This window comes from Symphodus melops (assembly GCF_947650265.1).
Source record: "Symphodus melops genome assembly, chromosome: 1".
NCBI lineage: Eukaryota > Metazoa > Chordata > Actinopteri > Labriformes > Labridae > Symphodus > Symphodus melops.
Genome location: NC_136691.1, coordinates 46,650,205 through 46,716,899, shown reverse-complemented (window position 1 = coordinate 46,716,899; position 66,695 = coordinate 46,650,205). Strand labels below are relative to the sequence as shown.

Below are 66,695 nucleotides of genomic sequence, written 5' to 3'. Positions count from 1 at the left end.
CAATGAAGAAGAAATGCACGGGCAGCTCAGAGAGCACTATGGAGAAATGCCCGTATTAAAGAAGGAGTCCCACCATCTCTGTGACTTCATGGCTGGAGATCACAATTATTATCGACGGCAAGGGCGGGTCAAAGATAAGAGGATGCGTGAAGATGAGGCAGATCAGGAATGTGAGGAACATGTCGGGATAAAGGATGCAGATAAACTCTATGTGCCCAAAGGTGAGCCTGTTTTTGTTTTCATTTCGATTGGGTGGGAAATGAGCTCCAAAAAACCCCCATTCACTTCTCAGGATGACTGCTGGTTATGTTTTAGAAACGAGTTCATTCAGAAATATTTTTCAGCCTTGCATTAACTGTGTGTGTTCTCACACTTGACAAAGATTCAGAGAGAAATAAACAGTGGGATTTTGTTCCTGATAAATTGGTGATGCTGATTAAAAAGTGTGAAATATTTTTCTTGTCAATGTGATTTAGAAAGTTGGATGTGCGAACACTTGATGTAGCATCTGAAGGTTTCATCTTAACGTCTGGGAGAGCTTCATAGGTATTTCTCACCAGTTTCTAGCATTTGACAGACTCACTAAATGACGTTTGGGAACCTTTGTTTTTGTCTTGAACTTTAGGTGCACTCACAGTCACAGATGGAGCTGCTGAAGAGCGCTGGCCTGTAAGCTCGGAGGACAAACGCTTTACCTGTGAGCTTTGTGGACGAAACCTCATGAACAGCTTTGATCTAAAGCGACACGTGCTGCGACATGGAATATAACCTCCCTCTTGATGTTGTTGAGGCCTGTCCACTGTTATCTGTGGAAAGCTAGATCTTCTTTTATTAAACTGTCTACATATTTACTGTACTGTTTATCTCTGAGCAATCTGGTTCCATTTCATTTTTTTTGAACGACTTTGAGATTATTAAACCTTTTCTAATTGTGTATTTTACTATAGCACTGTTGTGCATAGTCTTACTTGTGTGAACTGACTTAAGAATCAGACTGTTAAATGTGTGACACATTGTCATTATGATCTTTAAATTCTTTGAAGACATTCGTGGAAATCCATGTTAATAACCATGATGCAAAGAATGTCATTTTCTACTCCTGTAGTTTTTTAGAAGGCAGTTATGTGTCACTCTGTTAAACATGCAAAAAAACATTTACACTGTTGCTGTTAAAATTAACTGGACCAACCTCAATACCACAGATGTGGAAACGCTCGTGCTGCATTCAGGTGCTGTTGGTTATTTCACCAAGTTGTCCATATTGCCAGTGAGCAAGTACTTTTTATGTTTGGTTTTTTTTTTTGGCTAATGCAACAATGACAGTATTGAGTCTAATTCTTGTAAATGTACTTTTATGTTTTTAACCTTTTCCTCCAAGGATAACATTTATGTTTCTAGTATGTATGATTAAAGTGTTATTGTTGACTGACTAATTTGTGTCTTCTTTCTGACAATAACATAAAAACACAAGAAATAATGGAAAATGACAGCTCATTTTAAAGCTTTACCATAAAGTACTTTAACAAATGTAAGTATAGCTAGTTACAAGGTGATTGTTTGATAATCAAAGAAGGTAGAAATTGCAGTGAAAGTAAACTTTGAAAATGCTAATAAGTTTTTGTATTTTATAGAAATCTGTAAATTATTAGTAGAGGCCAAATCAACCTTCACAGTTTTCAAAGAAAGCTCTTTTTAAAGTCATGGTTCACCCTCAGCTGAGGTTAAAGAGGTTTCTTTTAATGCGGGGGACATATTTAATGAAGACTAACACTAGACGTCTCCTTTAACAGAATACATCTAAAAAGTACATTCAGCCGCTGGATAGGACTAAAGCAACTATTTCATAACGTGGTGTAAGATGTGCAAAAAGGACGCTGTTTAAAGTGGGCCGTAGGATGGAGGGGGGAGCTACATGAGCCAAACAATGATACCAGAGTCAGGAACGCGGAAATACGAGCTTACGAGGATGACCTGAAAGCAGCATTTTCTTCTGTTTGCGTTGTGGTTGCTTACGACACACTCTTGTCATTCAAGTGTAAGGAGACACCGCTTCCTGGTGTGGACTAAATATTATGGGCTGATGATAAAGTGAGACAGTCGAAGTCTTCGATTCGGGTAAGTCATCGCTGTGGTCTCTGTTGATTTAGGAGTGTACGGACATAGATAGTGCATGTGTGGGAGCTGCAGCATTCTTTTCGCCTGGTTCAGTCTGGCACTAAATGTTTCACAAGAGTTGATGCTGATGATAAAAAAGAGCTCAGTCTATCATGTCATACTCTGTGGGACTACCTGTAGGAAATATGATTTGTGTTGTTTTGTAAAACAAACATGTTCAGACTTAGTATCAGTTCAAATGTGTGTGACAGTTTCACCTTCACTGACAAGTTCATACTGACTGAACAGGTTTGATTTACAGCTCAATATAAGTTCATGCAACTGTAAGGAGGAAACAACTTCCTCCTAAACTTTCTGAAAGAAACACACTGTACTTGATTGCACATTTACTGGGACACGTTTACATTTTTAGTTTGTGGTGAGTTGTCTGTTGGAGCTGATAGATTTTCCCATCAAACTGGGATTACTAAATTATTATTCCCTGTTCAGTACCTTTTTTTTTTTAACATGCACCATGGATTCATAGATGTTATTCTTAAGTGAGCATCAGGGAGCTGTACATATCTATATTGAAAGTTTTATGGAAAATGTGGTTCTTATTATAGAGAAAATGGAGCATAACTTTCACAGAAATATGTCTGGCCAGCCAAACGTTTTTTCAAATTAAAAAGAATTGCAATCGAACATTTCAACATGTACTGATACCTGATTAAACATTGAGCTTTACATGGACAAAAAAGTCTTTAAATGAAAGTTGATTGAATTTACAAATTATAGCTAAGCTCTGTCATCTGTCACAATCTTGTCCTTACTGATTTTATTGTCAAATATCTAATTTCTTCCAGGAAAGACTTTTAAGGAGTTATTTGATCTGAGCGTTATGTTTACTTTAGTGTTTACCTGTTTCTTAAATGTAGAAGTCACATTTATACATTTTCTGTCCCTCAATGTAATGTAGTCATATTTTTGTTCCTAAGTTTAGGTGGAACTCTTCTAAACTGTGTGTTTTACTGACAAGCAGGAACAGAAGAGGCAGCATATTCATCTGAAGGAATGTCAGCTGTAAACAAATCTGCAGAGGACGATGGCTCCTTTTCGTCGAAGGTCATCAACATTGTCTTTATCCTCCTGCTGTTGGACCTGCTGGGATTTACTCTGATCCTACCTCTGCTGCCTTCCATTTTAGACCATTATGCACAGAAAGGGGTTAGTGTTGTCTTTTTGCTTCAAATGACATCTAATGGGTACTTGTGGGTCTGTCTGAGATATACATATACATTTATCAATAAAAAACAGATTCAACGTTATGTCTCAAGACATCTAAAAAGCATGCCGTTATTGAAAGACAAACAGAATGAAACATGTTGAAAACTGATAGTTATATTTCAATGTTGAAATCAAGTGAAGGAAAACTGGAGTAAAATCGTGCTAGTAAGTATTATACAGAAAGATTCTACAAAGATAAATACACCAGACTAAAGTCAACTTTTGTCTGTAAAATAAAGAATGACTTATCATTTGTATAACAATTACACGCAATTGTCACAAGTGGAACTACACATATGTATTGTTTCTGACAACAAAAAAGGATTATTCTTCCAGCATATGAACATTTGAATCTGACATATTGAGCTGAAGATGCTCTATTGAACAAAGGGGGCTTTGTGTAGAGAAAAACTATAAGAAACTCGTGAGTGGTTAGATTAGATCGTGCGGGTGACAATGATTGCTGACTCATGCTGAAATGACCTCTTTACAATAAGTGTTCCCATTTTAAAGTTGTACTTTCTGGTTTCTCCTATAGGATGTTGTATACGAGTCCCTGCAGGGTGTTGTGGACTGGTTCAGGGAGGCTGTAGGGATTCCTATGGAAAAGAAATACAACACAGTCCTGTTTGGAGGTGGTTGATGGCTAATGACTAGCTTATTGCTTTTTGTGACACTGTGAACGTGAGTATGAATGGCTTTGCAAAGACACTGCTTTGATTTATTGTTTTTGCCTTTCAGGTCTGATTGGGTCGCTGTTTTCCCTGCTGCAGTTCCTGTCTTCACCCATGACGGGGGTTCTAGCTGACCGTCATGGCAGACGCCCCCTGCTCATCCTGACAACCGTGAGTAACAGTACTTTTTTGCAACTTTATAACATATATAATTCAGTATTATTTATTGTTTGAAGCCATATTTTATGGGAAACAATAAGACATAATGTTCATGTTGAATGAAGGTATATCTCTTTTTGTACAGTTCATTCACCACTTGTAAGAAACCCTTCCAGGTTTTCAATCAGTGCTGATTCATCAGGATTTCATTGGGTGCCTTATTTTCCAGATAGGGCTGATGTCCTCCTACGCCGTCTGGGCAGTTTCCCAGAGCTTCAGCATGTTCCTTTTGTTTCGAGTAATTGGGGGCATTTGTAAGGGAAACGTCAGTCTCTGCACTGCCATTGTGGCTGACTTGCCTTGCCCAAAAGCCCGGAACCGAGGAATGGTAGGCACACATTCTTTTGCACCAAAACTCAAACACGATGATGTGATGCATGCGTTATCTTCCAACTGAATTTGAATATGTGCAAACAGTCTCTGTGAGTGTTGTGTCTTCCTCTTTTCAGATACCCTCTGTGATCACAGTGAATTTCATGATAATATTTTCTCAGAGCTCTAACACTCACATTGTTTAAGTTTTGCATAATACTACTGACAATCCTTTAAGTAAAAAAAATAAAATAAAAAAATAACGCTATCATCTCCAGGCTATGATCGGCATAGCGTTCTCTCTGGGCTTCACAGTGGGACCTCTGATGGGTGCTTACTTTGCCATCAGCTCCAGAACAACAGGAGGCATCTCCTACCAGACTCCAGCTCTGCTCGCCTTGGCCTTTAGTGCTGCTGATCTGCTCTTCATTTGGCTCATGCTGCCAGAGACGCTCACTAAGGATGTCAAGGTCATATATGGAAGCAATTAAACTGCCAAATGATGTGGTTTTTTTTCTGCAATATGTTTTCCAAGACTTTGACTTTGTTGATGAGTCCTGGTACTTTTCAGAAGCTACCACTACCAGTTCTCTAAGAAATATTTGCACATTTGTGGATTTTTGTATCGATAAAAAGATTGGTATACCTCTGTATGTCTGCTTTGTAAATTTGTATCTACTGTGAGTGGCCAGATGGATGAACATAAACACTATATTTTACACTAAAATGTAGGAAACATGACTGCGTGTAGTTTAATGTAAAGATATTCACCAGGGTTTTCTTGACAACAGATCGTTTTTCTTGTTCTTAACAGGCTTCCTCTGTAGAGTTTGGGGACTCCAGGGACCTTCTCAGTCCATTATCTCTGTTCCGTTTTTCAGCTGTCACAAAGACAAAAGATTCACCTTCAAAAGAAAGTGAGTATTCCACATACAGTACACAGATTCCTGATAGTAGCGCACACCCATTTGACCCATTTATGAAGCGCAATTAAACTTTGGCACACTCTGGAAACACTCTGTATTTACAGGAATGAAGAAGCTTCAAGCACTGGGTCTGGTTTATTTCTGCTACCTCTTCCTGTTCTCTGGTTTGGAGTTCACTCTGAGTTTTCTGACCCATCAACGCTTCCAATTTACAAGGTGGGACTTACAGATAAAGCTGTCTATTCTATGATTTAAACTCAACACACCTGCAAATCATCATAGTCTTTTTTTTAACAAACATTTCTCCTTTTACTAGTATGCAGCAGGGAAAGATGTTCTTTTTCATTGGTGTCATCATGGCTTTGATCCAGGGAGGATATGCACGCAGAATCAAACCTGGGCATCATATCAGGGCTGTTCATATGGTATGAGTGCACACTATTTGCTTGACCAATCGGTGTCAAACAAAATACTCTTTGAAAACATGACGCAGCACTGCATAATTATCCTATCTGATGAACAGTATTTCTCATTTTTAGGCAATTGTTACATTAATCCCTGCGTTTATTCTCATCGGACTCTCGTGGAATATGACAATGCTCTACGTTGGCTTGGCGTTGTACTCCTTTGGTAAGAAATTGAACCTTATTATTATACAGAGAAGGTTGTGCAACTTAATGTACAACACATAATATGATATATATGAATACAACACAGTGAAATCAGGGGTTGAGGGATAAAAGGAAATGGCATCTGTATAACAGTCAAGTTGTTATTTGATGCTTTTATTTTTTGTTTTTATGAAATAGAAATGGATTTTTTTTTGTCTGTTTCACTAGTCCTTTTTGACCACAAAAAGAAAGATGCCTTGTATTTCAATTTCAACTTTTGTATTTTAGAACAAAAATCAAATAACCACTTGTTTGTTTTTTAATACCAGTCAATGACGAAAAGATATAGACCGTGTAACGAATGTATTCATCCATTTATGCTGATTTGTATTACATGTTTACATATATTCCAGCGGCTGCAATAGTAGTTCCATGCCTGTCCACTCTTGTTTCTGATCATGGTGAGCTCTAAATCATTGTTATTGATAAAAACACTATTTTGAATACATAATTATGAGGACAATGTTGCTCATCATTCACTGTGTCTACTCCTCCAGGCTCTGCTACTCAGAAGGGCACAGTGATGGGAATCCTGCGTAGTTTGGGAGCTCTAGCCAGAGCACTGGGACCAGTGGTGTCATCCTCAGGTAAGATAGGTAGATGGCAGTAACGCAGCATATGCAGCCAAAACCCGATTTCCTGTGTTCAAAATATTCTGCTTGTTAAAAATGTTCTTGGTTAACTATTATGTTTTCTACACAGTTTACTGGATAGCTGGAGCTCCGACTTGCTTTCTCCTTTCGGCTGCTTCTTTTATTGTTCCCCTGGCTCTCCTGAGAACAGCTGGGAGGCTAAAGGAGGAGTGACAGACTTGAAAGAGACATTTTGGTTTTGATAGTTTTTCATGATGTTTACATCTGTTTGGGGAAGAGAACTCTAACTTAGTACTTTGATACATACAAAACAAGGACATGTAGAGTGCGAAGCTGTTTCTGCCATGGATCACACTTAAAAGAAAATAAAATAAGTAGAATATGCCAAATCAACATTTTTGAAAGTATAGATGGATGGGACATATTGAGAAGGACACTGATGTGGGTTGGTTACATTTATGCTGGAACATTAATATATTTTTTATAATGCAGTATTTTTTTTAATCCCTCAGATTGTTTTTACATTGAAGCGTTTTATTTTTGATCAATTCAGAAAATGTTTCTATTTTTTTGTGACAAAAAAAAAAAGATTATTTCCCTCCTGTCTGGAAAGAAATTATTATATTCAAGATTTTGTTTTGGTACTTTTATTGAATTGTGGATACAATTTGTTTTGTAAAAATATTATACTTATTAAATATGATTTACTAATTGTTAGTGTTAATATGTAATTTCATTTTTATTTTTCCTTGTTTGCTCTTAATTTGGCATTATTTTCCCACCCCTTGTGTTAGAATTGGTGTTGTCAAACCAAACCACTATGTTCCCCTTTTGTCTCATTGTGTTGAGTCTGTTTTTATTCAGTCCATATTAGTTTTCATTTTGTTGATTTAAAGATATTAAGTTTGTCATGAGGCAAAAAGTAATGCACACGTATGTGCTTATGTTAAAAAAACAGACACTCCAGTAGTACTTTGTGTGAATAACTTGTGATAAATCTTGAGAATAACTAATTAACAAATTACTTCAAACCTTTTCTTTTAAACCAAAAGAATATACACCTGGACTGTTTTTACATTGAAACATTTTATTCGCGATACGCGTTTGTTCCGCTGTGATCCAGGAGGTGTCGCTGTTGGCTCGTCTAACTGCGCACACGTTAAACATCAGCTGTTTCACACAGTTCATCCAGCTAGCTGCTAACTACTGCTATGCTATCAAACAGGTTGCTTAGCCCTGTTAGCCAACGCAGTATTCCCGCTGATAAATGTGACATTGATGTAAAAGGGACTTTGACAACACATTTAATATCGGTTGAACATGCGGAAACTTGACTGTGTGTGAGAAAATCCTGAAAATGGAGAAGGTAGGTACCAAAAGTAACAGAATAGTTGTTTTTAGCCAGCTAGCAAGCTAGCCTGTACCGTCCATGTTTAAAGCAAGTTATTTTTATTATTTTATTTTTTACCAAACTTCAACTGTTGCAAAGTTGTCAAACACCTGATATGGCCACACGAAATAAAAGTAGACGATGTGAGTTATTGTAAAATGTGTTGACAGGTTTCCCGTAAAGTTGCAGTGTTTGATGACATGTTACTTTGAGCTCATTATGCGTGAACTGTAATAACAAATAAATAAAACTATAAGTATTATATGTTTTAATACCGTGATCGCACTTTGGTTACTTAACTGGCAATACATGAATTCGATTGAGCTGCAGCCAGCAACGTGATTGTCAAAGGTCGTGTTTCTGCAGACTGTCGATGATGACTGATAGACGGATGCATTGATGGATGACAGACTATCTTTACTTTCTCCAGCAGCTCAAAGTCTCATCTGCTGACCAAAAGCATCAGAGAGGACAGAGGAAGGACCGTGTAGAGCCTCACACAGCTCCATCAACACCTCTGCTTTTACCAAACCCTCATGTGTCCGAGCAGGCTTTAAATAGGTAGGAGAGAAAACTCACTGATCTCACTCTTTGTTTTCATTATTTTGTTTCATCATTTTTTTCCATGTTCTTAGAGGAGATATCTTTGTTGTTTCCCCATTAGAAACGTACCGATATGTAACTGGATGTGTTTTCAAATATGCTTACATTTTTTCTGCAGATGTACCCTGTTTATTAAAACACTCAATTGTCTCTAATTTTTACTATCGTTGTAAGCAATTGCCAAGGGTTATCATCATTGCAAAAGGCCAGAAAGAGATGGACCCTTCAAATGTAGTTTGAATTTTAAAATACTTTACTGTAGAGCCAATAAAGCTGACTGCTAAGTTGAGGTTGTAGAATATCTAGAAGTATAACAACTCAATGCTGAGTTAGGTGATCATTACATCATCATTTTTGATCCAAAGAAAGATTGAACATTTGACCAAAGCAACAACGTAAACCTCTTCCTTCAAGGGGGCGTATGGACATATACATGGATTTATGTTCTATTACTTTTTCACACTAAGAGCATATAAAGCTTGAGAACACTTTGAGCTTCCAAAACAACCTAGAACACAGGAATGCTCTCACCTGAAGACGCACCTTTTTAAAACCTGTTGTTTTCTGAACCCTGGAGGAACAGGCCAGGCGTGAGCCTTAAGCAGAGTCCACCCAGAGCAAGTGGAGCTCCTGCGGGAAGAGGTGGAGATGTGTTGAGGACTCATGGCTACAGCAGCACCCGCCGTGTTAGAGAGACCAATAATGGTTTCTTGCAGAGAGAGAGGCCTGAACGGGACCCACAGGTTGGCGTTCGCTTCTTTTTGAGCGCCGCAATGTTGTCTTAACCATCTTCAGTCATCATATGAATGTCAGTTCTTCTTTTATCTACCTTCACAGACTTCAAAACCCAACAACTACTCTCCTGCTCATGGTAGAGTAATGGGGAAGAATCAACAGGATGCACATAGAAAGGGTAGATATCACATAAGACTGATATTTGTTTCCCCTCATGACCAAATATCATGTTGTAAAAACGCCTGAATTCACCATATTTTCCTGCTTGTGACGGGACAAAAAGGCGTCAGAGGTGGCAGATCTGGCCCAAACCCTGCAGAGAAGTCAAAACCATCAGAGGCAGCCTCAGTTCCATTTGAGGTGAAGATGACTGATTTCCCAGAACTAGCTGATGTTACACGACACAAAGCCGGCCCTCCTCAAGTTAAAAAAGAATGCTGGGCTCCTTTTTCTCAGAGACTGGCCTCTTCCGGGAAGGTGAGTTTATCAGAAGTGTTATTATGTGTATATAGCAGGTACAGATTGTAAGGACACTCATTTGAGTGATGAAAGACATCATTGGAGAGATTTACATGGAACAGGATTGTTTTAGGTTTGTTCGGCTGGTTTTGTTAGTTTGGTTGAATAAAAAAAAAAAAATCCTCTTCCCAACAGTCTGGAGAGAGAAGTTTCCCTGCACAGTCGGACCCCAAACAAACTGCCTCGAATACTCGGCCTGATTCATCTGCTGCTTCATCAGGTGGGTCTCTAAGCATCCTTTAAAGGACACGAGTCAAGGGTCAGTTCCATGTTGGGTACTGATCATACTTTCTAACTGTGAACAGATCAGCCAGTGGTGACTTCCTGGGCTAATGTCGCCTCTCAGCCTCCAAAGAAACACGTCCCTGAAGAAAAGACAACCAGCAGTCATAACATTCAGGTTAGATGAATTGTTTGGTTTAGATTGTCAGCAAATAAGTTTCATTGTCAAATTTAGCCTTCAGATCCTGGAAGTCTCCAAAAGTACTGAATGTGACTGAATAGCATTTGAAAGGAGTACAAGGTGAGAAGATTGATATTTTATTTACAGAGGACTTAAACAACATAATCTTATGTCGTCTTATAGGCGAAGTCAAATATTTACATCATGAAGTCAATGTTTACTGCCGACCTACCTTACTTTGTAGGAACTCTTCACAGTCATTAAGACCGATGCCTCGAACATCTACTTATTACCTAATCGTTCACAATTAAAAAATAACCCTCACACTAAGAAACACAATATGCGTTTGATTTGCATCAGCTGCTTCGGTAGGTAATAAAAGACATTTTGTGTTTTCTTGTGCCGCCGAGCGTTTGAACATTGTTTTCTGTCGCCCCATTTCATTTCTTGCCAGATGGAGGATACCGAGCAGGGAGATGAATCATCAGGAAAGAAAAGACGAAAGAAAAAGAAGAAAAAGGCTCGAGGTGCAGGAGAAGACGTAGAAGCTGATACCGAAGTCCCAGCAGTTTATCAAGAGCCCCCAAAATTTGAGGTCAATACAATGTCCTTCTTAATATTTATTATTAATTTTTTTTTTCTTTTTAGAAATATTGATGAAGATGTTTTTTGTTGGTCTGCTGACAGGATGAAGAGGAGTTTCCAGGCTTGAGTGTTGCTTTTACTGGAACGAATAGATGGATATCAAGCACCAATGCAGTAAATCTATGCAATGAGGTAAATATCATCAATTGTTTTTCTTCCCTTTTTTTTTTTTTTTTTTAACAAAACTGATTAATACATAATACAAAATACATACAAAATCTATGTACTATTTTCCAGGAAAACCAAAGAGGAAGTGTTCAGCACCAAACGGCTGGACAAACCAAGGAAACATCGACTGCAGCAAACACTCTGCCCACAGAGACGGCTAAAAAAGCTCAGGTTGGACATTATTCATGTTTAATTGTAAACAGATTATATCAGTCCTGGAGAAAATAGTATGGATTCTTTTTTTTCTTTTTTTTTTTAGAAAACTGAAAAGGGGTCTGGGAAGAAGAGCAAAGTTCCTGTTCAGCTGGACATCGGAAACATGTTAGCAGCCCTGGAAAAGAAGCAACAATCTCAGAAAGCCAAGCAGGATGCCAAGCCAGTCATTCTTTCAGGTGGGAAGTGGTCAGCCTGGTGGACTTTCTACAGCAGCTTCCTAATCTCTCTCTCCCTCTTCAATAGAACTACATAAAAACAGAATTTGACTCTTCACTTCTTGTGTCTTATAAAACCTGTTCCTAGTCCAGAATAAATCCCTTTTAAAATGCAGTATCATGTGGTTTTAGTTGGTGGAGGACTACCTGTAGTCCAGAAGCAGCCATTAGTCCAGAAGAAGGTGCCGTGGCAGCAGGATAAAATTGCTCACAATCCCCTGGACTCCACCAGCCCTTTGGTGAAGAAAGGGAAACAGAGAGAAGTGCCCAAAGCCAAGAAACCCACTCCCCTTAAGAAGGTACTTCAACTTACTTACTATGAGAGTCATAAAAGATGCACTATATATATTAAGGATTGTGTTTCTGCTCGATGGCTGCCTCAGTTTACTTCTACCTGATCCTTAGATCATTTTGAAAGAAAGGGAGGAGAGAAAACAAAGACGCCTGCTGGACGAGAGGGGGCTGCTGCCTGAAGATGAGTTAAGTGCGGACAAAGCTGCAGAAGAAGACCAGTGTGACACAAATGCCACAGGTAAGGCACAAAGGGGCCTGAATTAATGGAGCAAATCGGATCCTCTCTATTATTATACCTAATGTTGGATTTGTATTTTGCGATCCTGGACATCAGATGAAGTGGAGAGTTGTACCGAGGAGCCCGATGAGGATCAGTCCGACTTAAATGGCTCAAACCAGATGGAGAGAGACGTTGATCAAGAGCCTGAAAAAGAAGAAGAAAAAACTGCAGAGCAACAAACCACCTCAGCCACCACTCTCCCAACCAATAGACCAAAAATCCACAGCAGAAAGTTCCGAGAGTAAGAGAAAGCGTGTCATTTTAACTGTAGAACAAAGAGTTGTAATTCATAGTCCCTGTATCGTGTGTGCTTCGTTCAGAAATATGGGAGAATTCCATCTTAATTCAGTTTTACTCTAATTTGTGCTGACGTGTGATGTACATTGCTTCACTTCAGCTATTGCAGCCAAATGCTGAGTAAAGACGTGGACAATTGTGTGACGGATCTGCTGAAGGAGCTGGTCCGTTTCCAGGACCGCCTGTACCAGAAGGATCCCATGAAGGCCCGCATGAAGAGACGCATTGTGATGGGGCTCAGAGAGGTCCTGAAGCACCTCAAACTCAGGAAGGTCAAATGTGTTGTCATCTCACCCAACTGTGAACGCATCCAGTCAAAAGGTACCTGGGGTCTGATTGAAGTTTTTTTTTTTTTTTTTACTTTATTTTTTGGGGAACATAAATGTCAGCATGCTGTTGGCTGCTGTGCCAATCAGTACGTTAAAAATATGAATTCACAGAGTGGTTTCAACACGGCTCATCTGTGGTTTTAGTAGTTTGGACGAATAGCCAACATATAAAAGTAGTTTCCAGGTTAATGAAGCTGAATGTGTGCATTGTCAGATGATGACGGGTTTAGTGAAAACTTGCCTCACACTCATTTACTAAAAAGGTAAAGATGTGAAATGGTGATATTGCATAAATGGAAGAGTCTCCTTTTCAAAAAACAATTATTTTGTCTGATTCCAGGAGGCCTGGACGAGGCTCTTTACACGATCATTGACACTTGTCGGGAACAGGGAGTGCCTTTTGTCTTTGCCCTCTCGAGGAAAGCTTTGGGTCGATGCGTCAACAAGGCAGTGCCTGTGAGCCTTGTTGGCATCTTCAACTATGATGGTGCACAGGTCAGGTTATTATTCAGTGGACTCAAATCTCACACCGACACCGTTTCTCTTGAAACGAGCGTTTATGTATTTACGGTACGCGTGTTCTTAACCTGCAGGACTTCTACCATAAGATGATCGAGCTGTCCTCGGAGGCCAGACGAGCATATGAGGTGATGATGTCGAGCCTGGAGCAGACAGAAGAAGAGCTGGAGATCAGCAGTCCAACAGAGGAGTCTGAGCCCAGTGCAGACACCACACAGCCGGAGGAAGCAGAATACAGTAAGTTACTTTCCAGAGGCAACATGGTTTTGATATTTGGTCTTCATTGGATCTAATAACCATAAAGTTCAACCAAGTTAAAGCTGTCATTTTATGGCTTAATCTTTTAAATCCATGCAATTTATTGTCTCTTCCCTTTTTCTAGTAAAAATGTGGAAGAAGATGTTGGAGAAGGACTACAACCACAAGTTGTTGAACTTTGAGGAGCAGATGAGCTCCATGTGCTTGGACAGTGAATTCTCTGAAATCCTCAATGAAGATGAAGAGAGTTGACAGTGGCCAACCTTCTGTGCCTAAAAGGAAAAGGAAAAAAAACAACAACAACACATACGATAATCACCAGCTTAGGAAAAAGGAGAATGGACTTGACCTCAATCTGGAGACTTTTTCAGGAAAATAATCATGTTGATAATGTTTGCAATTAATTATGAAATCCTATATTTTGTTTTTAGGAAGTTTATATTTTTGTGTTTGAGTTCAAGATAATCAACCCAAGGCTGTGTACTTAAAGAGTGTGCTTGTGGGTTATAAACTGGAGAGGGAAAATACTATGTTGTTGGACCAATCCAGTCACTTACAGATCCTAAAAGAGGAATTTTCATTCATGACGTGTGTGAACAGGATGTAGAGAAGTTCATGTAGCAAATGTGAGCAGAATGTCAGTCAGTTATTAAATACTAAGGCACTATCAGTTTTTACACTGTGGGTTTTGATGAGCTGTTATATGAGGCATTTATTTTTCTTCTCTTCATAAGCTTCTGTTTTTGTTTGACTTGGAGTGTGACCTGGAAATGAAGGGAGACATAGGACAGTGGGCATTTCAGTTTCATAGTCGGGGTCTTACACAGGCTCATATGAGGACCAATAAGATACCAGTAATCGTGGAAAAATGATGTTTAAAACCAACGTAAATGTTAACTGTCCTTGATATATTTTGGGGGGCTTTTTATGGCCTTTATTGGGTTGGAGATATAGACTGAGAGGAAATGTGCAGAGTTGGGAATTAAATCCACCAAATAGCATCAAGATCACGAGTTGAACCTGCGACTGTAGTGACAAGGACTGTGACCTCAGTACATAGAGCGCCTCCTCTACCGACTGAGCTACTATGTGGGATTACAGCTACCGCTATTCATTTCTTTGCATTCCTTTGCTCAGTGACTCAACACCATACATCCATTGCCTCCTTAATCAGCTGTGAATTGGTTCATAGGATTACTTAAGTGCAACATTGTGGAAACTTTGAGCGTACTTTTCACAAATACTTTCTCTTATCTGTACTCAGATTTATGCTGAAGAACTTCACTTTGTAGCTTTTGGGGGCGTTTTTGTTTTCCAAAAGTTTAAGGTGTGATTAACAACCAGAGACATATAACTGATGTCTGAACATAATTCCACAAGAAGGAATTTTCTGTGGTTGTTTAACTGTGCGAGACTTTCAAAGTGCTACTCATCTTGATGCATCTCGTGATTGGCTGTAAATGATATTCGATTTTCTGAAGCGCCACGTGTGACTGGCTATCAATTTTTTTTTCTCTTATTTTCCAAAATCAGGTGGTGAATTTTTCTAAACAGTGAGCTATGATAGTCTTTACTTTAAGGTGGTTCAACAAAGTGTGTGGTAGTGAACAATTCAAACTGTGAACACTAGGAATGTACGAACTGAATTACACAAAAGACGTGATGTTCTTGTGAAGATATTTTTTTTTTTTTGATCCAGTTATTTAATGAATCTATTAATATGAACTCATTTAGTATGGAGTACAGATACATTTCCTGGAAAAATGTAAATGCATACCATACAGAGTTTTCATGCACTGATGTGTAATTTTTCTGTTAAAAATATGAAAATGTGCTGATTGTTAAAAGTCTATGAAAGTGTGATTTGCATTGAGGTCAAATTCACAATCTGAAATTTCAGATTGTTTCAAAAAAAATTATCTTTTCTTTTATCATGAAAGAAACTTTTAATAAACATTTTCAAAGATGACAAAAACTTGATGTCAGATGCACTCCAGCACGTTATTCTCTGATATGAATATCGGCTTTAAGGATCAGGACTTTTGTTTGCTGAGACTTCACTTGAAATTAAAAATGTCATCCTGCTCGTGGTGCTTCAAAAAAATAAATCAGAAGATCAACAGTCCGTTGTAAAGGAATGTCCGTTGCTTCTGTCACGACACTCCAACAAAAAACAGGATACTATTTGATATTGTTTCACATGAGATCATTTTTATTTGTACTTGGACACTGCACGTACAAATAGGAAACTTCACATCAAAGGTAATACAGGAATAGTATCTACATAGCCACTGCTGAGGTCTGCACAGTCCCAAGCTTTACTTGGTCCAGTCACGTTTCTTGGCATCTGAAGGTCACGCTCTATGGAATTGTTTTCATCCACTTTATCGTAGGTGTCAACAGAGTAGATTTGATTCTGCAGGATGAACATACTATCACCTTCCACCTCTTTCACTCTGCTGTAACCCTCTGTGTTCTCCTGTCTCTGGACATCCATGTAGCCAGAGCTGCTAACATTTTCTTCTTCCAGGAAGAGGGTATGATCAGAGTTCATCTCTTTCACTCTGCTGTAGTGTAGCATTTTCACATCCTCCTTTTTGTTTTCCTCCTGTTTTTGAATAGCCACATAGCCACTGTTTGTGAGTGATTTGACAGTGTTGTCATGGCTTGACTGACTCTGTTGTGTTGCTTCTGAGATACCAAAGTTCATAATTGTGTCCTGCTGCTTGTGAGTATGCAGCTGTGTTTGCTCTATGTTTGAGAAACTTGTCCCAGAGAGAGACTTGTTGCTTTGTACAAAATGATTTAAATCATTCTTTCTTTTTCCTGCTTTCTCCTGGTCATTTCGGCCGGGTCTTGACTCCTGGCTTTGAATATCAGAGTGAAAGCACAAACCAAAAGAAAACGTCGAGCTATTCTTCCTTCTTGGAGAGATGAAGGGATGTGGCTCAAATCCAAAGTCATTTTCAGTGACAATTAAGTAATCCTCCATCTGATCCTTCCAGGCCACCATAAGAGGAAAGTTCTGGTTCAGAGCATTGATCACATCTTCGGTTGGACCACTCTGAAATGGTCAGTTAAAGCTTATTCAGTATATTATCACTTCACCACTGATATTGTTGCATCCTGATAAACTGTTTTAATGTGTAGGAAACATAATGCAGATTCACTGTTACCTTAAGAAGTTGAAAATCAACTCCAGTTATCTTTGGACCAGGAACAGGGGGCAGAAAACACTGCTTCAAGCTACAGGAACAAGAGGGACTAATGAGTCAAATTATCATCTTGACTTTATACAATATGTAACAGACATTTTTCTGCAGGAGTTACTTACTATTTTCTCTTTATTACCAAGATACTCATTGTTGCTATTAATGTGATTACACACAGGGTGGAAACTAAAATCCCAAAAGGTCTCTGGTCCTGAAGATCTTGTTTAACATAAAAAAAAAGAAAAAGGAGAAGAATAAAGTGTGTATATTATTCATAGGCCTTCTTATAGCTTTCATGCCACCATGGAGCCAAATATTAAACGAAGAGCTTCATATACTTACAGTTTGGGATTTTCACACAGGAAGTGTTGCTCCACTCACTCCAGAAGCCGTGGTCTAACCTACAGCACACCTGAACTGTGTACTCCACCCCGGGACTGACGCTGTACAGGCTGAAATGAGTTTGTGTGCCTGACATGTACTCCTACAGAGGGGAAGAGCAAGTCTTTGTTAAAAAAACAAGGGACTTGCTTCGGAAAAAAAAGGTGAAACTAAAGATGATATTGTGATCAACTTTTCAGCCAACAATTTGTTTTATTATTCCGTACAATGTAAGGAAAAGTCAATCAAAACCTCCCATAGCCTCTAAATCATGTTTCTCCAAATATGATAGACTATCTTATTGTCAGGGAGAACTGGGAACATCTCTAATATTTAGTTTAACTTTATTGCATTTCTACTTAAGAAAACTTCAAATGAAAATGTTGCTGATTATCTGCTGATGAGTGTTTCATCTCCCTGTCACCACTAGCGTCAAGTATTGATCCTATAAAGTCAAAACATTTTAAAGTGATAGCAGTACACAATACTATACATTGGCAGTGAGGCGGCCACTTTGTGTGCAGATCACAGTGTATTAAAGAAGAACTGTTCTGTCCCACACAAGACACATTTATAAAAAAAGAGAGAAAAAAAGCGATTTGTTTTCTGAAACCAAAATGTGAATAAACACAGCTGTGATACTATTTGACCTGATGTTAAATGTACTTTAAATTAGTTAACATTTTGGATGCAAGTTGATTTAAAAACTCACCTTCCACTTGTTGTTTCCCTGTTTGACTCTTAGTTTATATTTAATTGTGACCCAGCCAGACTTGGTATCTGTGTTTTGTGGATGCTCATAACTGACATGAAGATGTGGATTGCCCTCTATGTCCCTCACCAGCACGGTCACATTTTCAGGAGGGTCGGGCTTCACTGTAAGACAAACACATAGAAAGCTAATCCCACCAACTTGCTCAGAGTTTTCATAGGTAAAATACTGTCTAGTACAACATGCTAAAGAGAGAAACTCTGCACACTCAACTCCAAATGCAAAAAGATTTATATGACAACGTTTCGGCCGACAAAGCCTTTGTCAAGTCATCTCTTTGCATTTGGAGTTGAGTGTGCGACATTTTCTCTCTTCCTCCTATTTTGTACTCCATCAGCAGCACCTCTGAAAAAATACGGTGTGCGTTCTCTTCTCATCTCAATTTCCTCACATTGACACTGATTATATCATTATGTTTATGGCTTCAATGGGTTAAATGCTCAACAGATTTCTAAACAGGCCTAACATTGCTAAATAGCATAAATGTACAAATCTGGTCCTAGCTGGTTTTTCAGGTTTCTGGTATTGGAATCAATAATGGTAATAGCTGAGAAGAGTATCACCAAAGTAATTTTTTCCCATTTAACAAGAAGGTGTGGGGCTACATCTAATATTAGAGCAATGCATGAATTTGTTGAGATCCATTCTGTAGTTCAGATATTTTGATTTTTAAAAAAATGTGAAAACAGACTGCATACTGAAAACATGAATTAACAACCTGCACGAGCAAATAAATACGAAATTTGATCACAGTCTGAACACAAGTTTCAAAATGAGCACCAAATAGCTCCTCGTCTTCTGTTCAGGGTTTTAATTTGTGGCCTTCTGTCATTGTCCTTTCAGAGTCCTCCGGAAAGATGAATGCCCAATCATACTGTGCTAAAAGAATGCACAGTTCTAGTGGTCATCAATATTTCAAAGTGTTACAGAGGGTTCTTTTTATCGTAGTGACACAAAAACACTTCAGTAAAAAGCTTTTTATTACTTTGTGAAGGGATTTGTCCCTGACTCAAACTTGAACTTTGAGTTATTGTTTATCTGTGATTTTTTTTCGGGTTATTTTGAAAACCCAGAGAAAAAATATTTTGCAGCAGAGTAGAGAATATTTGTGATGGATTAAAGTTTGCTTTATCAATTTTTAAACAGACTTTGTTATTGTGCATTTTTGCTTTCTTCCTTTGACACAGTCTTCCCTTACAAACATAGCACATTTTGTTGACGTTAATCAATGTAGAGGGAACATCAAGGTGCTAATTATACTCAATGTTTCTCTACTTTGGTTTGATTGATTGTTTCATGTAATCTGCTTACCAATTTCCATCACATCTATTTTAAGGGGGTCTGAAGTGGCATTTCCGAGGTCATTAAAGGCCACCACGGTCAAGAAGTAGTCCACCCAGATGGAGGTGTGGTTCTTGTCGAAGAAACAGGAGTTCTTGCCAGCCGACTGATAGTCTGGACACTCTTGTGTTCCCTCCATTCTGTACAAAGGCAAAACAAGACCTTAAGTGACCAAGACATGAGTTGATGATGCTCTGCAGTTAGCAGGTAACATTAGCAGGTTTTTTTTATGTAACCATTTTGATCTGTGGGAAATTCTGGCAAAATAGTGCCGGTCTACTGCTGCCATCTGTGAAACATCTTAAACTGTCTTTTATTTTGATTGTTGTCTTTCTGCCAGGGTGAGTCAATTTCACACAGCTGAAGCATTCAGAGTCTGCAGGTTTCGCTGAACTGCAAAAAAAAGTTTGTGCTCAGTTGACTGAACACAATTGTGTGAACAAGGGAGCTGGTATTTCCAGTCACCTGCCCGCCAACAGCTTTACTTTTACTTGCTTTAAGGGTGGGTAAAAAAAGAATCTCAAAGTTAAGGCCGGTCTGGTGGTCTATAGGGTGTAAGAAACATACAGTGCACTGTGAATAAAACCCTGGCTTTACTTTCTTTGCTCCCAAAACGTGTCTGCATCTGTATTGTGACCTGTTGCTGTAGTAGGGCATCATGCCAAAAAAAAAAAATAAATAAATAAATAATATAAATTCTGAACTGTGCACTGACCTTTCTCTCTCATAATAGAGGCGTTGTGTTGTGAGCAAACCTCCGTCTGGGCCTGGCTCCCACCAGCATGTAAATGTCTCTTTCTCAGGGGACCTGCAGCCCAGCAGGGTTGGTTTGCCTGGTGGAGACATGCCTGGCGACAACAATGTTACAAAAAAACCTTTCCATTTTGGCACAAAAAGAATTGCAAATCCCAATACTTCAACACCTTATCAAATCTCATCTCCATTGGACTGGAGAAACGTAAGTCCAATGTCTCTTTTAAACACAAAAAGGGGATCAGAAAAAGTGCACTTTTGCACTTTTTTCAGGAAGTAGTCTTTTTTTTTCTCATTTGGTGAGCAGTATTGTTGTTGTTGTCAAGTATAGCAACACATTTTTTTTTCGATAAACCAGAAGCTAACATCAGCATGTAATGTTATACAACTTCGTAGAGCTACAAACCAGTTAGCTTAGCTAGGCAAATGGAATTACGTATAAAGTCTAAGCCTGGCTGTATCCAACAAACACAATTGGTCCACCAACTTATTAGGGCTTCAGGATTCATTTGATCCAAAAGATTTTTGTAGATTTAAAAACTATTTTAAATGTTGTGATAATAAAACCCTAACTATATGTCAAAATATCACTAATGTTATAGTCCCACTGACACATTTTGACATCATATTATAAGCCAGAGATAAAGTCATTCAAGCCACTCACTGTTGGACTCTAAAGCTGCAGACAGCAGCAGGAGCAGCGCCAGCCTAAGATCTCTCCTCATCCCAAAGACCTGTGTCCTGAAAAGGAAGTGACATCACCAGCATGCGGTTAATGAGGTGGCAAAACCTGTGACTTGGCTGTGCACCTTGTTTTCACCAAAAACACAGGAACCATGAGGGGAAAACAACAAGAACAACCAACAAATATTTGTATGTTGTAGACAAGACTTGCAGGACATGTGCGGGCATCCCATCCAAAGGAAGCACATTTATATAACTACATATATGTTATCATTCTACTTTACAACATTTATATTATTATATAAGTGTATTATAACATAAGTTAAGATTTCACTGACATAAAGAAACTGTCTTTTCATCTGCAAAATCAGCCAAAAAAGTTTGCTTCCAAGTAAACCTAAACAGAACAGAATTATTTCAACTGTGAAAAGATTCTTCTGGTGGTGTAGTTTCAAATCTAATCAACGTTTGTGTAAATCTGTTTACAACAAACAGTCCAGTGTAGTCTCAACTCTAGACTTCTATTGTAAAACACAATCAGCATTATACTCTAACAAAGCAGTGTATGGGTTAACATTAGTATATAATGTAATGTACTTTAGATGAGAGCACCTTGTCATAGGCATCATGACACCATCACAGTGACATTTTCTATTTTCTTTCATTCTTGGACTAAGTTATTCATTTGTAAGTAATTATTCAACTTTAAATGATACATATATCACCGAAAGATGACCTAATATCCTTTATATGGAGCCAAGGTGATGAAAATACTGACTACAGAGGAATATGCACACCTGAGATGGTGTCAATCAGGATACATCCTTATACAAGACCTTTGCTCACCTGTCCATAAAACACGAGTAATCCTGTGTTAAAACTTCAGCCTATTAATCTGTATATGCCTAGCACAATAATAAGAACTTGTATGCAAACGGCTTCAAGGACAGCACGAAATGTCACACAGATAATAATCATACATCAATAACTCACCAGTGTGGGTTGTCCAACTTCTATTTGTTATTTAACTAGGTCTACATTTAAAAAGAAAAGATGGCACACCAACATGGAAAAAGAAGCCCTCATGACATGACAGCAGACGACCTCCTCTCACCTGTGGCAGGTGAGACACTGCAGGTAGAGAGGAGAGACATGCTCGCAGTTTGGAGGGGAGGGGTTTGTTTCCAGAGAGCGTGGACACTGCAAGATAATTCACTACTGCATGAGTTCGTCTTCATAACACCGGCGAAATCAAAATCAGCAATAAAAACGCTGTATGAGTGATAAAGTCATTATTTTAAAGCCAGAATGGGAATTGAAATATGCCTAGGCTACCATTCAGGATGTGAGAGCAAATGAATGATGGGATCTATAAACTGGGTAGCACGACCACCCAGCTTGCCTTATGGTCGGGTTACCGTAAAGTTTATTTTCTATTCAGGGAGCAGGCTAAAAGAAGCCAAGGCTTCAATTGAAAATTAAAAACCGATCATTAAAGAAAAGTTTTTAGTTACGATGACCCTAGACTATAAATATGGATATGACGCATTTAGCAAAAAAGGGACACATTTTCAGATAACCTACAAAAAAATAATAAACTGAAATTTCAGTGACCTATCTTGATGCATACTCAATCTTCGGAGCATGCACTCTGCTGCAGCTGCGTGGGGGGAAACCACGGCGGAATAAGTGAGTAGGTGTGTCTGTGAATCACTTTTGCACTTCTTTCAGGAAGTAGTCTTTTTTTTTTTTTTTTTTTTTTTTTTTTTTTTCATTTGGTGAGCAGTATTGTTGTTGCCAATTGTAGTAACGACGACTCCCGTCAGACAGTAAATAGGTCAATGGTAAACTTAGCTTGCTCGCTGCCATGTCTGAAACTCTGGACAGATCTACGAAGATCAACCTGCTGAAGGAGCCGGTTGTCAAGAGGCTTTGTGGTGTTTTGGACAAGTCCAGCAATAAAGGATGGCGAAAACTTGGAGAGATAGTCAGCAGTGACAGACGCTTCAAAGTCAGGTAGGTTGAGATACATTCAGACTGTGAGAGGTATAAGGGCTGGATTTTTAAAAGTTATTCAAGGTGCGACAAAATTGAAATGCACAATTATGACAAAGAATAATAAAGCTGTAGGGTTCTTGTCATAGTAATGATAAGCATTATTATAGTTATACAGTTCAGTGAAAGCATCATAACATGTAAGGCCTTTTCTGTTATTTATTGATGTGTTCATTACAGGTTTATTAAAGATTATATTTGCTAATATCTTACTGTCCAATGTTTTACATAATAATTCTTGCATTGGATGTATCACCGAGATGCTTGTGCTATATATAATCAAATAATCTTTGCACATCTCTATTTTTTTTAATTTTTAACCAGTGTTGTATATTTCTGTAAAAATGATTGAGACATAAGTTCCTGATACAATAAAATCTGATAATTTCTCTAAGTCCTTGGATACGATTCTTACTTGGCCCATAAAATTTGTTCTAATATCTGAAATATGATTTCTGTCTCTCCTGCTCGTCCCACAGCTCAGATGACATGGAGATGTGCTCTCTAAAGGTGCTGGAGCTTGAGGGCAGCCCAAGCCGCATGCTGCTAAGGCTGATGGGACAGCGAGGCTGCACAACAGGTCACTTAGTTGACCACCTCCAAACTCTGGGGAACCCGGAGGCCCTGCAGTGCCTGAAACCATCTGGTAAAGTGAAGAAAAACACAAACCTGTTCCAATAATGTCAAGGATCAAACTCTGTCTTTTTTTCTTTGTGTTCTGTTTCTAGCCAGAAGGGAATTTCTGACTCACTTCAACACGTCAAGGTGTTATCAGTGACATTTGTAATCCATGCCACTTGTCAGTGCAAGCATGGTTAAATCAGTTTGGAGGAAAAATATGACGATGTGTTTTCCAGATTTACATCATTGATAGTTTAAGTAGAAAGCATCTGCCCTCAAATGAAACCCCATTTTAACCCACCTGCTTTTTTCTGATATCAAAATTAAACAAATGATACAGTGGTACCCATCTTTAATCAGTCTACAGTTTAAACATTAGGTGACGTCTCCTACATGTACTGTACAGCCCTGCAGATCCTCATCCAGCCCCAGTCTGTCGCTCTCGTATCTGGACACAACCTGCGTCTCAGCTGTAACGCTGTGGGAAAATCTCCAGTCCAGTACCAGTGGTTCAAGAGTAAGGAAGAGGTGAGCCATCAAAATGTCTATCTTAAAATCTTCCTTTTTCTACTTTCATTCTGAACGTACATGTCAGTATCATTTTATTGTGAGTCCATAATGTTGACGTAAATATCCAGGCTTCAGCCAACATTTTGTTCTCTTCAGACATTCAGTTTGTCTGCTGAAATGATTTAAAATCCATATGAAAATACAAGATAACCCACATGACCTCTTTGAACTTTCCAGGAGGCTTATTTAGATATTCTTGTCGTGTGAAATCTATATCAAATGTTTGGCCACAGAAACAAAGCAAGCTCAAGCTCACTGTTCCCCTTTTCAGCTTTGATCTGAAACCGATTTCTTTTCTACGTGAAGTCCAGAATTTCAAAAGCAAATGTTACATGGGTTAAAGAATATACAACTCCATTTTATTGACATAAAAAAGGAGTTGACTTTAATGTATTTTAAAGGATATACTAAATTTAAAACTTTTGATTTAAAAAAAAAAAAAAGGGAGCTTTTAATACACAGTCAACCAAGAGCTCGTGTCCCCTCCACTTAACCTTACTCTAACCCAGGAGGATGTCTTATACAGTCAGTGAGTTTAACTGGGAAACAAATAGTTTGACTAAATTACTTCTAAAACAGATCAGATTTCAGCTGTTTCTCTTCTTGGCTGTGAATAATGTTGAACCTTGCTTACAGTATAATTGTTTCTGGTTATTCCATTCTCAGGTGCCAAACAACTTTTCTCCCGACATGGTGATAAGTCCAGTCCATCTGAAGGACACTGGCTTTTACATCTGCAGGGTCAACTGTGGAGAAGCTTTTGAATTCAGCCAGTGGGCTCAAGTGGATGTCCTGGATGTCTCTACGTCTTGCGGTAAGAAATCATATAGGTGATCTCATTTGACATTGAGTTCTGGTTTGCTTATGTAGTGCATCTTCTCCTTGTGGGACTTGATTCTCAGCTGTGAGTAGTTTGCCGTATGAAGCAGTAAACTTCCGACTTCATCTAGCAGTTTACACCATCGATGTATCCTCTCCTCCACAACACCAGGGCAGAGTTATCAGTCCTTAGGCGGCCGGCTGAAGCTGGTGATCCAGCCTCAAACCCAGCGGCTGTATGTTGGGGAAAACCTGCAGCTGGAGTGTGGAGCTGTCGGAAGGCCAATCCCTCGATACCAGTGGCACAGAAATGGAGTCCCGATCCCCAACGCCACTAAGAGGAAACTCATGGTGAAGAGAGTTTCTTTTAAAGAGAGTTTATAATCTGACTTTCATCAAAGTTTTACCTTGAATATGTGTTTTAAAGCTGGTTTCCCTGTGGTAATAGTTTTCAGATATTAAAAGGCATGAACTTTCCGTTATGGTAAAGAATAATTAGAGGGTCACTTTTTCCCTTCTATGAAGACTTTAGATGATTCTTCTTCTGTTGAGAAGGTGTAATAGGAACAAAAATACCCCTGCGTTTCAGATTCCTCATGTGATGCAGGACCAGCATGGCAGGTATCGCTGCGAGATCAGCAGCAGCACTGAGCGGATGTGGACCAATGAAGTTGACATTGTGATAGGTATGCTGCACTTTTTGACACTGCATTTACAGTCAAGTAAAATCAGCCTCACTGTCGTTACATCTGAATCTTTATTTGTTTGTTCTGGACTAAAAGCACCCAGGATAGCTGTCCACATTTCTGGGGCAATGGAGTGCTCTGAAGGTAGAGTTGAAAGGACGGGTGCATGCTGATTAAAAAAACAAAATGAATAAATAAAATGCCTAACCGTTAGCTGCATGAGACATTAATCTAACACTTTTTTAATCGCTCTATAAATTGTTCCTAAACTGCATGTGGGTCATGGTCTCTATTTCCCTTAGATAACCAGCACTAACCCCCCACAAGGTTTAGAGGGACGCATTAACATAATATCTGTCAATAAAATGGACATTAAAGGTGGTCGTATTCTTTGTTTGTCTTATTATCAACAAATTCTGACAATTAAAATCCTAATAATCTAATAATGCAGTTTAATCACTTCCTCTGTTTTCCAAGAAAGCCTTTGGACATGTTTTGAATTTACGCCATCCTGTTGACACTATCATCCACACTGTGATTTATACTAAACAGCGTATCAAATAAGTCTTTCATGTGCATGGTTAAATAGTTTCCAATAGATGCACAAATGACTCCTGTTAGAGTAACGTTTGTGAAGAAGTAATAGTCCCTACTGTTTTAGAATCACTGAGCTTTTTGTCTTTCACATTTGAAGCCATATTGTTGCCTTTAACGTTTTTATTGGATTTGTTGAAGATAAAATGAGTGATAATAACTACAATCTCCATAAACTCTTTTTTTTTTTACTTGTCATTAAAATGGATTTAAATTTACACTGATGCCTTTTTACAGCCTTCAAAGGGAATCAACAACCACGGGTAGAGATCACCAGTTTCCGTATTTTGGGATTTTCCACAGCAGACATTCAAAGAATGTAAAGATGTGTCTGTGATTTGTGTTCGTTAAATAAAACTACTATCACAGGAACATGACTAAATCAGCAATGAAATAAAAGGTACCACATGAACATTTCCTCCCAGGATCTTTAATTTAATTAGAGTTGTTCCATTCAGTTGACTGAAAATGAGACATTTCTTTCATTACTGGAAAACAAAGCTTTTCTGTTGATTGATCATCGTTTCTACTGACATTAAAATGCTTTTCCCGCATGATGGTAAAATATCTGTTATTTTGATTCCTAGATGATGTTTACGCCATCGGAGGAGGTAAGTGTAATCAATGACAATGACTCTAGATGTACCACTTCTATCTTTCGTAGACGGTGTTCGTGTCGTGATCCTTTTGTTGTGGTTTCACTGCGACTTTGCTTTTCAGGTTCCAGTGATTTTTTACTTAACAGTCTACCAGAGCAACTTTATGGTGAGTGTGTTTTTTTTTGTTTTTTTTTACATTTCTTCATGCGAGTGGTGTTGGATCATTCAGATGATGTTATTGTGGTCGGCACACTATTTGTTTTATTGTTGATGTTGCTGTATGAATCTGGTGCACAGTTCCTCTATATGTCGACTCTGTTACCATTAGGTATGATTAAAATGTCTGTCATGATCAATCAGAAAATATAGGTGTGTAAAAAAAAAAGCCAGCAGCTAGACAAGTTGAAAAAGTGACACTTCAAAGCTAAATGCAGTCTCGAAGATACATATATGTTTTTAAAAGGTTGGTGTCAGAAGCAGGGCTTGTTTATTATGTGATTATGTTTGGTTTATGATTCACCAGGCCATTTCCTTCCTGCTTTTAATGAAACCTCCTGTGTATCAGTCTAATGTTTACGTTTATTGTTCTTACATTAATTTTCTCCACACATCTTTGAATATCTTTCAAAGATTTTTTTTCTTACATGCCACATGTAAGTTTGAAAAAAGTCTGACATGGATAAAAAGCAAGATAAGATAAAAGACAACAACAACAACAACAACAGAGGGCACAATGTTTTTGCGTGTTGTGAAATAAAAAATTGAATGTTTAAATGTGAAATTGAATATATACAGTACTCCTGACAGCAGAGGTAAAAAGACCTGTCCATGAGACTCAGCCTCAGTCCTAACGTGCTACACTACGTTTCTGCTGATAATCACGTATGGCAGATTTCTTGTGTTTTGACATATCCAACAGCTAAATCACAGAAATAAAAGGACAGTGCCACATAAACACATAATAACTACTTGTATTTCTCTTATTCTCAGATATGTGTTCAATCTCTGGAGTTAATTGGACTGTAACCAGATATTGTTAATTCTTCCTGTTTTAATTCAGTTTTCAGCAGTCTCAACTCTTATTTCATGGACACGTCTTAAATTGTATGAGTTGCTTTCCCTTCTAGTCGTTTAACAGTGTGGTTTATTTCCCCCACAGCGACTGACAAAGTGGCCCTGCTGATTGGGAATCTATCTTACCAGAACCACCCACAGCTCAAAGCTCCCATGGTGGACGTGTACGACCTCACCAATCTCCTTCAACAGCTAAACTTCCAGGTGGTTTCGCTGCTGGACCTCACCGAATCAGAGATGAGAAACGCTGTTGAAGAGTTCCTGCTGCTGCTTCACAAAGGAGTTTATGGTGTGTTGGATTTACACAAACCTGAGCGTTAGTATATGAAGAAGTCGAATTGTTTTTTTAATCTGTTGAAGAATTGGCAGTTTTGCTGACGAAGAGAAGAATTGAAACACACATATTTTCCCCTGCAGGTCTGCTCTACTACGCTGGTCATGGATATGAGAATTACGGCAACAGTTTCATGGTTCCTGTCGACGCTCCAAACCCGTATCAGTCAGCCAACTGTTTGTGTGTGCAGAGCATCCTAAAACTGATGCAGGAGAAGGAGACTGGGCTTAATGTTTTCCTGCTGGACATGTGCAGGAAGAGGTGGGTAAACTAAGACCTAACTTATACTCACCCTATATATATATATTATAATGGGTTAAAATAGTTTAGTATGTGTCTGTATATACGGTAATCTGTAGAAAGTCTGAAGTTCATATACATGTTGACTTATATAGGAAAAAAGCAACAATGGTTCTTTAAAACACCAAAACACACTAAATCTCAGTGTTCACATATTCAAAAAAAGCAGTATTTTTGTTAAAGTGTAAAAAACAGCAGAGATAATGCAGTAATATGGCTTGACCAGTGATTATTGTGTTTATTAATGTTTCAGATGGTATTTTTTGAATATTTTCCAGAAACATTCATGATGACAGAACTCCAAATATTGTCCTGAGGGTTACAGCTAACATTGTCTTTGGATATGCTACGTAAGTGTCAGTTATTACAAATCCATCATTACTAAATGTACAAAGTTTCTTTTCTAGTTTTCAGTGAATGTAGACTGTTGTGTTCTTGGTTTGGCTCCTCAGGTGCCAAGATGCTGAGGCCTTTGAGCTGAGCTCCAGTGGCTTCACTAACGGAGTGTTTGTCAAGTTCTTGAAGAAGCGACTGCTGGACGACGAGAAGATCACCGTGATGCTGGACAGAGTGGCTGAGGGTGAGAGAGGAGCAGAGAAACAGTGACGAATAAGATAAATCAACAAATGTTATAATGTAGATGATTAAGGAAGATGATTAACTGTTGTCTTTTTTCATCAGTAATAGAAACTGAGATACAGATATTGGAATTAGATAGGAGAAGCTGTCAAGAAACATTTTAAATGCTATAATTCATTTAGCAAACTTTTTTTTTTTTTATCCAAAGCAACAAACATCAGAAAGTAAGTACAACGCACTGAATGCTGATGTGTTGTTTTTTTTCTATTTTCTGTTTTCTGTTTTCTGTGTGTGTGTGTGTGTGTGTGTGTGTGCAGACATGGGTCAGTTTAATGCCACTAAGGGAAAGCAGGCTCTGGAAATCCGCAGCAGTCTGTCAGAGAGGAGAGCGCTCACCGATCCTATTCTGCCTGGCGACAGCGTGGATCTTGCCCACACTCTCAGCCGTCAGTGGGCAAAGGCTCACGGTTAGTTTGAAATCATCACCGCACCAGGGTAGTTATTCTAACTGAGAGTGTTTAGACTTAGACTCAGTCTAAGTCTATATACTCTCAGTTAGAATACATGTGTGATGATGGAGCACAAAGCAGCAAATCGATTAATATCCTGTCTGTTTTTTTAATTTTTTTTATTGTGATGATCTTTTTCTGTTAAAGTCAAAGCAACTTTATTTTTATCTCACATTTACCATTCACGACACTAAGACCATTTACAGAGAAACAAAACAAAATGAAAGATGTAGAAATGATAAACTATCCGACTAACCGGTGGGTTGTTCCCTCTAACTTCGGTTCACTGGCTCTCTTGTTTATGATCCCTCTTAGTTGCAGTTTGTGGGATCACTCTCGTGTGTATAACATGAATTGTTTGTATTTTGAATGTAATTGCAGAGCTTCCTGAGAGTATGTGTCTGAACTTTGACTGCGGGGCTCAGATCAAGTTGGGCTTTGCTGCAGAGTTCTCCAACGTCCTTGTCATTTACACTCACATCGTGAAGAAGCCCGAGGACATGTCCTTCTGCCAAGCCCACGTCACTGACTTCTCACTGGTCAGCATTGTTGTCATGGAATCTTTTTTTAATGACGTTAAAATGACACAGTCACAAGTTCAGAAACATTTTATATGAAAACGAATTCCATCTGAATTTTGTTTATTAATGAAACATAAAATGACCCAAGAATTAAATCAAGAGTGGTTGTTTGCAGATATTTTCACAAACAATGCTCTGCAATGTGTTTTTTTTGTCTTTCCTGTAGGAGCTCGATGTGGATCCCAAAGAGATGAATAGAGAGACTCCAGAGGAGACTGGGATCTACTTTCTGTCCCGCAGCCTACCACAGCACTGCCTTTACACCAGAGTCAGCTCACTGCAGAAGCTCAGGGTGAATATACTCAGCATATCTTTCTCCAAAAGAATATTAGCTTTATGTGAAAACTTTACCTCTTTCAAACAAAGCAGCAGGTAACCACCATTTTTTTTTTGTTATTTTCTAAAAAACTTGTTAAAGGCTCACAAAAGGGTTTTTGTAGTTTTTCCATCCTATGTAGAAAGAACTTCCTTTAAGACAAATCAAAACACTCTGACTATAGAGCTGAATAAAAGGTGGGCATAACATCAACAGTGACAAGGCTGTTATATCCGCGTTAAGTGTGTAATTTATACCACTTTTACTGTCTTAGTTTGTGGCACCGATTAGCCCCGAGATAAAGCTTTGACCTGCAGGTGGGGCTATGTGTAAAGTAAGGGGATCCATGCAGTGGGTTCAAGTAATCATCTGAGCTCTATCATAAATGTCTGAGGTATTTCAGTTTGGGGGTTGAAGCAACAGAGACCGCTACACAACACTATAATGAAAATATTTGTCTTTATATCAATGTTATGTGTAGTTCCACAGAATCCCAATATAAACTAAAGAATGGAGAAGAACATGCTGATGAAAAGAAAACATAATGCAGCCGTTTAATTACGTGCAGAAAGTTTGTAGCTTAACTCTATGCACCGTGCAGCAGTCACAGTATATAAACGTGGCTCCTCCCTACCATGTGCTCAAAGCGAATTATCTGGATAATATCCTGCTGTGTTCTCACATCAGCTCACTCAGACTTGTAGTGTAGTACTTGGAGTCTGGCAAGTCGGAGCGAAAATGTTTGGTTGTTTAAGTTCACATACAGTTAAACCTGGAAATATCCAGAGTTTTTCAGGAGTTTTCTGCAAGTGTGAAAGCCTTATATGTTCATTAATACGACATCTCACCCTTCACATGCCACAGGAGGAGCTTGTGTTCACTGTTTGCCTTCAGGGCACCTTCCCCGCTATGGATGACGATCCCGTCCACTGGACCAAAAGCATTAACATTGGCAAGCCGCTGATTGCACGGCTCGACCTGCACCGGCCCGTGAGGAGAAACAGCTGCCTGCAGACCTGCCTAATGCCTCACAGCCCCTGTCACAGCCCCTGTCACAGCCCCTGTCACAGCCCCAGACCAGAAAACCACCTATACCTAAACCTTCAACACGGCACACACCAGGCCCAGGACTACAGCCGACTGTCCCCCCAGCAGCACTACCCTGGTGCAGTCGGAGGCAGTGGGGATTCCTTCTACGATAACCTCAGTCAGCCTCTCTATGAACCTGCGTATAATTCAGCTGCTGGGCTTTCAAGCTCACCAGGGAGGCTCAGCATCCCCATAGAGGCAAGCGACGACATTAACGAGTTGCAAACTGTATTTATCAACAGCCTTCAGCTTCAGCAGCAGTAAAAACAGCTGCTGGATGTGATGTCATTGTTTCTGAGGAGAAGAGCTTTTAAAGTCTAGTCTTGAATAATGCTGCTCTTTCTGTTTCATGTTGTGGCTTCATAATTTTTTTTTAGACAATTATGTTCTTCAATGTTTATCTTTTTTTTTACCTCAACAAAGCTATACACTGACTGTACTGGAGTTGTATCTTAAAGACTTTAAAAATAAATAAAATAAATGATGTTTTACCAACTGTCACATTTTCATCACAAGAGCTTTTTAGTTCAATCATATTATATAGAAGCTTCAGCTATGAAAAGTTCTCCGACTTTTTAGCGCACAGAATTTACTGGATTGTAAATGTTAAGATCAGACATGTCCCCGTTCTTTGAAACATTCCTACAAATACGTGTGATACTTTTTAAGATGATAAAGGTTAAAGGCTCACAGCGGAGTTGTTGATGAGTAGTTGGCCTTAGTTTTGGTGTCTGTGTCCTTTCATTTTGGAACATTAATGCCAAACATTTCATACTTCATTAATGAAAGTGTTCCAGTCATGCTGAAGAGCATAGTACTGTAGCATAAAATGAATGGAAGAAGGATAACCAGCTAGCAGGACTGCATGTAAACAATGCAGGTCAAAAATGTTTTATGAAGGAAAAACACAAGCGGTTTGTTAAGAAGCAAAGGACACATACGTTTTTTATTAAGAAAACAAAGATAAGATTGGAGCAATCTAAACATAAGGTTTCACGTCTTCGTTGGAACAACAGCAGTAAAAATATTTGTGGAACTGACAACTGAAAAGGAAAGTGAAACTGAAAGAGCTCCCTCTGCTGTAAAACGAGTGTAAATATCTAGAGCTGTTGGCGCTCTTGCAATTTGATAAATTGTCTGACACTAACTTAAATTACCAACATCCACCCTTACTAATATTTTCCCTTCATGCGACCCCTTTCTCTCCCAGTTCTCTGAATCGCCCAACAGTACCAGGTGTCATCAGCTTCTCTTATATCCTTATTGAGCCCTGCAGTGAACAGTCCCCTTTATTATCCTGGAGATGTTGATGTTGCTGCTTTTGGATTAGCCAGAAGGTTAGAGGTCAAAACTTGACAGCTGAATGGAAAGTTTCCCTTCACTCTATTGGCATTATCCCTGTAGTTTGAGGTCTTAAGGAGAAATTTACACAAAAGAAAGACAATCCAGATTTAATTAATGTGTGTGAATACATACAGTATGTGCTGACAATATATATGTAGACTGTATCTCCAAACATGAGCCCCTTGCAAATGTGTCCCACAGTTAAATCCAGTATGAACAAACAGTATTTTAAATACCTTTGTGCTTTATTAATTCTCACATCAAATTCTCATATCAAAAATATTTTTTGAAGGGAAAAAAATGAATAGAAAATGGAAATACATGAAGATGTAAAGGTCAAATAATGGATTTGTTGAGGTCTGGAGATGAAACTCATAAACCTTAATCAAAGGAGTGTGTCAGTTGTAGTAAGGACTGTGGGCTGCTGTGGTGCACTTACTGTACAGCTTTCAGCCTGGATACAAAAAGCCAAACATGAGGGTGTAAGCATTACAGGTTTCAAAACAGAAAGTCGTGACATTCAGCTGCCAGACACAAACGATAGGGCACCTTGAGGAAAGCTCCTGAGAACCAGCATAACTGCCCTCTAATTTATTTATTTGTTGATCAAAGTGCACACACAAAGCCTCATAATGCTTGAAAGTGTTTCTCACAGCATGTTCTGTGTAGAGCATTACACGGCAGTGCAGCATGAAGGAGGAACCCTGTCCGTCTGATTGAATTATGGATGGAGTCAGGCACCCACAGGCTGCAGGGTGATACCACAGAGCTGCGTCACTTCTGCAGCTGAAAGAGGGGGGGTGGGGGTCGTTACACGATGCAGAAGGGAGGAAGAGTAGAGAGAGAAGCAGTGAGAAACCTGCACACAGAGAAGACAGAGGGATTATAATCATGGCAGCGTCCTGGAAGCAGCTCTTTTTTCAGATCCTCCTGCTTCTCATCTCCTGCAGACACATCAATACAAGTAAATGACTATTATTTGAGTTCATTTTTGAATGTGTAGTTGAAATCGCTGCAGTAAACTGTTATTATTAATTATTTCGGGAAAATAAATTAGAGGTATGCAAAAGAAAATAAATATTCAAGATAGTTATAATGTGGGTGAGATCAGTACATCATATACACATTTATGTAAAATGATCATTCATTTTGTAAGGTCTGATGTAATTGTACCTCTGATGTAACCACTCCAAGAGTTTTTTTTTTTTTAAAGGAGTATGACGGCAATAAAAGAAGTTCATTATTTATTTGTTTGTTTGTTTTCTACAGGCTTCAGAAAAAAGAGCAGCTGTATTTTCTTTATTATACTTCTGCAAAATAGAAAAAGAGAGGGACTTTCATTTTTTGTTTATATATCAGTTTTCATAGATATATGATTTTTTTTTTGTTTCAGCTTGTGTGCTTTTTAATCCACTCCCTTTTGGAATCAGAAATGATTTACATTTTTCTATAAAAAGTAGTCTTTGAAGATAATTAATACATTCAAGTACATACAAATACAAAGCAAGCACTAAAGAACCATTATTGGCACAAAAAAACATACTAATACCCTAAATACTAATACTAAGACCCTCAAGCACGCCTAAAAGACTCCAAGGTGATGACAAAGTCTTAATGATTGAGTTGTATTTGACTAAATTCTTCTTAAAGTCCCCCATAAAAATCAGAATTGATGTTTGGGTTTATTTTTTAATCTGATATTTGTTATCATTGAAACCTTTACATGACCGAACAATGAACAAATTATGTTTTTTAGTTGTCTATGTTAAGTAAAACACAAAAAGTTGATCACTCATCCTGCACTAACACCCAATAAAAGGCCTCCTTAAACTGTGTGCCCCTCCTTCATGACCTCATGACACATAGGACCAATGAGGTAGCTGTGTTCAGTCATTGAGGTATCTGTCTTGAACTGTTTTATATTAGGCATAATTGGCAAACGTTAACGCTTACAAATTATTGTTATAAATTCCAACCTCGCTTTCTGGTTTGATGTTGAAAGGGCAGAATCTTAAACAGTGTGTTGGCTATTTCCTGAGAACGTCAATAGCCATACTCTAGTTATCACAAATGACACCATATTGCTAACTTTCCTTTAATAAAAAAAGAAGAATGGATGCAACCTATTTAAACAACAAGCTAGTGTTTCATTTGGTGCGTGTATGCTTTAAAATAATCTGTTTTACTGACAGAGACACCTGGCCCAGCTCCCTCTCTGCTCGATCCCATCAGCCCCCTTCCAACCCTCGAAAGGAGCTATGTTCTTAAAGGTAATTGTAACTCTGTCACCATATTGTCTTTTTCAGGTTTACATATCGTTATAGGAGCCCTATAAATAGAGCTTTATATTAGTTATGACATAGTTTATCAGTTTTAGTTCAGCCATTGCCTTTTTGTCTGGTGATGATGAGTTCCGATTCTAGATTAAGATATGTCATTACTTTTGTTCGATTGTGTCTGTTTTTCTTTTAAACGCTGCAGGTGAGAGTCACACTGAGAAGGTTGAACTGTTGAACCCGGTCAACCTGTCACTGATGTGTACATGGGCTGGCAATCAAAAAAAACCATCAAACATAACCGGCTTCTGGCGGAAAGATGGTGAAGAAATTGAGAACAGCCGTGTCACGGTGCAGTTGGAAAATGAGCAGTACAATCTCAACCAAAAGTGTGTACTAAATGATTCTGTCTTTAGCTTCTGAAAATGCATTTTTATACAAATTCATCCATCCAAGTATATCCCACAATACTGACGTCTTATTATTCAAACATACGTGTGCACTATACGGTATAAAATACTTGATTATATGCATATCTAGTTATAATTCATCTCAGTATAGATTGTCTCTACAGCAAACAAACTCATTTATGTTTTCTTTGCAGGTTCAATATTGTCAACGAAGAAAACCTTGGAAGTTACTCTTGTGTTTTTGGAAGTGAAGCAAAAATAGACTTTGTTTTGGCAGGTACAGATCCCATTCTTTCATGAGTTATATATTTATATAAAGTATTATGTGACATTATTCAAGAGTTATTTGTCATTATAATGCTTTGTCTCTGTTCTACACCAGCCCCACAGATTGGTGATGTGCGGGATAAACCCATAGTCAGCTATGTGGGGGACTCTGTGGTGATCACATGTAAAATGGAAGAAAGCAAACCAAAACCCAACACCTGGAACTGGTATATGGCAAATGACACAGGGAAGGTGGGTGAGCAGCTGAAAGCTTTGTTTTCTCGACACTTTTTTTTCTCGACAATTTCTTGTAGTGTTTTACTCAAAAAAAGTCTAATTAAGTCACCCAGTAGACGCTTCCTTAATCTGATGAGTGACGATATGTTAAAAAATGTATGACCTCTGATCCATTGGACTGATTTTAATCCTAGGAGCAGATTTTCCCTGCCCCAGAGCCTCTAAGGTATGAAATCAAAAACGATGGATGGAAGACTAAACTGCTGGTCTACAACCTGACAGAGGCTGACTCTGGCTTGTTTTACTGTGGTGCAGTGTACACCATCAGCACCACGATGAGCCACGTGGAGTTGAAGGTCAGTGTGGAGATGAACTAGGTCAAAGGGCATTGTAGTTTCTTAAGTCCCCCTCCTTAGACGATGATGTGTAGATGATGAAGAAATATCCGCTGACACTGACTTGCTTGAAATGTAAGACATTTATTTACAAAGTCAAGAAACAGCATCAGTCCAGGTTAGTCATGTTACCTGGGAGAGTCACCAGCCAAATGTGATCCTCTCGAACAATGAGAAAAGACCTTCTTATTTATACAGTATTGGTCAAAACAACATCAGTACATTTACAACTTCATTTAGGCTTTGATCATTCAGATGTGCCTCTCCTACAGTCCTGCACCCCCTGTGGTTCCTCAGGACATATGGCTTCAAAGGTAACCATAGGTCACCATAAGGTAACTTCTTATCTCCCCCAATGTAGCCTAAATGTCTGTTCTCACTATTAAATTGTTTATCTTCCTCAGTCTTAAGGAATACCCCCATAAATAAACCCCTACATTGTCTTTGATGTTAAACCAACCTCTAACTTTAAGAACACCATTTGTCCCACAAAAGGCTCACATGCTTCAGCAGCACATTTACACTTACATTTACTTATTTATATTACATTGTCGCATGTAAAATACACTTCAGCATTCACTCAGGTACTGTTTCAGCCTTAAGTCGTTCTAGTTCAGTCCATGTACGCATGGACGAGATTACAGTTTCAAAACTATACACTTATTTTACTTCATTATCTACTCATTACCTTTTGACTTCTTGCCTGTCAAATCAAGAAAATGCCTTCAAATGGTACCACATTGAAAGTTTTGTACTCTCTGCTCAGTGTTCAAGAAAGTGAACGTATGAGAACTGTTACGGCTCATAGGCAACAGTATTATTGACTTCTTTACTAAAATGTCTACAGGACTAAAATTAAGAAAACTTGACATCCAAAAAAGCCCAAACATGACCTCTGCCATTCATGGAAACTTAAGCGAATGCATCACAACTCAGAATCTGTCACAATCTGCTGCTCTTAAAGTTTTTTTAAGCTGCTCGATACATTTAACTGCTCACCATGGTTGTTCACTTTGTCCACTGTTTTCTTTAAAACATCATTATTCATATTGTAGTGATTAAAACCCATCAGTCATCTATGGAAGCCCATTCCTCCTCCCTCTGTTTACACTAACCAGCCCAGCCCCCCTCACCTTCTGGAAACAGTGTTTAGAGTTGTGAAAGCGTCATAAACAGATGATCTCCAGCTGTGAGGTGCACATGTGAAATTCATGTTATTGATATTGTCATGTGTGTGTTGTGTGACAGGATCTGGATCTGCTCCATTATTATGAATCCATCAGTAGAGTAAAGTGGAAAGAAGAGACTCTTTATTAAGTAGACATCTTGTTTGATCCCAAAATGTGTTTGAATAAAGAACATTCCCTTTTAATAGAATAATTTAACCTGGTTTTAGTGTCAGTTAGTGACGTGGGGTTTTTTTCTGCTCAAGGTAATCAGTTTCTACGAGCCTTTGAAGCCCTTCATAGCCATCGTTGTGGAAGTGATTGTCCTCGTTGCCGCCATTCTGCTCTATGAGAGGAGTCAGACCAAGGACTACACAGCAGCAGGTATGCAGAAAGTACACTGAAACCTTTGTTGATGCATATGTATGAATTTTTAACTTAATATGTCTGCCTTCTTCTCAGGAAATGGGGCAGGTGACCAAACCAACTCACTGTGAGTACAATGGGAATACTGATAACTGCTATTAATTTCTATCCATTTTTTTGTATGTTCAATTACAGTGTTTCATGATTTAAATTTGTCTCCTTTCATTAGGACACCTGGTGAAAATAGCGCACTGGAGGAAAGCTCTTCAGCGAGACAGCGGAAAGTTTAAAGGCTGCAACTTAAATAAAAACCGATCCAAGAACGGTTCAAACTGTCCACAAACGTGAACAAAATAGAGCTTTATAGCAATAAGTCATTTACTTTTGTATGAAGTTATCAATTATTTTCACTCAACAAAGTAAAATAACCAAAACTAACCAGACAAAAAAATAATTCCTTAAATGTGTACACAAGTAGCTTCTTGTTTGTAAGACGTTCTATTTTTCACTTGATTTCACAGCAGGAAGTTGGTGTTATTTTGTTTTGATAGTGGTGTCAGAAAGCGAATCAGGAAACTGTATTCATCATTTCCTGTAGAAAAAACATCACTATGACTTTAACACCTCTCTGTCAAAAAGCAGAGACAAATTGGCAATAATGTATAACAGTCCCTCTCTACTTCCTGCATTATAGTTTTTGAGCAGTGCCTTACATTCCTTTAAAGCACTTGACCATGTCACTTTCCATTTCTTTGGTCTTGTACTGATGTGGTTAACACTGAATATACTGCATGTTATATCCTAATGACATGCATCAAGATATATTATCATAAAAGCAGATGCTTGTGTTTTGTTATGTACATGTATAATGACCATAAAATCATATTGTCTGACTGAGTCTTTGTCAACTCTGATTTCCTTTAACTATACGTCACTGTATTATGTAAATGAGTAAATTAAACGTACATGACTCACTCATTCTTTTTTATTTCATGCTTGTGATGACAGTCTACTGTATTAATTACTTATTGAGGTTTTTTTTGTTGATGCAAATGGACCAGACAAGGAAGTCACTTTTAAAAGGGAGAATGCACACATTAAAACACTTTCTGAAGCCCAAAAACAGAGCTGTGTAAGATAAGATTCAGATACAGTAAGATTCTTTCATGGATCTATCCTGAGGAAGACAGCCTGCGATGATCACACAGAATGAACTGAATGAGACAGTCTGGTCTCAAAGGATCCTTGTTTTGCGTCACCAGCTGTCTCCAAAATAAAAGACTGGACCTGACTTTTGGGATGTGTGCATTATGTTCAACATTCAGAGAACAAGTTGTTAGGGAAGAGCCTCTGTAGTTAAAACAAGTGAAATAAATTTAGACAGCAGTGAATATCTCTGATAGGCCATCAGCATCATTTTATTTATGCAGTATAAGGATCTCAACTGTAAGCATGTATGCACTACTTTCTGGTCTTTAGTCGTACATATAGCTTAACACAGATTTAACTGCTTTAATGAACATTACATACTTTACATTTAGACAGTTTCTCCTTCAAAATTCTAGCAGCTGTAAACTCCTTGGTGAACGCAGACTTGAAAGGCCAGAAGAAAAGACACGAAATCTGATAGTCTATGGCTGATTCAACAGGAACCGAATCAGAAGTTTTATGACGTCGTCGTTCAGCCCCACCACCTCTCCATCCTGCACACTGTCATACAGTCGCAGGCTCTCCGTGCCCCACAGAAGGTTTTTCCTGGGGTTGTTAGTGTCGACCTCCACAGAGAGGGCCAATGTGTTCAGTTGGTAGCAGAAGAAGGAGAAGAACTGTCCATCAGTGATCACAGCCTGTGAGACAAAGGGCCTGGTGACGTCCTCGTTGTTCCAGAAACCTACAGCAGACGAGAAGGGAAGACTGACTGAGACAAATTCCTTTGAAACAATGTTGAAAGACACACTTTAATGTGATGATTTGATAATAAGATATGCCTGACACTGCTACATTAAAGCGTGGCCACTTTTAACTACAGAAACTAGGAGATCAACAACATCTTGTAGGTTTTTGTCCAGCACATTTGTGACTTTACTGCAATAGAATTTCCTTTTTTTCTGGCAATTTTTGGACTAAATGTCACAGATTATCTGTAGTCACTTCTTCTAGATTTGCGAGTTTTACTCAGAAATTAACAACATTACTCAAAGAGAATATCCATGTTTTTCTTATGTAAATGTACAACTTTATTACTGCCTATTGTAGGTTAGCTAGGTGAGGGGGGTAAACAGAAGGAGGAAGAATGGGCTTGAAACTGCATTTCAACATCTGATTTCTAAGACATGACAGGGTTGAGGTTCTGCCCTCTGTAAAGAGATAAAAGTAAATCTGCTATCACTATATTTAAATGTGTGTGTTTGCATCTCACCCTGGTACATGGCCTGGGCTCCGGTCCAGGCAAAGAGGCTGGCGAGTCCGTTGGCTCTGAGAAAGACCTCCACCTGATCAGACTGCTGCAGTCTGGCCATCCGGTCTCTGTGGTACCGGTCTGGTACCAGGTGGAACTGGGTGTGACCGTAGCATGCTGGGTCTGGCAGCTTGGAACCTGTTAATAAATCAAGAGGATGGTGTTTTATATTGACAGAGAATGCATGAAAATATGAGACGATATAAAGAGGGATTACTATCTAATACCAGAAGCATACATTTTCATTTATACGCTGAAAGTGTAGTAACAAGGTGAAATAAGACCAAGATGATATGTTGCTTGGAGGTGTGTTACCTGTAAATATATTGTTGTCGTACTGTCTCCTAAACAGAGGCATCACGTTGGGAGCTAATGTGAACTCTGGAACATCAGCCGTATAAGACGCCTCCATTGGGACAAACTGAGACAATTATAAAATGATAAAAGTTACAAAAATTCAACAAAAACACATTCTGATGAACTGAAACCATCACTTATATTGTCAGTCACAAATGTGAAAGACTGTCAAGTTTTTTTTTCTCTTTAACTTGAAAAAGCCACATACCTGAGGAAGCTGCTGAGTAATCCTAATCTGACTGTTTGGTAGGTCATCAATCTGGAACCTGGTTGGCTCTAGTCGGCCTTTTCTGTGCCCTTTAGGTATGATTCTCTCTCCCCTCCTCCAGTAAAAGTGTACCTTTGGATCGATATCTGAAAGAGAAGCACAACAAAAAGCATGTGATTAATCCATGGGTCAATACTATCAATCTCAATGTAGTTTAATGTCGTACTGTAGTAAAAAAAAAACAACAAAAGCTGTTAAAGAACATCTGAGGGAAACCAAAGTAATTTAGCAGCTGCATTGATCAGTTTGACAACTGTCTAAATATAAATATAAAACATGTATACCCAGACTGGAGAGAAGTAACAAGGGGTTGTATTTGACCAGACTGTAGGTGAGTCTACTTGCAAGGCTTCTCAGGACAGGTCCAACCCTCTGCTCCTGATCTCTGTACACAAAGGATTTGCTCTTCTTGAGGTGCCAGTGCTCCTGTAAAATCACATGTGTGACCAAGGTGCGTATGTCTGCCAACACATCATCTCCAATCCCCGGCATCGAGGTTTGACCTGAGGCCGAGCTGTCCTCCCCACCAGTCTCCCCCGGACTTAGGGTCAACTTCTCGGGCAGACCCGGGATGTATGCGGTCTTGGTGAAGTGCTGGTACCATTTGTCTGCGTTCCGTGCAAAAGTTTGAGGGTAGACGACAAATTTCTGACGCTGGGTGCGAGTGAGGAGGGAGAGTTTTTCCTCCACTGAGGAGGCTTTGATCTTCTCGATTTGTTCCTCCACTTGTCGCCGGCGGGCGGATTTGCTTTTAGCCGTGAGAGAAGGGACGATGGCGGGGTACACTGTCTCCCTGACCGCAGCTTCCGTATGCACGAGCTTTTTGCTTCTAAAAGGAGGCAAGCTTTTAGGGAACAGCAAGGGCAGTCGTGTGCAGGCCGCCATGTTTTTTTGTGCTTCACTTCCGCTGACATATGAAATAGAAATCTCCCACAACAGCGCCTCCTGTTGCAAAACAATATACGATAATAATATTATATTCGGAAAAGTTTCAGTCATCAAATAAATTCCTTAATTATGTTTTAAACAAACCTACAATAAATACTGTAGTTTAATAATTTTAAAGCCATAGTTCATGATTTTCATGCTATTCATGCTAATGCTTTAATAATTTTTAGCATCGGAGAACGTTGAGGCTCTTGAAGCGATCGTTGGACACCAGAGAAATGCCTCCTTTGGGTACGATTTTAAAAATTGTAAATTGGATTTTTATAGAAGTAACTACACTTAATGAACTTAGATGTGGACTAAATGACATTTGTAAAATTCAAAGACGATGAACAATAACGCTATGTATTACAGCTGTAGGGTAACAAAGCTAACATTTGCCCAATATATCCGTGATTTATTTTATTTTTTTGCACTGGAGTTCAATTTGACTCTTACATCCGATATTATAACATTTTTTAAAACATCATGTATGTTCTATCTGATAGATCAACGACTTATCTTCAGTGGTGTCTTCTTTCTCTGAAATGAGTGGAAATGTAGACACGTCATATTGTATGTATAATTTTTAAAAACGGAGGTATTTGAAGGCAACATTAACAGTGCAGAGTTTCCTGTTCTGTGACCCAGCGTGTGTTTGTGTGTGTAGTGTCAAAAACGACTTTAGACTTGGTTTGTTGTATTTGTATTAATTGACACAATCTATTTATCCTGCTCATTATGCACTTTCGTCACATACTGCGGACGCACTTCATCGGGACCAGAGTCGCTCCCCTCAGTCGTTTACACCATGTTTGTCGAGCCGAGGTATCTCAAAATAAAACATCTCGTACTTCTAATTATTTCATTTACGATAACTGCAGCTGACAAATTTGACAAGTGTCCTACCAGCCTTGGTGGTGGCTTTGGGAAGCCTGGTGTGCCCCACCACCAAGAGGTTTGATGCATTGTGGCCCTCATAAAGTAGTTTTAATATGTTATCCAGGCTGCTGTTTACCTCAGCGCCACGCATTTGTTTATTGACCCACAGAGACACCTGTGCACCGGAAGTGACGAGGTGAAGCTGGCAGAGGAGGCGAGCAAGAAATATGGCTCCCCAACTCCAACTATCTTCTCCAAAGTGATTGACAAAAGCATCCCTGCTGACATCATTTATGAAGATGAGAAGGTAAACAAAGCCTATTGGGGTTATTTCATGTTCCTTTTTTCCTCGTGTGTCCAGAGATAAATCAACACTTGTTGAGCAATAAATAAAGACATTAAGAGTAAATGTGTCCAATTTAACCCTCATTCATATATAATGTTGTTGTGTGTTTATTAGTGTTTGGCATTCAGAGACATCAGCCCACAGGCTCCTGTTCATTTCCTGGTGATTCCTAAAATCCATATTCCCAGAATAAGTGACGCCAAAGATGATGATGCTGAGGTAAGTTTTTGCATTCAATAAAAATGTCATTTGTCTTTTAATAGAACAAATGTACATTTTTAAGACGCTAAAACAGCCTAAGCTGTACTGAGAAGAATGTCTGCTTTTGTTTTTTTCTTTAACTGGATGCAGAGTTTACTTCAGCTACATATCTTTTTGTAGAATCAGACATCAGTGTTTGGTACTTAGGCTTGGACATTACGTTTTAAAGGGGTTTCAGGTGTATAGGGGAAAATATGAACACTTTAAATTCATGATTATTTAAAGTCCTTGAAGTCCTAAATAATTTTACCATCAATAATGTGACGACCGCGTGTAAATAAAGAATCCTCTGCTGGGGTCCATCTCAGAACGTGTTTAGTCTTTACATCAAACTCTGGAAATACGGTGGCATTTAATCATCTGTAAAGGTTTTTTTTGTTTTTTTTCAACTGATGCAATCAAACCATAGTCTTAAATGTGATGGATTTAAGCTGCTTTAATGTTTCCTGAGTTAATTCCTGTTTAGTCCTATCATTTTCTTTTCTAATCTACGGGCCTAGCTCCAACCATAGAGAACATAGCCCCGGACCAGATGTAGTCAAACATAAAGTATGCAGTCAGGTATGTCAACATACTTTTGGTTACATGTGTACCTGCAAACTTCAAAATTCTCAAACAAACACTGGTGGGACGTGTAAACTCCTCTCAGCTTAACCGCAGGTTCAGACCTCTGCAGGACCAGTTGTTGCAGAAAGTCTGTTTGCCTTCACAGAGTGCAGCCTTCAGGACATGTTACACTCATGAAGAGTCACCCCTCATCATTAACATCATCTCTAGTTAGGGCTTTAAACCCCATGCGGTGAGAGCTAGTGTTTTTTTTTTAAGGGATTGAATTATATCTGAGTTTATAAGCTGTGTAGAAGTGTCTGATGCCGTCTAAATCAAACATTAAAATTTAGCAGCAGCTTTTTATTTTCGCAGCACCCTGCATTACAAGACAATTCAAATTGACAAAAAACATTGGGCAAACTAACTTATTATTATAACTATTCTACTGTGTTCTATCTTTTTTTTGTAAAACATTATAATAATAAAAAAAGAACAAGATTATTGATGTAAGAATGTTTTACTTAAAAATGAATGTGAGGAAATGAGGCTGTCCAAATCAGTCTATTCCTTAATATTCTTTTTGGAAAACTATTTTTGACTTTCAACGTTGAATCTCTTTGGAAACTGGACCGTTGTTTTTGAAGTCTTTATTCTCTCACTCAAAAGGTTTCTTAAATTCATTTTAAAGTGTATGCATCCCAGAATGCAAAGCAGCCAGTGCAGGTTTACAGTCAGTGACTTTCTTTTAGTTTCCTATTGTATTTCATTCAGTTATCATTTATTCCTCCATGTTATTTCATTTGTTTAATCCTGTAATGTCAATCAAATCAATTAGAATATAAATGCATATAATGTATTTATTATGAACATCTGTTATTATCAGTTGCACTTTAAAGGGATAAGATTAAACAGTGTTTTTTTCCAGGACATCGCTGTTTTTGTTCCTTCAAACACTTTGTGAGCAGCTAAATTATCATCTTTTTTCTGTGTGTGTCAATTTCAGCTCTTGGGCCATTTGCTGATTGTTGCCAAAAATGTGGCAAAGCAAGAATCTCTAAGTGAAGGGTACAGAGTGGGTAAGTTATTTGATTTCGTAGAATCAAGTGATGTGTTGCTCTTGAGATATATGTGGAAATCCAGATTGTCTGTTAACTTGCTCTTTTTATTTTTTGTCCTCTGCGCAGTGATCAACGATGGGAAACACGGAGCTCAGTCTGTCTACCATCTTCACCTTCACATCCTGGGAGGCAGACAGATGACATGGCCACCTGGATAATTTAATCCCATTTTTTTTGGGCTGATTGATTTGGGCTCACTTCAGTGATCAGAATATGATGAGTAAATATGTTGATCCTCTGATTATTAGAATAAAAAGAATTCCTATATTGAAATATGAAAATTCAACCTGTTGTTCTTATCTGCATATAGCCATTATATATAATGATTTCCATTTACAAAATATTTGAGCATAAAGTGAGGTTTAATCAGCTTTTTAAACTGTATCCTTTAACCAGGGAAGTCAATGCTAAATGGAGTTCTTAGTACATCAGTGTTTGACTTTTGGAGCAATCACTTGAAGTTGATTTCATGAAGTACACACATTCTCAGAAATGTTTTCTGACAAGTGAATATCTAACAGAGCTTTAACGCTGCCTTTGCATGCATAGACAGCTTTTATCACAACCCCACTTGTTGCATAAGTTTAGTTAAAAAACAACAACTCTGGCTTTCCCATTTCCTCAACTAGTCTACCTAATCTGGATGTACTGTTAGTGATAAAGGTAAAAAAAGTTCAAGAACCCAAGGAAACACGAGTTCAAGGGTTGAATGATTGTTGTGTTCTGGACTCTTCTCCTCTTTAATGCTCGGTTGAACTCAATGATATGCAGTAGCAAAACTCAAAATATATCTTATTTCTAAAGATATGTTTCTGTAAACTGCTCTCTGTATAAAGCTGTTTTTCTCAAGTTTAAAGGCAGAAAATTGTTTCTTTTTGTTCCTGCATTGCCATAATGTTTACACGGAGAAACCTGTTTTAAGGTACATTGTGTACAGTATAAGTACTTCTACTGTTTTTTAAGCACTAATGGTATTGAAGGATCTCCTTTGTAATCATTTACCACCCCTTGCAGAGTAGAAGTGCGGCTCTCTGTCAGGACAGACGTGATGTGACTGCAGGGTAGGATTCAGTGAGCAGGGTGTCTGTGGGGAACTATTGAGGAAAGAAGGGGGGAATTTGAACTTTCTCCTTTATTTACCTAAAAAAACGACGACGTGTGCAGCTCCACTGTTAAAAGCTTGTGTTGTTAATCATCAAAAGAATAGGTTTGAATAAGTTAGTTTGGCTCATTTAAAACTGCCTTTACAAGGTGTACCTTCAAAATAATCCATAGAAAGCCTCCTCCTCACTTTACGTCATTGTAAAGACCTACATTTGGATGAAGAACACAAAGACTTCAAGAGTTTTTGAGAAACTGTCCCAACACAAAATCAATATATTTCCTTTGTTTCAGCAATATGTTGCCACATGTTTCTTGATGTCTAAATCTGGTTGAAAAGTCAAAGTTGCACAATTTTTGTCCAACTATTGAATAACTTTTTTTATGGGTCAAAGTGTCATCGTCATGAACCTGCAAGAACTTATCTGGTGTCATCGTTATCTCACTGACAGGCCTCTTCTTGCATATGTGATCATTTCTGTCTTCATAATCTGATTTGCAAATATATACTGTAAGTATCAATAAAACCTACTCAAGCCTGATTACACTGAATAATAGGATCTTTCTGTCTTTATCCTGTTAAATATAATCATAATATTTCTATAAAAAGTGAGTGTTTGAGGGGACATCTGCATGTACTCATAAAAGTCCTCTGTAGGCTGAAATTTTCGACAGGACTGCAGATGATGACCAGGTCAGTCCTGCACCTGAGTCCAACAGTCAAGTTCATGCCAAACAAACCTGCAGCACAGAGCAGGTAGCTATGATTTCAGCATTTTTTCAAATTATTTTTAAAGAAAGGTTTTTGTGATGAAATTGAAGTTCTAAGAAGAATTTATGTGTAGAATTAGGATTTGAACAAAACGTGTATTTTTTTGACAAGTTACAGCTATTCATTTTTTGTGTCAATGTCAATGTTGAATCTTTTAAGAACAAGAAACATCCATCCTCCAGGAAAGTTCTGAAGCTTTTGACATGTTTATAGGAGTCAACAGCCTCCAGGGGTGTTAGGTAAATATGTGTGAGACAAATACAGATTTTGAGAGAAATAGTGTGTATCGCCCCCGTTTGATGTGAACACACTTGAATGTTTGGTCAACAGGGACAGCGTCTTTCTTTAAGCCCTCCTCTACAAGGATGGGCTCCAGTTAAAAGGTGAAACTAACAGCTGCAGGTGTGAGTTGTCTTCTGCTGGACTTTATCTTAACTGACTGACACTAAACATCTGTATCCACTGTAGATTTTTTCTCCCTATGGGACTGGGTGTTTTTGAATTCTTCTTTTTACCAGAGGATTGGACTTTACAAGTTTATGTTTAAAGGTAACTTTTTCTTTGAATAAATCTAAGTCTTTAATGAATTGTGTGCATTTTAGGTAACTAAATATATCTTTAAATAATCCAGAGCAAAGGCTGTGTGATTACATCTTGATGTTACTGCACTGTTGTTTAGTATGATGGGGTCAACTGTGGTTGAATTAAAAACTTAAATAATATAATACAATACATATATTAGTGTAATTTATATATATATATATATATATATATATATATATATATATATACAAATACAAATGTCCCATGTTAAGTGTTTATTATTCATCATTTTCTCTGGGTCTTTGTCTAAATGATAGCTTGAGGCTGCTTTGAAATATGAAATCACAATGTGTGGTTGTAAGTCTCAGCATTTCAATAATAACTGTTGCATGTTATACACACTAGATGTCATTATTTCTCTGTCTCCAGGACAAGAGTGAACATTTTGACCCACATCAATTTTTTTTCTAGCTTATTCAAACAAGAGAATGAGTAACTACAGGTGACTTATGATCTCATTTTCTGCCACTATGTGAGATTATTTGTCTCACTAGTTCTTACAGTTTGAGATGATCATTAAGAGTTAAAGCATGCCTCTGTCCCTATGCTTTCTGACACAGTATGAAATGTTCTGACATGTGGACCACTCGTCTATGTGCGTGCAGCCTAGCTATGGAGTTATTGGCTGTGACCTGTTGAAATGACCGTTGTGAATGTCAGTGTCGTATAAATAAGAGGTTTCATAATAGCAAACCAGATCAGTGAAAGAACATCTGCTAGTTTGACTTCACATCCATTCTTTATATGTTCCTCTGTTTTTCCGAAGATGAGTGTCACAGAAGATTCAATGAAGAGCAACGGCGTGGCACTCATGAATGGTAATCCCGAGAGGTATGTAAAGTTTGGCTCTTTTCAATTTTGTTATGCTCTTATACAATTAAGGCCAATTGATTTTGAGCTATAGTTTCTATCCCTGGATTTCTGTTCTCCTTTCTTAATGGCTTTTTAAAGGGTCCCCACCATAAACTACTCAAATGACTCTTGCATCCTCAATGGAAACACTACATGTTCAGAGAACAAGGAGTCTCATCCTCCCATTCACTCTGGAACCCCTGAGAATGGAGCTGCAGAGGGACTTTCAGGTAAATTGGAAAAAATATATATATATATAATAGATAATGCCTTTATTAATAAAACACAGTACATGGAAACATAGTACTGAGATAACTGCTATGCTGCCCTGCACCCCAGTTATTACCTTTTTAAAGATCTAAAACAGCTTTATTAGCACACATACATAAAATGCCTTTCCTTGTTAATTTACTCTACACACTTAGATAGTATTATGACATACTATGTAAATGTGAATAGTGATGCAATCATGTAAATTGAGTCTGGAGCAAATATTTGAGGTACTGGACATTCATTAGCATGAACTTCTCTGTCAGGTTTTTCCACTTTAGCAAGTTTCCTCTACATTTATGACCTGAGTGTGTTTGTTCAAAAGAGCCTGTTTGGGTTTGTCTTGTTTTTTACCCATTTAAGAATATGTTTTAGATATTTGAATGCTTTTGTCTCCATTCTGTGCTTTTAAAAACATGAGGGACTTATGGGCAAACCAGTCCTAAACCTGATAGTGTCATATCAGCTGCACGCACATCATGTATAGCAACATTCTGGAGAAGCTAAAGATGGTTTAACCTCAAATGACGGCAGCAGATGCAATCGTCTAGGCCAAGAAAAATCATGTAAAGATATACCATTGCACAACAACACTGCCTACTATCTTTCTGTCCATCTGAGAACAGTCTGTGCCTTGTTCAGACAACCACATGTTACGAGTTGTCTGAAGGGGCACATTGTTTTTGACATTTAGTTTTAAAAGTCTAAAGAGCTCTTACAAAATCTGCCCCTTGTAGCAAAATATGTAAGTGTGTCATGCAAAACACAAAGTATCGTGGATAAGATACTCTGGAAAATAGAGGAGGGAAAATGAATCAAGTTGATTATGTACTCATCACACGTAAACATATGAAGGTTTATGAACTCTGTTTGACAATTTTACAATGGTTTGATGTGTTTTATTGTATTGTTGATGTGTTGCACTGGAGATATTTGATGTGGTAGCACAGCTGTTTTTGTAGTGTAGGTTTTAATGTGTTAATATGGCTTATGCCAATGTGGAAGGAGGCTGGTGTTGCTGTATATAGCGCTTGTGTATTGTGTAGTTTTTATAGTGCAATGCTCTCAGCCTATTCATAATTTAATATCATGTGTATTTTACTGTGAATGCATTTAATTGTGTAATATCGTGGTTGTCGTGTAGATTTGTTGAGTGTATATTTTGTTTCTCATCAGCAATGTTGTCTTTGTCTCCTGCTGAGGAACTAGTCAGTTATGATACAATACTCTTAATTGTTGATACGATACTCTTAATTGTTTTTCCTAAAGTGCTGTAAAACATTCAGCTGCTTCCACTAATCAATGGATTAAAAAAAAAAACTATCAAAGAACACATCCACATAAACAGAAAGGCACATACCAATGCAAAACAACACAGTAGCTCCTAGCTAACTCTGGTACAGCTCAGTGGCTGCACACTGTTCCATGATAATACTGAGGAGAGAAAGATTATTGATATTTTATGAAAGAAATCGTATCTATTCTGAAAAGCCTCAAGGTGGTGCAGGTCGATGCAGTAAAGAGGCTGTTTTGTAGAAATCACCCAATTTTCTGTATCAAATGATGCACCAAGATCTGAGGACCTTGTACGTCAAAGACATTCTTGACTTTCAGTGAAGTTGTTATGAAATCAGAATGAAATGTGTATATGTGTGTGTGTGTGTGTGTGTGTGGGGGGGGGGGGGGGGGGGGGTGTTTCTAAAGTTAATTAGACCTTTGAGTTAAGTAGTTACAGACATAAGCGGTGCTGTGAAGAGAAGAATGCACCAGAGGTCAGAGAGCTGAAACAAAAGATAAAGTGCTCGAGGGCTTCAGTGTTGAGAGCTTAAAAAAAATTTGTTTGACAATGACAGCCAAATTAAACATGCATTTTAAATATAAGCAAACACAAATTAAAGCAGACGGGTGGAAAAAGAAAAATGTTTTGTGTTGTTATGGAGTTTCATGTTAGACTCTTACATGACACGAGGAGAGAAGATGAAGAAAATGCTAAAAGGCAGGAAATTTAAGCAAGCAGGTTGTGAATTATTTGAGAACAAATGCAACATTATTGTTTTTGTTCTTTCATGCTTTTAATCCAGTAACCCAACTCTGCTGTACTGTATCCAACCCTACTGTTCTCCTTTTTCTAGCTAAACCAGATTGGTAGGTAGGCATAGCATTTCTATAGCTTCCTGTTTAGTTTCAGGTATCAGTGCAGCCTTCCCCTGTTCATGCACAACCTGCAAAGCATGTTGCTCTGAGAATGCAGCGCTTACTGAGTTATAGTCAAGAGATGTCTGCAGTCCTCTCTTACACCAGATTCTTCTTCTAAAGGGAAAGCCCGCTGTGCCTTAGCGTAGTGCAGGTGTTTTTGGAATTTCTTTTAATGGCGGGTAATTATTGTTGTCAAAAAAAGACCCCTAAAGATCCTCTGTGGCCATTTATTGGGGAAGCAGATCTGGCTCCAGCTGATGAGCTGTGGAGCACCAGCAGAGAGAAGGCAGTCAAACTGAGGCTAGAGGCCGCAGGACCTGGCTCGGAGACTCCCATCACCATCCATCAGATGTTCAAGAAGACAGTGGATACGTACGGAGACCATACAGCCTATGCTTTCAAAAAAGACGGTCAATGGGTGATGGTGGCATGGAAGCAATACTATGCGCAGTGCCGGGCAGCAGCAAAAAGTTTCATCAAGGTTTGTGGGGGTTTTTTTGCATTTATTGAACAGAAACAATAACATTACTTTAGTGCAATAAAGAAATATTCAGGCAATGACTTAATGTATCAACTGCAGCACATTGTAATTTATATCAAATGTTTACTTTAATATTTTATTGCTGGCTTTAAGTTGTTTAAATTTAAATTTAAAGGTATTTATATCTCTTTTCAGACTGTATATTGTAGGAGTTATTGCCCTTTTTCATACTGCAGTCCTTCAGTTTTACTGTATGTAAGCAATATATTAATAATTATACATCTGCTGAACTCTTCCAGAGAGGCAGTTTTAAGTAATTACATTTTTTTTTCTTTAAATGACCAAGGTAATCTTGTTTTATATTGTAATGCCAAAGTATCAGCACATATTTAGTCCTTTTTTCTAAAAGTTTTTTTTTCTATCTGGACTTCAGCATAAGTCTCACCTTTTGGCCTGTAAAACAAAGACTATTTTGCTACAAAAGAGTCAAACTAGTCAACTATTTCTAACAACTTGCTGTGTTTCTCTGACCAGCTTTGTAAACACTACTTCAGTATGTTCCCTCGCTCTGTAAATCACCTTTGCTGCTGTAAACTAACACTTGGGTGTATGAAATTTACAGCTTGTGTTACTGTACGTCTCCTGTTTCACATGAGCTGGAGTGACTTTTGAAGCAAGATGTAGGTCAAGAGTAACGACTCACTTTGCTGCTGAGTCATTAAAGATACATGTTCTCTAAAAAAATCCATCTTGTCTTTTTTTGTAGTTGGGGTTGAAGCGATACCATGGTGTGGCAATTTTAGGTTTCAACTCCCCCGAGTGGTTTATTGCAAACATCGGCGGCATCTTGGCTGGGTAAGACCACATTCAAGGATCTGATCCAGCTTAGACTGCACGTAGATTTGACATTCCTCTTTTTTTACTTGAGATGCCTCGGCCTTGTTTCACCTGACACTGACACATACTGCCCATGCTTATCTCACATTCCCTCTCTGTGTCTCTGCCTCCACTTGTTTGGGCTGTTTTATGAAACCTGATGAGGGTGTTTGATTTGAAATTTCTAGCAAAATGAATAAATGACAGTAAACTCGTTCAATTCAAATATCTATAAGGATTGATGAAAATAGTTGTATTAAAACAGGAATTATATAGCTCTTAGATTTTTTTTTTTTAATTTAGATGGTTTTTTTTAAAGATGTTTTTGTGATGGATACAATGCTTTTTATGATTGTGTGGAAAACAAATAGCATTGCTTTTCATTACCACATTTCAGTTGTGTTCAAATTTGTTGTCCATGGAGGCCGGCTACAGAAAAAAACCCATTAATAACAACTGTACAATTATAAGATAAGATAAATGGAAGACACAAAAGGCACCAACAATATGACCTCCTTTATAAGGATTCAAGTAAACCAAAACAAACAAACAAACACTGGCTTTAATATTTCAATATCTTTTTCTGTTATTTATTTGCATTATTAAAAAAAAAAGCATTCACACTATGCATTCAAATAAGCATTTTTTCCCCCCTCTTTGTGATTTGTCTTGCAGCGGCCTTGCAACTGGAATTTACACCACCAACTCCCCAGAAGCTTGTCAGTATGTAGCTGCTAACTGTGAGGCCAACGTCCTGGTCGTGGAAAACCAGAAACAGCTTGATAAAATCCTGCAGGTCAGGAGCTTTGTAGCACTGGCCCTGAGTGTGTCTGTCATATAATTATTTGCAAAAAAAAATATCACCTACCATCACTTAGTTTAATGTGTCTTTCCTTACAGGTTAAAGATCAACTACCTCACCTGAAAGCCATTGTCATGTATAAAGGCGAGCCACAGCAGAAAGCCCCATTCCTGTATACAGTACGTTCAATCAGCAAACATATAGATTGAGCAGATTTGTCAAATCTGTTAGTAGACTGTTTGTGATCATACACTTCTCGTTTGTTAACACAATCTCTGTATTTCTGTAGTGGGAAGAGTTTATGAAGCTGGGAGAGGATGAGCTAGATAAGACACTGGATGATATAATTCAAAGTCTGAAGCCAAACGAGTGCTGCTCTCTCATCTATACTTCTGGAACCACTGGCAACCCTAAAGCAGTCATGTTGAGCCATGACAACGTAAGTGACTAGACACTCACATTTTCTTTGCCTCTATTACTGAGACAAAATATATTTACTTTAGATTGTTGTCTTCTAAGGACTACAATTATCTTTACAATTTGCCATTTCTTCTTTCACACTTTTTTAACGCAGCTGACATGGACATGCAATCAAGCAGCTGTCACATTGGATGTAAACTACGCTGAAGAAGTAACCGTCAGTTACCTGCCACTCAGCCATGTGGCCGCCCAGATTATTGACATTTGGCTGGCTATAAGCTTTGCCACCACTACCTACTTTGCAGACCCAGATGCCCTCAAAGTAAGGCTGTTTCTGTTTAATACTACAACAACAACTACTACTAACAACAACAATAATAATAATAATAATAATAATAATAATATTAATAAAAAAAGAAGAGAAGAAAGAAAATTATTTCTCCTAGTTTTAAGAGAACTTTTCTAATTTCAAGCTACACAGTGCATTCCACATTAACACAGATAACACATTCAACTGGGCAAGCATGCAATTAGTAAAGATTTATTATTCTTTTTTTCTAGCTTTTATTTATTTTTTAATCCCCATTCATGTTTCCAGGGCTCCTTAGTAAACACAATGAAAGAGGCACGTCCAACTTGTTTCCTTGGGGTTCCTCGTGTGTGGGAGAAGATGCAGGAGAAGATGAAAGCTGTGGGGGCCAAAGCATCCCCAATGAGGAGGAGTGTGGCAAGTTGGGCCAAATCCATAGGCCTGCAGTACAACTACAGTATCATGAAGGGGTGAGACATATGTTTAAGGATAGAGACTTTTTATAACAATAATACATTTCCAGTGTTGATATCTTATCATACATAGATACCTCTGTTTGATAGGTGAAGTCCTTTGACTTTAATTTAAAACCAAAAACCTCTGTATAAAAATGTTAAACTTCTACAGGATATTATACTAACTGAAACACAACTGAGCTTTACAGCCTAAGACAAGACTTCCTCAGACACTGGCATGCTTTAACCCCAACTCACATCTACAATGTAATCAACAACACTTCATAGTGTTTGAAGTGAAGAAGAGTTTCAATCCAAAAAACATTTATAATTTGTTTGGGATAACTGGACAAACTACCATAGAAGCTATTATGTGATACAACTCTAAATGGACAAGGACAACGTCTCTCCAACTCCTCCGATTGCACAACAGTGAAACCTAAATACTTTTGCGACAGGTGCAGACCATAGACTAAAGCCAGAGTGCACCCTGTAGATGCTGGTGGTGGAATTGCAGTATTGAAGTCCTTCAGCCAAACAATGCCCAAAAATAAATCTTTAAAAAATAACATAAGTAAGATACATATAACTGAAAGATAAAACAGTAAGAATGTCAGTACACAGCTGCTAATTGTATTTGTCAACGGAGCTGTCAACCATGGCAGTACCTTCTTTTTTTGAGGCACCAAACAAACTACTTCCATAAAATGAACATACTAAAACTTGATACATGGACAAGGAATGTTTATCCCCACCTCTGGTGGAGGCTTTGAGACCTACGCTGCCGCCAGTCAATAAGGGAAGGGTATAATATCACAAATTAATGCTAATACACAATGGTTTGTTTTACAGGGAGAATCTGGTGCCGTGGGGATTCACATTGGCTAATAGTCTGGTGTTCAATAAGGTGCGTGCTGCACTGGGCTTAGACCGCTGCAAACGCTGCATCACAGGCGCTGCCCCCATCACTAAAGATACCTTGGAATTTTTCATGAGCCTGAACATCCCTGTGTTGGAGCTCTACGGCATGAGTGAATGCACTGGCCCACACACCATCTCCTTGAACAACCAATACCGCGTCACAAGGTAAAAAGCAAATCATTACTGACAATGTAAAATATATTTAAAACATGTTCTTGTTATGGATTTACTACACAATGCTCTGCATACTTGTTATTAACCTCTCCATCCATTTTTAATCTGTTATATGCATGACTTTTAACTGATTGTAGTTTAAACTTTTAAATGTGAAAAGTCTTTACTGTATGAATTATTCCTTTCCAGCTGTGGAAAGGTGATGCCAGGCTGCAAAACAAAACTGGTGAATCAAGACATGGAAGAGAGTGGAGAGATCTGTTTCTGGGGTCGGCACGTCTTCATGGGCTACCTGAACTTTCCAGAAAAAACCGCAGAGGCAATTGACCAGGATGGCTGGCTGCACTCTGGAGATCTTGGGAGACACGACCAGCAAAATTTCCTCTACATCACAGGAAGGATCAAAGGTGAGCTGCAAAAAATCTTAATTGGAACTTTTTTAGAATGAACATCTTCCAATCAATCCAGGCATCAGAAGTCAGTCATGTCTGAATCAGTCAGTCAGTCAAATCATGCCTAATTTGGCTGAGGACCACTTCCTTTTGTTGCTCTTTCTTATCAAACATTTGTGTATATCTCAGCTGTAGGAAGTTGTTTTTATGTATTGTATGTATTTGAAATTGTTGCATGTTTTGTATAATCTCTATTTATGTACTCCTTTATTCTGTTGTAACTGCAGGACAGAGTCCAAGACAAATTTCCTTTCGGGGACAATAAAGTATATCTTATCCTATCTTGATACCCTTATGATTTTGTTTTTCACTGTGTGCAAAACACAAGACAAAAGTGAGAAGTTACAATCGAAAAGTTGTTCTGAAAAGACTTCTATTCCTTTTACTCACTGAAGATAAATGCATGATAAACAACAGCAGATTATTGGGTGGTGACTTAACGATTTACTGCTGGGTTAAAAAGTAACATTTGCAATTCTGTATATACTCAAGGGAAACAACACTATGCAATGCTTAGTCTAAAACAATTGTCGTATAAAATTGTGACAAACAAGCAACACTTAAAAAGTAACCTGTCCAATTTCACAGAACTGATCATCACAGCGGGTGGAGAGAACATCCCTCCTGTACCTATTGAGGATGCACTGAAAGCCGAGGTTCCCATCATCAGCAACGTCATGCTGCTAGGAGACAGGCTCAAGTTCCTCTCCATGCTGATCACACTCAAAGTAAACCAGCCTCTGATCCTTCACACATGGCTACTAAATACCTAAAACAAACACGACAATGACCCTTCTCTGTTTCCTCAGTGTGTCCTTAACGAGAATGGTGAGCCCACAGACGAGCTGAGCCCAGAGGCTTTGGACTTCTGCAAGCAGAATGAAGTCAAAGCGACAAAGGTGTCAGAGATCATAGCCAATAAGGAGCCAGCGATATACACAGCCATTCAGGAGGGTATTGAGCGCATCAATACCAAAGCAACATCCAACGCCCAACGGGTCCAGAAGTTTGTCATACTGGAGCGAGACTTCTCTATCGGTGGAGGAGAACTGGGTGAGTCAAAACGTTTTAGTTCTTCATCCTTTTAGTTTCGCCGTAATGCTACTTTTACATCATGAAAACATTGTCGCTCTAATAATATTTGACGTGTACATTCACTGAACAGCTTGAACATAAATATGACATTAAAAGGAGCCATAAGCCAAACAAATACATTCAGCTTATTTGTGTATTGCTTCAAGAAGTCATTTAAATACCTGAAACATTTTGCAGGAATTTTATTTGACCGTTTTTTTTTTTTTTTACATTGTGTTATTGCTCACTATATTACTACAATATTATTATCTGATTGATAATCTGATTATCTGACGAGTATGAATATACAGAAAGTTAAGATGATGGAAATATACTGCTAATTTACTTTCAGTAGCCTGGTAAAATCCTTTTACTTTGTGTTTGGATTTTTGTATAGATTATTATAATCCTTGTGGCGCTGATCAGTAGCTTCTTCAGTTCTAAACTAACTGGTTGCTCCTTTAAGCCTGTACAGCACTTTGGTCAACTGAGGTTGTTTTAAATTTGCTATATCGATAAACTTTGACTGAAATGTACTTGAGTATGACAACACTTATAGACAAATATAGAACCCACAGGTAGAAAACGACAACAAGCATGTCAAGTTCTAATTAGAGTGAAAAACTAGAATAACAACTAGAGCCAACATCAACACATCACACTATTATTAAACTAGGACAAAGTATGTCAACATAACACTAAATGTAATCTCTTTAGTTATAATCCAGGTCAGGTCACGTCATTGTCAGAACTGTCATTGACATACCAGACAACATTCCTGACTGATTCAATTACTCCTTCTCAAATGTTTTTAAAGTTACAGTGGATCAAAATGTGTCAATATTTAGCTTTGCTAGATTTAATTAAAGGGGGCATATTATACCATTTCCCCCCCTTTTTCAAACTGTCCCCTGTGCTCTAAATGAAACATCTGTGCTGTGCTGGTGCATTTCAAATTTTGTGGGTCGATAGACACTCAAGTTACCCAAATAAATGTTCAGAAACACTGTAAAAGTGGATTTTCCATAATATGTCCCCTTTAAATATCCTTTCTTGTTGCCTTATGTTTGTGAAGGACCCACTATGAAGCTGAGGAGGCCCATTGTTGTGAAGATGTACCAGGAAAAAATAGACGAAATGTATCCAGAGGCGAAACAATAAACTGTGCTGCACTTAAGAGAGACGGTTATGGGATGTTGACAGCAGGTTTCCAAAACACTCTTTGTTGACTAGGTGTCATTTTGAAAAGTGTATTAAATCATTTTTTCACCGGGATGTTAGAAGTGCAAAATAAAATAAAATATAGATTCTGATTGTGTTGTATTTAATGTTTTATTTCAGTATGACAAGTTTCTGTTGTCTGTCTCAAATCTATATTTAAGCTGTGAAATGCACATAGCCTATTGCTCCACAGCAGAAAAAAGCACAATAAAGTATATTGTATAAATGAAACAACTCAATCAGAGCCAATTTCTTGCCACTTTATTTTATGGTGTATACAGGTGAATTATCCAGTACATGAAGGGTAGGACACACTTGATTGTGTCAGTTACTTTTGTTTACAGAAGCACATTTTTACAGTTTTGAAGGCAAGTTCTGGGAGAGATGATTTAATGTTGTGGAGGTTTTTAAAGTCACAATAACCTGCATATTCTCTGTAAAGCATCATTATGTTTTCTTTTTTCTTTAGAAAAAACATCACAATATTGTATTTAAAGGATTTTACACCATTAATTTCCAGCCTTCAGTTGTGTATGAATCCTCATCTAATTATTCAGTCATAGCCATGTCATTATTGAATGTAATGTCTAAATGAGTGTTTGATCATTTAAAGAGAATATGACCAAAATGATCTGAATAAGTGCAGTCCCAGGTCTGTGCAACTTGTAACGCACAATTTCTGCTTCTCCATGTACAGTTAACGAAAGACGTTTATTATCTTTTATGAGTCATGATTGACAATAAAATCGAAGTTTGGATTAATTATTCACGTTTTTTTGTCTGTTTATGTTTTCAATACAACTTACGTAACATATGTTATATGATGAGCATGGTGCAAAAAAAGAAAGAGAGCAGTCCTTTTTCTCTTTAGAGAAGCAGGAATCCGCTAATTCGGGTCCATATTTAAAAAGGTATTGAAAGAAAAAATATTGCCCAATGGTTAAACATGTGCAAACATTTTTAAATGTGTTTTAAAATTAGTTTAGGTAAACTGCTTCTGCGGTCTGATATCACAATAACTTTTGTGCTCTGACTCCAGATATGTTGATCTGTGTTTGTAATTGTTCCATGTGTTTCTGCAGTCATGTGTTGTGTCTGTAACTTCACTATTCATGAGTGTCACAGCTACGTCTCTGATTGGTTGAGCTTGCTGTTACCATGGCTTCCCGACCATGGCTTCAGAAAAGTTTCGGAGCAGGATAGCTAGTTAGCCAACACAAAAAAAGTACGAATAACTTTGTTATGCCGCTGTAAATGTAGTTTATAATGTTCACAACACACATTACACAATAGTTACAACACTTAATTAACATTAGCATTAATAGTAGAAACACTATAACAACTAAACTTTTAAGAAGAAATGAGATCATTCACAAGGAATTGTGGGATGGGTAGCTTCTTAACACCGGACGTAAATTATGTTTACAGTCTTGAACCTTAAACTTTCCCCCCATTTTTTAATGCCGTTTTGATGTCACAAGTTGTAAGGTTGTCTTGATACCAGGTGCCTATCTCTTGTTATAAGGATTTTGTGAAAAATCCAGAGAGGATTTGAATTGGGAAATTTACTTAGAGCACTGCTCCTTCAACAACTTCTGTACAAAAAATATCCTTTTGATTTATATTGCTGAAGTTATGGTTGCACTTAAAACACAAGAAAACTATGTATAGACATAAATCAAGATTCAGTGCGTCATATTAAATTAAACACTGACGGTGCAATTACGTTTCAAGCTCATTGCTTACTGGACACTCAAAAAGTGTAATATACAAATCATATACAAAAATGGTTCAAAGAAAGAGACAGTAGATATAATTTAAGAAGAAGAGGAAATCTCTCACAATCTGAGGCACTCACCACACTCAAAAGCATGTGCATATCTGTCAATGAGGCTGTCTCCCTGTAACAGTTAAAGTGTTTATTGCGCACTTCAAAAGAACGTTTAAAAAATGTTACATTATCAGTTGAGGTTGACATGAGACAAATATCTCATTTCCACTTTAAGAGGTTAATTTGATCAGCCATAAAGTCTACTTTTTTAATTTTCTTATTTTCTGTTAAATCACCAATGGCTCTGTACAAAGATACTGTTAGAAAACAAAAAAATAGTCGGCAGCCTTAAGTATAAATTATTGACAACCTTATTACCATAAAAAGATTAACTTAGCTGAATTTAGAAAGTGGACAGCCTTTAGTATTTTACATAATTACAAACATAGCCTGTAACAAGCCTGATGGACCAGCTAAAAAGGAAACATGGGAGGATGAAGCGTTAACTTCCTCACCCTGTGCCATGGACTTTGCGTGTCTCTGCCTTACAAAGGTATTTACTGCAATAATAAATCAGATGAACACTTGGACAACCGGTTATAATGCTTCTCATTTCAGAGCGCTTTTATCAGATGGAGTCATGGTGGCTTTTGGTGTAACTTCCCGTCAGTTCAGCCAGAGGTTACACAAATATATCTAAAAATCTTATCCTTCAGCAATGTCAAGGTATTTAAAAAATTTGAATAGGCTTGGTTTGTAGTGCTTAACCGCATCTGACAACAATTGATGATGATAAAGTCCGGCAAGCATCATCTTGGACATCAAGTCTTCTCTGTGTCTCTGAACAAACCTTAACCTCTCCATTGGTTGATCGTTCCAAACAGTTTTCTGTTGAGTCAAGATTCATGTCAGGAGATATTTTTCCAGAATTATAATTGTGTTTCTTTGTTTCTGTTTTTTTTTCTAGCAAAAACAGCACAACATGTTCATATTAAAAGGTCTACAAATATGCACAAACATAAGTGAGGCAAAATCGCGTACGCCAAATATTATCAGTACTCATTGGATTACATGCATTAGTTACATTTTAACATTTCCAAACAAAACCAGTATTGTTCAAAATTATGACAAGAACATACATCTCAGTTCATAACTTGTAACACATTTAATTTACAAGTTTCACACTGGGACTGTTAAACTGATCTGTTGCTGTTCATGCCTTGACAAATACATGGAAAACAGTTCATATAAAGCAGACTGTTTTGCCCCGTAACCATCTATTTCATGAAAACACAATTAAGGCTTCAGTACTGAATGTTAAATTTATAATGTTCAAACTGAAAATAATGAGCCCATTACAGAAAATATGCACAACTGACCAGATTCAAAACCATTAAACTTGTTCTTTCTTTAAGTTGAGTTCAACATTGTAAAAATCTTCCCCATCAGTCTTATTATTAGAACTGATACAGCACCAAAAGGAATACAAAGTGCCAATGTGAAAACTTGGTGCTTCATTAGTTTATCTGTCAGTGTTCATCATTCTTTAATATTCACTGTGAGTTTGTCATAGTAAATAAAAGGTTGACCTTTGGTACAGTTATTAGATATGGTACAACACTGCCCCATGTGGCTAAAAGTGTTTATTAAAATCACATGAACGTGCACTATACAACAATCTAGTAGAAATAACATAAGATGTTGCACTTATTCATAAAGGTTTTCAAACGTATTAACAAAGTCATGTAAAGTATGAGAGTAATTAAAAGGCATTAATCATATATATTAGATCATGTAAGGCAGCTTTTCAATTATATCCAATGGCAAGCAGACTGTTTCAGGCCAGTTTACTTCAAATCAATGAGATCACTTTTTTAACTAAGGTTGTATCTAACCATGAAGATAAGGAACATGATCTGCATGAATAGATTCCACCAGCTTGATGAGTAAAATGTTACATTTGCAATTGGTAAATTGCCCTCTCTGTAATCTTCTCATTTAGTTATGATAGCGACTCCCTTCTTGACCCAGGCATTACTGTTGAGCAGAGAGAGCATGAAGCGGGCCACGTCTCCTCTCCCCACTGCACTGCCTGCTGGGTTACCACTGTTGTCAGACACAAAGTATCCCTCCTGCGTCAGAAACTCCTGGGCTGTAAAGAACACAGGCATTTAAAGCATTAACCAGCCATCTTTTCAGACTCGCACTGAAACCTCTAGGATAGAAACGACATTAACCAAAAAAAGGAGCGTATTCATTCTCAGCATGAGGCAATGGGAGCACATGCTAATTAGCTTGAACTGTGTCGAAATGATCCTTAGGCAAAAGTAGCTCCATAATTTCATCTCAAGTAGGGGTTGTTTTAGCCTGCTTGTTGGCTGTAAATTGTCAGCTTTTACCTGAGGCAGGCAGGTTCTTGAGACCCGGTGGACGAACCACGGTCCAGTTGATGTCCTCAGTCTTCTGCAGATTCTGCTCCATCTCATGCATGTTGGTGAGAACACTTCGGATCATTGGCAGAAGGAGGAAGCGGATGATATAAGGCGACTTTGTTCCAGAGTTAGCTACAAACAGCAGAGGAAAATTGTAAATGTCATAAATGTTATAAAATGTTATTTCTATCAACCTTTTAACATGAACATAAATGTTTAAAGTGTAAAGCACTTCAACGTGTGTCATTCTATTAAAAAAAACTGTTGAAGACAAAACAACATTTGTTTGTATATATTTATATCAAACTATATGCCTTAACAAGAGGTCATCCTTCTAGTTCCTTCACTTACGGTCAGTGTACCAGGAGGTCATGGTGATGATCCTGCTGACTCGGGCCTCTCGCATGGCGCTGATCACACCCTTCATGGACAGGCTGTAACCTGTCACCGCCGAGAAGAAGGAGGCTGGGAAGCCAAGGCAGGACATGATGACATCCTGACCCTTGAAGTGAGGCTTCAGGCTTTCTGCTGAGAAAATGTCAGCCTCCACCACCTGAAGAAAGATGAGAGACACATTTCACATTAGAAGCTTTATAGCTGTGCATCAACTTCATTAATGAGTGTTTTTCCATAAATGTACCTTCAAAGTAAAATAGTATTACTGGATTTCTTTTTTCTTCATACATGAAAATCCATGCGTTTTTCTGTCTGCCAATACTTTCTCAACAACAGCCATAAACTTCACTAAAATCTTAATTGACATGTTTTGTAACACACAATAATCAACTTCTGCTGTCCCAGTGATGCCATAATGAGTCTGTTTTTTTCCCCCACATTACTTCTTCGAGTTGAGCTTTTTGTGTCTTCAGGTTTTTGTTTTTTTTTTGTGGGTTTTTTTTGGCCTTTTTGCCTTTATTGATAGAGGACAGTGGATAGAGTCGGAAAGGGGGAGAGAGTGGGGAGAGACATGCGGGAAAGTGGCCACAGGCCGGACGCGAACCCGGGCCGCCCGCGCGAGGAGCAAGGCCTCGCAACATGGTACGCGCGCTGTCGCTGCCGCTGAGCTATCGGCGCCCCGTGTCTTCAGGTTTTTTGTCAGTTTTTATATTCAGGGGAATTTAACTACCAGCATTTCAAGTTATTGCCGCAGCACCCAAACTTCCTCATAGTTGCCTTTTCCTTAAAGTCAACACACATATCTGTTAATTGTGCTTACAAGGTGAAACACACACACAACAAAATGGTTATATCTGATTATTACAATTTCCTAAAACTGTGGTGAAAAACCCCCCCCACACTTTTCAACATCTCCAGTGTGTGTGTGTGTGTGTGTGTGTGTGTGTGTGTGTGTGTGTGTGTGTGTGTGTGTGTGTGTGCGTGCGCGCTCTACAACACAATCAATGTTTATGGTGCTCCGTCTATTTCAGCGTGTTGGGGTTATTTTTTAGTTAACGCTATTCAAGTACAAGTCCCATTTGTTGGTGACTTTTACTACATTGTTTGTGCTGTAGAGAGTCTGAACAACAGCTGGATTGACGTAAAGCTGCAGCACAATTTTTCATTGCACTGAATGCACCAAGCACCACGATTCCTCTCTTTCAGTTTTATTCTCCTCACATACAGGTAAGTCATCCATTATTTTGGTTTTAATTTGATCTGTTGACAAGAAGACACGTATAGAACAACTTCAGGCGTATTTTTTTGGACAGCTGTCGGAGCTGTGTGCACACTTTCACAGCAACATGTTCAGATGCTAAGGTGTGTAATACTCAGTAAACCGTTGTCCATGTGACCTGACTGGACTCTGAACCCAACATGCAGCAGACATCATACAGAATAAAACACTCTCCTCCACTCTGTTGATTTACCTTGAGGTTGTCATGATGCATGGGAAGTCTTGCCGGGTTCCTGACGATGGCGGTGACCGTGTGACCCTGCTGCAGCGCCTGGTTGACCAGATGCTGTCCAGTCTGTCCAGTGGCTCCAAGCACAGCAATCTTCATCCTCAGACCCTGACACACACACACGAACAGCGCACTCAGTGAGGGCTGATAAATATACGAATATACTAAGAAACAAGTGGGAAGTTCCCTTCCTGTTACACAAGTCCAAGCATATAAAAATGATTTTTACGGTGCAATAAAGAAGCCCTCTCAAAGATATTCCGGTTAATCATATGACTTTAGGTCCAAAATGTGGCTTAATGATGCACTGAATCCTCTTCATACATTAGTCACAGATTGAACAGAAATGCATGTAAAGGTTATATAAAAGACTGCATGCATAGCAACGCATGATGAATGCATAACTTAAAGCTTTTATCAATATCTATTCATTTTGTCATTATGTTGTCGTTGTTTTAATAGTGACTTTCTCAGTCTATAAAATACCCAAATGCTTTCCTTTATAAGAGCTAAGCTGATGTACCGTGAGAAAAAGGGTCTTACAAGAAGAAATCACACTGCAGGTCTTTGTCATCTCCAAGCTGGGTTAAATGGATTATATTTGCAGCAGTAAAAGATGAAGAGCGTGTGTGTATCAGACGCTCTTTGAGGATATTAGACCGATAATGATGACGAGCTTAACAAATGATATTGGCTTTGAAACTCTTCACAGAATTAACACATTTTTCTCTTTTTTTTTTTCTTTTCTTGGAAGTTGTTACGGTCTTATTTGAACATTATCCTTCTCATTATAAAACAGTGAGGTTCATGTCTATGCTATGTATGAAAGGAGCACTAAAAAGTAAACTTGAGCTGCCTTGCCCTGACTAGTTCTGGCAGCCTGAGTCTGAGGTGTGTCTCTATCCGGCATTCTGAAAAGGACTAAAAGTGTGTTTGTTTGTTTTTTTTCTTTTCCAGGGCAGTTTTAGTTTCTTGTTCACATGAAACTAAATGTTCATTCTCTATCATGCATATTTTCCTACTGGCTGGTGAGCATGAAATTGAAAGTACAACAACAGATACACATGGCCTACTGACATGTATGCCACATTGTTTACTGATTGGCCGTTGTCTGTCTACAGTGCAGACATGAGACGATGCCCATGTTTCATCCATGACATCCGTAATAATGATCACACCTATCCAAATCTCTCAATGCTGAGACTGAATGCATAAAATGAATTTTATGCATTCATAAAATAGTTGGCCTAAATCTTACACTGAACCTTCATGATCTTCCAGTTAATCTAACCAAAGCTCAAGATCATCTCCACTATGACCTTGGGCTTTTGGTCTTGTGTTAAATGCACCAGTTAGCAGAAAAATAGAGGACCACACATTCTTTGATAATAAACTGGTAAAATATATATATTTTTTAATTGTGTGCTTGACTGCTTTTTAAATGATTTCCAGAGTCTGTTCTGTAGTGTGAAATCCTTCCAATTATTATGTTGGTTTAGTATGATTGAATTAAAGAGATGTTAGGATACCACAAAAAAAATAATAAAGCTAAGGCCAAACCCTTTTTTAATTTTATCTACCAATTCTGTTGGACAATATTAACGTGTTGAAAAGCTCAATCAATCACTGAAATACAGACCAGCATTTAATAACGTTTCTGTAAAGGTAAGCCACATTCAGAAGAGAAACCACAGTTATCGTAAACATATTACTAGGCTTCATGAACACTTTCGACCTGTCAGTAAATGAAATGTTAGATAACTCACCGTCGCCATTTGTGTCCGCCATACATTCAAACATCCAGAGGGCAGTGTTGCCTGATCTCATGAGAGAAACAAGCAATCAGGTATATAGAAACAAGCACAAAACAAGCGACTTCGCTTTTCTAATCGATAATATACTCAGCCATGCCCAAATCAAGAACATCAAGATGTTCATGAACATGTGTAGGCTATTTAACAATCACTTTTGTGTATTTGTTGCTGTTTTGCATTAAAGCATCTATTAAGTCAAAATGTATTCTACATTTTCACCCCAAGTCATCTCTGCTCTCAAACTGCAGTCAAAAAGTTTCTTCTCTTTCACCAACTTGGTAAATTATCACAGGAATGAAAATTAAAATTAAATGAAAAGAAAAAACAAGCCCAAAGTCGCTTATAACAAGCGGACCTGGCAACATTGCCAGAGGGGCTTGTGTTCAAGAGCGACAACGTTCAGGCACGTTTTTACAGATGCAGTTTATTAAAGTTGTGAGTTGAATATATTGGATTACATTTTGTAATAACCTTTGAAGATCCAGACTGGAACGTGACATGACCCATACTGTTTGTCTTCATACCAATTTCTGAATTTAAAAAACCTAAAGTACAAACTATGTTAAATATGTATTCAATTCATTGAATTCATTAGCTAGCTGTTTCAGTATGGTAAGGTTAAGATTAATTGTGTTTCAACTGTAAAACCCT

At 38.2% G+C, this 66,695-nt stretch overlaps 10 protein-coding genes across 20 annotated transcripts in view; 7 read left to right on the top strand and 3 right to left on the bottom strand.

The window, feature by feature from the left end:
• LOC306823905 (zinc finger protein 462-like) overlaps positions 1–1,429 on the top strand; it is an 11,638-nt gene extending 10,209 nt beyond the window's left edge. For both annotated transcript variants that reach the window (XM_079343834.1, XM_079343833.1), the window contains exons 10-11: positions 1–221; positions 626–1,429. The exon at positions 1–221 is cut by the window's left edge and continues 935 nt beyond it. In XM_079343834.1, the coding sequence (XP_079199960.1) occupies positions 1–221; positions 626–768 (364 nt within the window). In that variant the 3' untranslated portion in view covers positions 769–1,429. The remainder of the gene's footprint in view (positions 222–625) is intronic.
• A 347-nt stretch (positions 1,430–1,776) lies between these two features.
• LOC306825679 (major facilitator superfamily domain-containing protein 10-like) lies at positions 1,777–7,340 on the top strand. 2 transcript variants are annotated; one of them, XM_079346566.1, is made up of 13 exons: positions 1,777–2,115; positions 3,134–3,321; positions 3,920–4,016; positions 4,123–4,226; positions 4,444–4,602; positions 4,865–5,056; positions 5,401–5,503; positions 5,617–5,728; positions 5,829–5,937; positions 6,052–6,142; positions 6,537–6,584; positions 6,681–6,770; positions 6,886–7,340. In XM_079346566.1, the coding sequence occupies exons 2-13, from the start codon at positions 3,169–3,171 to the stop codon at positions 6,987–6,989; spliced, it is 1,362 nt and encodes a 453-aa protein (XP_079202692.1). In that variant the 5' UTR covers positions 1,777–2,115; positions 3,134–3,168; the 3' UTR covers positions 6,990–7,340. The 2 variants fall into 2 exon arrangements, with proteins under 2 accessions (XP_079202692.1, XP_079202691.1); XM_079346565.1 differs by having other exon boundaries at positions 1,855–2,115; positions 3,137–3,321.
• A 559-nt stretch (positions 7,341–7,899) lies between these two features.
• On the top strand, positions 7,900–15,385 carry LOC306825657 (selenocysteine insertion sequence-binding protein 2-like). 3 transcript variants are annotated; one of them, XM_079346538.1, is made up of 18 exons: positions 7,900–8,142; positions 8,600–8,727; positions 9,347–9,512; positions 9,607–9,682; positions 9,788–9,981; positions 10,159–10,243; positions 10,329–10,423; positions 10,881–11,021; positions 11,114–11,203; positions 11,309–11,410; positions 11,499–11,631; positions 11,803–11,969; positions 12,076–12,202; positions 12,299–12,485; positions 12,642–12,862; positions 13,211–13,365; positions 13,464–13,626; positions 13,772–15,385. In XM_079346538.1, the coding sequence occupies exons 1-18, from the start codon at positions 8,134–8,136 to the stop codon at positions 13,897–13,899; spliced, it is 2,367 nt and encodes a 788-aa protein (XP_079202664.1). In that variant the 5' UTR covers positions 7,900–8,133; the 3' UTR covers positions 13,900–15,385. The 3 variants fall into 3 exon arrangements, with proteins under 3 accessions (XP_079202664.1, XP_079202665.1, XP_079202663.1); XM_079346539.1 differs by having other exon boundaries at positions 8,597–8,727; positions 9,353–9,512; XM_079346537.1 differs by having other exon boundaries at positions 7,901–8,142; positions 8,597–8,727.
• A 396-nt stretch (positions 15,386–15,781) lies between these two features.
• On the bottom strand, positions 15,782–21,951 carry prlrb (prolactin receptor b). The gene is made up of 9 exons (XM_079342325.1): positions 21,784–21,951; positions 20,771–20,847; positions 20,069–20,201; positions 19,324–19,493; positions 17,953–18,116; positions 17,202–17,343; positions 16,982–17,078; positions 16,824–16,893; positions 15,782–16,711 (listed from the first exon to the last, which is right to left on the bottom strand). The coding sequence occupies exons 2-9, from the start codon at positions 20,829–20,831 to the stop codon at positions 15,899–15,901; spliced, it is 1,650 nt and encodes a 549-aa protein (XP_079198451.1). The 5' UTR covers positions 20,832–20,847; positions 21,784–21,951; the 3' UTR covers positions 15,782–15,898.
• A 504-nt stretch (positions 21,952–22,455) lies between these two features.
• malt1 (MALT paracaspase 1) lies at positions 22,456–32,015 on the top strand. Of its 3 annotated transcripts, none has more exons than XM_079362088.1 (17): positions 22,456–22,806; positions 23,325–23,491; positions 23,873–23,994; positions 24,703–24,850; positions 25,028–25,206; positions 25,445–25,541; positions 25,638–25,685; positions 26,723–26,746; positions 26,856–26,900; positions 27,894–28,097; positions 28,169–28,403; positions 28,721–28,792; positions 28,895–29,022; positions 29,339–29,488; positions 29,912–30,069; positions 30,278–30,403; positions 31,292–32,015. In XM_079362088.1, exons 1-17 carry the CDS (start codon positions 22,658–22,660, stop codon positions 31,778–31,780), a joined length of 2,541 nt encoding a protein of 846 aa, XP_079218214.1. In that variant the 5' UTR covers positions 22,456–22,657; the 3' UTR covers positions 31,781–32,015. The 3 variants fall into 3 exon arrangements, with proteins under 3 accessions (XP_079218214.1, XP_079218215.1, XP_079218216.1); XM_079362090.1 differs by having other exon boundaries at positions 22,458–22,806; positions 28,226–28,403; XM_079362089.1 differs by lacking the exon at positions 25,638–25,685.
• A 1,588-nt stretch (positions 32,016–33,603) lies between these two features.
• On the top strand, positions 33,604–38,955 carry emb (embigin). The gene is made up of 9 exons (XM_079348068.1): positions 33,604–33,824; positions 35,053–35,130; positions 35,342–35,525; positions 35,741–35,823; positions 35,929–36,065; positions 36,245–36,406; positions 37,878–37,995; positions 38,074–38,104; positions 38,207–38,955. The coding sequence occupies exons 1-9, from the start codon at positions 33,752–33,754 to the stop codon at positions 38,265–38,267; spliced, it is 927 nt and encodes a 308-aa protein (XP_079204194.1). The 5' UTR covers positions 33,604–33,751; the 3' UTR covers positions 38,268–38,955.
• A 417-nt stretch (positions 38,956–39,372) lies between these two features.
• Positions 39,373–42,977, bottom strand: mrps30 (mitochondrial ribosomal protein S30). 2 transcript variants are annotated; one of them, XM_079348046.1, is made up of 6 exons: positions 42,897–42,977; positions 41,345–42,005; positions 41,001–41,146; positions 40,751–40,856; positions 40,397–40,573; positions 39,373–39,868 (listed from the first exon to the last, which is right to left on the bottom strand). In XM_079348046.1, the coding sequence occupies exons 1-6, from the start codon at positions 42,966–42,968 to the stop codon at positions 39,609–39,611; spliced, it is 1,422 nt and encodes a 473-aa protein (XP_079204172.1). In that variant the 5' UTR covers positions 42,969–42,977; the 3' UTR covers positions 39,373–39,608. The 2 variants fall into 2 exon arrangements, with proteins under 2 accessions (XP_079204172.1, XP_079204173.1); XM_079348047.1 differs by lacking the exon at positions 42,897–42,977 and adding an exon at positions 42,097–42,180.
• On the top strand, positions 42,338–46,786 carry hint2 (histidine triad nucleotide binding protein 2). Of its 2 annotated transcripts, none has more exons than XM_079348081.1 (5): positions 42,338–42,815; positions 43,039–43,176; positions 43,330–43,434; positions 45,029–45,101; positions 45,210–46,786. In XM_079348081.1, exons 1-5 carry the CDS (start codon positions 42,729–42,731, stop codon positions 45,299–45,301), a joined length of 495 nt encoding a protein of 164 aa, XP_079204207.1. In that variant the 5' UTR covers positions 42,338–42,728; the 3' UTR covers positions 45,302–46,786. The 2 variants fall into 2 exon arrangements, with proteins under 2 accessions (XP_079204207.1, XP_079204208.1); XM_079348082.1 differs by lacking the exon at positions 45,210–46,786 and adding an exon at positions 44,189–44,275.
• A 148-nt stretch (positions 46,787–46,934) lies between these two features.
• LOC306826605 (long-chain-fatty-acid--CoA ligase ACSBG2-like) lies at positions 46,935–59,097 on the top strand. 2 transcript variants are annotated; one of them, XM_079348023.1, is made up of 17 exons: positions 46,935–47,001; positions 47,176–47,399; positions 47,485–47,565; positions 48,386–48,450; positions 48,571–48,701; positions 51,180–51,418; positions 52,185–52,273; positions 52,970–53,090; positions 53,195–53,275; positions 53,386–53,535; positions 53,671–53,838; positions 54,115–54,296; positions 55,134–55,367; positions 55,566–55,783; positions 56,417–56,556; positions 56,638–56,881; positions 57,978–59,097. In XM_079348023.1, the coding sequence occupies exons 4-17, from the start codon at positions 48,386–48,388 to the stop codon at positions 58,061–58,063; spliced, it is 2,148 nt and encodes a 715-aa protein (XP_079204149.1). In that variant the 5' UTR covers positions 46,935–47,001; positions 47,176–47,399; positions 47,485–47,565; the 3' UTR covers positions 58,064–59,097. The 2 variants fall into 2 exon arrangements, with proteins under 2 accessions (XP_079204149.1, XP_079204150.1); XM_079348024.1 differs by lacking the exon at positions 47,485–47,565 and having other exon boundaries at positions 47,176–47,255.
• A 2,425-nt stretch (positions 59,098–61,522) lies between these two features.
• LOC306840252 (flavin reductase (NADPH)-like) lies at positions 61,523–66,296 on the bottom strand. Of its 2 annotated transcripts, none has more exons than XM_079369411.1 (6): positions 66,256–66,296; positions 65,997–66,047; positions 64,195–64,338; positions 62,678–62,879; positions 62,294–62,458; positions 61,523–62,046 (listed from the first exon to the last, which is right to left on the bottom strand). In XM_079369411.1, exons 1-6 carry the CDS (start codon positions 66,271–66,273, stop codon positions 61,889–61,891), a joined length of 738 nt encoding a protein of 245 aa, XP_079225537.1. In that variant the 5' UTR covers positions 66,274–66,296; the 3' UTR covers positions 61,523–61,888. The 2 variants fall into 2 exon arrangements, with proteins under 2 accessions (XP_079225537.1, XP_079225538.1); XM_079369412.1 differs by having other exon boundaries at positions 65,997–66,052; positions 66,264–66,288.
• Between the last annotated feature and the right edge of the window lie 399 nt (positions 66,297–66,695).

What these genes read in the sequence shown, in the direction of transcription:
- prlrb (XM_079342325.1), bottom strand. Translation starts at nt 20,831, where the DNA reads ATGAGGAGAGATCTTAGGCTGGCGCTGCTCCTGCTGCTGTCTGCAGCT. An exon ending in CTGTGTGAAAATCCCAAACT is followed by an intron (nt 17,079 to 17,201) that starts GTAAGTATATGA and finishes ATGTTAAACAAG; the next exon opens with ATCTTCAGGACCAGAGACCT. An exon ending in TTGGTAATAAAGAGAAAATA is followed by an intron (nt 16,894 to 16,981) that starts GTAAGTAACTCC and finishes TTGTTCCTGTAG; the next exon opens with CTTGAAGCAGTGTTTTCTGC.
- LOC306825679 (XM_079346566.1), top strand. Translation starts at nt 3,169, where the DNA reads ATGTCAGCTGTAAACAAATCTGCAGAGGACGATGGCTCCTTTTCGTCG. An exon ending in CCCTGCTCATCCTGACAACC is followed by an intron (nt 4,227 to 4,443) that starts GTGAGTAACAGT and finishes CTTATTTTCCAG; the next exon opens with ATAGGGCTGATGTCCTCCTA. An exon ending in ACCAGTGGTGTCATCCTCAG is followed by an intron (nt 6,771 to 6,885) that starts GTAAGATAGGTA and finishes TTTTCTACACAG; the next exon opens with TTTACTGGATAGCTGGAGCT.
- mrps30 (XM_079348046.1), bottom strand. Translation starts at nt 42,968, where the DNA reads ATGAGGGCCACAATGCATCAAACCTCTTGGTGGTGGGGCACACCAGGC. An exon ending in CAAAGCCACCACCAAGGCTG is followed by an intron (nt 42,006 to 42,896) that starts GTAGGACACTTG and finishes GTTTTGCAACAG; the next exon opens with GAGGCGCTGTTGTGGGAGAT. An exon ending in AGCCCAGGCCATGTACCAGG is followed by an intron (nt 39,869 to 40,396) that starts GTGAGATGCAAA and finishes CGTCTGCTGTAG; the next exon opens with GTTTCTGGAACAACGAGGAC.
- LOC306840252 (XM_079369411.1), bottom strand. An exon ending in GGCGGACACAAATGGCGACG is followed by an intron (nt 64,339 to 65,996) that starts GTGAGTTATCTA and finishes TGTGTGTGTCAG; the next exon opens with GGTCTGAGGATGAAGATTGC. An exon ending in GACCTCCTGGTACACTGACC is followed by an intron (nt 62,459 to 62,677) that starts GTAAGTGAAGGA and finishes TGCTGTTTGTAG; the next exon opens with CTAACTCTGGAACAAAGTCG.
- emb (XM_079348068.1), top strand. Translation starts at nt 33,752, where the DNA reads ATGGCAGCGTCCTGGAAGCAGCTCTTTTTTCAGATCCTCCTGCTTCTC. An exon ending in CTGCAGACACATCAATACAA is followed by an intron (nt 33,825 to 35,052) that starts GTAAATGACTAT and finishes TTTTACTGACAG; the next exon opens with AGACACCTGGCCCAGCTCCC. An exon ending in CAGTACAATCTCAACCAAAA is followed by an intron (nt 35,526 to 35,740) that starts GTGTGTACTAAA and finishes TTTTCTTTGCAG; the next exon opens with GTTCAATATTGTCAACGAAG.
- hint2 (XM_079348081.1), top strand. Translation starts at nt 42,729, where the DNA reads ATGCACTTTCGTCACATACTGCGGACGCACTTCATCGGGACCAGAGTC. An exon ending in TCATTTATGAAGATGAGAAG is followed by an intron (nt 43,177 to 43,329) that starts GTAAACAAAGCC and finishes TGTGTTTATTAG; the next exon opens with TGTTTGGCATTCAGAGACAT. An exon ending in AAGTGAAGGGTACAGAGTGG is followed by an intron (nt 45,102 to 45,209) that starts GTAAGTTATTTG and finishes TCCTCTGCGCAG; the next exon opens with TGATCAACGATGGGAAACAC.
- malt1 (XM_079362088.1), top strand. Translation starts at nt 22,658, where the DNA reads ATGTCTGAAACTCTGGACAGATCTACGAAGATCAACCTGCTGAAGGAG. An exon ending in GGCAATGGAGTGCTCTGAAG is followed by an intron (nt 25,686 to 26,722) that starts GTAGAGTTGAAA and finishes TTTGATTCCTAG; the next exon opens with ATGATGTTTACGCCATCGGA. An exon ending in ACGTCACTGACTTCTCACTG is followed by an intron (nt 30,070 to 30,277) that starts GTCAGCATTGTT and finishes TCTTTCCTGTAG; the next exon opens with GAGCTCGATGTGGATCCCAA.
- LOC306826605 (XM_079348024.1), top strand. Translation starts at nt 48,386, where the DNA reads ATGAGTGTCACAGAAGATTCAATGAAGAGCAACGGCGTGGCACTCATG. An exon ending in CAGCAAAAAGTTTCATCAAG is followed by an intron (nt 51,419 to 52,184) that starts GTTTGTGGGGGT and finishes CTTTTTTTGTAG; the next exon opens with TTGGGGTTGAAGCGATACCA. An exon ending in ATCGGCGGCATCTTGGCTGG is followed by an intron (nt 52,274 to 52,969) that starts GTAAGACCACAT and finishes TTTGTCTTGCAG; the next exon opens with CGGCCTTGCAACTGGAATTT.
- LOC306825657 (XM_079346537.1), top strand. An exon ending in AGACGGCTAAAAAAGCTCAG is followed by an intron (nt 11,411 to 11,498) that starts GTTGGACATTAT and finishes TTTTTTTTTTAG; the next exon opens with AAAACTGAAAAGGGGTCTGG. An exon ending in GCCGGAGGAAGCAGAATACA is followed by an intron (nt 13,627 to 13,771) that starts GTAAGTTACTTT and finishes CCCTTTTTCTAG; the next exon opens with TAAAAATGTGGAAGAAGATG.